This window comes from Lynx canadensis, chromosome F1 (genome assembly GCF_007474595.2).
Source record: "Lynx canadensis isolate LIC74 chromosome F1, mLynCan4.pri.v2, whole genome shotgun sequence".
Lineage (NCBI taxonomy): Eukaryota > Metazoa > Chordata > Mammalia > Carnivora > Felidae > Lynx > Lynx canadensis.
This window is the reverse complement of record NC_044319.2, coordinates 43,793,129-43,863,505: the sequence shown is the minus strand read 5'-3', so window position 1 is coordinate 43,863,505 and position 70,377 is coordinate 43,793,129. Positions and strand designations below refer to the sequence as shown.

Below are 70,377 nucleotides of genomic sequence, written 5' to 3'. Positions count from 1 at the left end.
TAATCACATGAGTGCTTAAAAGATAACTCTTCTTGGCTGTAGTCAGAGGGGGATGAGACTATGGAAGAAGGGCCAGAGACATGCAACTTTGCTGGCTTTGAAGATGGAGGAAGGGGCCACAACCCAAGGGATGTGGCGGCCTCTAGAAGCTGGAAAAGGCAAGGAAACAGATTTTCCTCTAGAGCATCCAGAGAGGAGTGTAGCCCTGCTGACACCTTTATTTGAACTCGGTGAGACCCAGGTCAATCCTCTAACCTCCAGAGCTATGAGATCATAAATTTGCATTGTTTTAAACCACTGCATTTGTGGTAATTTTCTATAGCAGCAATAGAAAACCAATAAAGGAATACAGTCCCATGAAAATTCATAAAGTAATATAGTCAATGACTCAAAATTCAGAAAGTACAAAATGGCGTACAACAAGCCTCCCCCCTTGCCCCACCCACCTGGTTCCCTTCCCGAAGCTACCAGTTTCTTGGTATATCCCACCAGAGATATTTTCTGCATGCGGAAGCAGATGGGACTATAAATATTCTCCCCCCCTTTATTTTATGCAAATGGTAGCATACCATATGTGATGTTACATGCTTTTTAACCCAGCTATCTATACTCGATGTTCTTCTTTGGAGCTCTTTTAGTATTTTGTCATGGTTCCACAGCATTCCATCTCTAGAGATACCGTAATTATTTAGCTAGTCTTCCTGACACCTATTTTCAAACTTTCTCATCACGAACCACGCTTGATGAATAAATAACATGGACCCAACACCATTTTGCACAAGACTGAGGTTGTCTAAATTCCAGGAGTCATTCTTGATCCCTCCTTTCTTTGTCCACATCTAATTCAGTACCATGGCATGCGGGTTCTGTCTCTGGAACAAATCTAAGCTCACCACTGCTTTCCTGGTGTTCCATCTCCACCACATCCCAACCACTGCCACCTCTTGTCACAACCACCCCAGTGAAGGCAGCCATGTGAGAGTTTGGTGTGGAAGGCCCTCCGTTTCCTGTACTCGCTTCCTGCCCGGGGATGGGGGGGGGTGGGTGGGTGGCGGGCAGGAGGGGAAACTCTCTTGAAGGCTTGGATTTCTTGTCTCTGAAAAAATTCATTGAGACTAAGTGTCCTGATTGTTATGAGTAAATGAACAGTGTTTGCCAAGACTTCGGAAACGGGGCTCCCTTTGGAGGCGCTCAGGTCAGGGAAGTGTGTTAAGCCAGAAAGGACCCTCAGACAAGTATCTCAGTCCTGGAATAGACACAATCTTAATTGCGTCTTTAGCATGTACTTTCCTCCTGTGGGTTTCCAAGGCATTTAATGGACCAGGAACAAGACAACACGTTTTGAGAATGGAGACAAACTTACTTTAAAAAGATTCCAAAGGGCATCTGGGTGGCTCAGTCAGTTAAGCATCTGATTTCGCTGCAGGTCATGACCTCACAGTTTGTGAGTTTCAGCCCCTGCATCGGGATCAGAGCTGACAGCTTGGAGCCTGGAGCCTGCTTTGGGTTATGTCTCCCTCTCTCTCTCGCACTCTGCCCCTCCCCTGCTTGTGCTCGCTCTCTCTCTCTCTCTCTCAAAAATAAATAAACATTAAAAAACATACGATTCCTGGGGCGCCTGGGTGGCGCAGTCGGTTAAGCGTCCGACTTCAGCCAGGTCACGATCTCGCGGTCCGTGAGTTCGAGCCCCGCGTCGGGCTCTGGGCTGATGATGGCCCAGAGCCTGGAGCCTGCTTCCGATTCTGTGTCTCCCTCTCTCTTTGCCCCTCCCCCGTTCATGCTCTGTCTCTCTCTGTCCCAAAAATAAATAAACGTTGAAAAAAAAAAAAAAAAACATACGATTCCGATATTAAAGCTGTGACTTTTCCCTATTCAGCCACAGCCTAGATCCTACTCTTAGGATGCTCACGGAAGTTCCAGGATGGATGTGGTTCCCAGTCCAGCATGCTGGACCCCGAAGGAAAAGATTAAAGAAAACAGCATTTCTCAGGTGAGAACGCGGTCACTAGAAGCCTGAAAACGAAAACCCACAGAGGCAATGAAGGAAAGGCATCAGATTTCTGTTACAATTGCTTAAGTATAATCTCTCTTCCACTTATAATGAAATTTTAATCAGGTATTCATTGCACACTCACTGTGCATCATGCATTTTCACATATGCTTTTATTAGTCGTCCCAACAAACTCCTTTTTACAGATAAAGAAACTAAGAGTCAGAGAGCATTTTCATTTCCTAGCCTTTAAATGGTTAAGTCCCTGATCACACAGAAAGAACTGAAGGCAGGCAGAAGCCTTGATAGCTTTCCTGAACCGTTAAAAGACACTAAAGGGTGGATGGGATCCACAATGTATTTCAGCCAGTGAATACATACGTATAGACTACAGATGGCAGCGACAGTTGTAAAAGATCACAGACTCATCGTGAGACTCTTTGGGTTCGAGCCCAGTTCCGTCATTACCAGCTGTTTGACCTTGGACAAATTCTTTTACCTCTCTGGTACTATTTACCTCCTAAGGTTGTTGAGAGAATTTCATGAGTGAGGATATTTCAAGCATGTAGAGGGGCATATGGCATAGAGTGGGCACTAGACCATGTCGGGCACCTGCCCCGGTCTATGTGGTTTAGCCAGGGCACCAGTGCTAAGTGCTAACTGGGTGTCAGGGGCTGGGATGGGCAGGACATAGAAAGCACTCCTCCCGAGGATGGTCTCATGGAGTCCTCACATCACCCTGTGAGGACACCACTGTTCCTTTTCAACGGCAGGGGAACCTGATGGTCCACAACAAACCCCGTATCGCACATCTACCTAAGTGGTGGGGTTGGACTCCAGACCCTGCTTTGTCTGCTTTCAAAGCCTGGGATGAGTAACAAGCATGGAAACTCGTGCTGTCAGTGTGCAGTCCTGCTCTCTGGCAAGCCCAAGGCATGAACCGCTCTTCAGGCTTACAGGTCGGGGGACAAGGGCACCTGCACACACAGGCAGTATTCAGGTCAGAAACCTTCCCGATGCCTGTGTCCTCTGCTGGCTGAACTGCAATACTTTCTGGTCTGAAGGGCACCTTCCCAGAATAGGGTTGACAATGGTTTTGGAAATGACTCACGCTCACCGGATTCCTGACGTGGCGAGATGCTGGACACGTTAGATCCTTCTTTTTTCCGGTTGCATGAAAACAAGAGGCATTACCAACCCAAAGCAGATCAGGCCCCTGGGAAAAGCAAACCTTTGTGCCAGGAGCTCTTGTTTCAGCAATTAGCAAATGGATCTGTCACTTTAAACTTGAAGTTTTCAGAATTCAGTGTCTGGGTCATGGGGAACTAGCAGAAGGGTGCATGGGGCGGGGGGGGGGGGGGGCGGATTTTTGCACCTGTAATGATCCTTGCTGAGAGGCTCCTTGAAGGCAAAGCAGAAAATATTTGCAAAAAATATGTACAAGATTTCTCATCGCACAGCAACTCACCACCACCCTCCACCCTGCACACACCCTGCTCTCTTCTTACAATTAAAAGGCCTCAAATTTTCCATCACGCCGGAAATTATTTTCTCTCCCCCCTCTTCCCCACTCCTCCTTCCCACCCTCTCTCTTGGTCTTTCTCTTCCAGGAAGAAATTCTCGAATGTCAGACCCTCGAGATCACCCAATACAGATCATCGACTTTACAGTCAGGCAAACCTGGGTTTGAATCCTGGTTACAGCACCTTGTGCAAGTGGCTTAACCTCTCTGTGCCTCAATGATCTCATCTGTAAAATGGGCTTTAAAATAATACCTGCCTGTTAGGATTGGTGTGAAGGTAGAATAGCTAATGTTTCTAAGGTCCTTCGCTCAGAGCCTGGCACATAGTCTATGCCCTCAAAATGTTCCTTGTTATTATTACCCAACCCACCCTTGTCATCGTACAGACAAGGAAACTAGATTCAGAGAAAAGCGATTTATCCAAGGTCATATGGCCAGTTAGTGGCAAAGCCAAGACTAGATCCAGGCGTCCCATCCCAGCCCTCTTTCTACCGTACCACGCAAAGCACAGTAGACCTTCCTTCATTCATCAGCTTCAAGCAGAAAGGAGGTTGGGACATTTTCCGGTTGGTCACATTCATGCGGCGCTGCTGAGGTGGCCGGAGCCAGGACCGAGAGCATCCCAGCTTGTTGGCTCCCCTGCGATCGGGAGCCAGTTGAGCATGAAGGAGAAGCAGCTGCTTGTGTCTTACACGGACACTGTGTCTGGAGCCCTCATGAAGCTGGTTCCATGGAGCACTGAGCAACCGTCCTCATTACTAATTTATCTTCTGAAGCTGAAGCTCCAGAAAGGAGAAGCTGATTGGATAGGCTCACGCCAAGAGCTCTCAAATGCTCTGGAAACGGACAAAACCCTGCATCGGCCCAGCCTCCAATCCACACCCCTGAGGGTCTCTCTCTTCCCAGAGACCCTCTCCCAGTGCGGAAGGATGGGATCATCGCTCATGCTATGTCCTGTTTTTTGCCCACATGATACCATTTCACCCCAAATGCTCTTCCCTCTCTTTCCTTAAAGGACACACATACACACGCGCGCACACACACACCGTCATGCACATGTCCGAGGGCTTTTGTTCCCAAATGGTCCACAGCGATGTTTGGTTCCAGCATGGGAGGATCCAGTAATCTGCAACCAGGGCAGGTGAGTTTCCTGTTGTTCCCAGAGAGAACAGACCCCATTCGTTCTGACAAACATCCCCATAGTCCTGCCTCTAGCCTGTCTCGAAATTTCCAAAACCCAGCCAGACCCCACAGCTCCTCGCAGACAATCCAGGATGTCTCTGATCCAGTCAGGGGCCAGGTGGCCCACAGCACAGACCAACCAGCTTGTTTTCCAGTCTGAGCCAGCCGAACCCTCCACTCACAATAAACAGAGGCCAGCGGGAGGTGGGGACTGGCCTGGAAGAGAGGCGACGGGGGAGGGGTACAGCTATGCTCATGCCAACAGTTCAGTAATAATGATGATAATTCTGGGGCAGAAAGATCCCTGGACTGGAAATTAGGAGGCCTGGGTCTTAACCTTAGCTCTGCCACTAAAGGGACCACGTGCTCTCGGGCTTGTCACTCTGCCCCTCCGCACCTCAGTGTCCTCATCTGCTATGAAAGTGAGCTTGCCCTGATGGCAAGAAAAGGTCTTCCAGTGCAAGGGTTTTCTAGTGAAGATCTTTAGTCTGATGACATTATGGTTTTTCAAGTACTTCTACATACCTTATTTTGTGTGTTGAGTCCTCCTTAAAACTCCACAATGTAGGGTATTTGGCGGATAACAAGACTAAGCTTCCCAGTGGTTGGACAGTTATGGGCAAACTATGACAGAGCACAACAAATTATCTCAACTTCTAGCCACTTCTGGCTCATGCTGCCCTTGTAGGGGAGAGACGTCCCTCCCCAATGATGGGTCAAAGAGAACTGTCACGGGAGTAAATGCTAAAGAGGCTTTGTTCCCTTGGGATCAGGGTTTCAAGGGTCCAGGCCATTCCCTAAGTCCTTCTGATGTCCTTTCACACTTTTGGAGCTCACGGCAGGACTCAGCTTAGCTCCACATTCCCAAGTTTGTCTGCTTCTTGGACTTCAGAGATGGAAAGCAGAACTCATAGCAGCAGTTAAGACACCTGCCAAATTGCTGGCTGTGGCTTAACTGGTGACCTGAACTCTGGTCCTCTGCCTTTACTCCAGAGGTAGGACGTATTGGTAAGTGTGACGGTGGTGTTGGCCTCTACTGCCTTGGTTCAGAGCGTCCCATAAACCTAGGTCAGGGTCATGGCCGGGGGAAGGTGTTTCTTCTCACCGCCCTCCATCCTCACTCAAGGAGATAAAGCCCGCCCTCCGTTTAGGAGGTGGGGTGGTCATAGACATGGTTCATAGCAATAGCTAGGCACGCTAGGGTAACTGAGCACTGAACCCCAGCACCCCCTACTCCACATGACAGACTGAGGGTCCTTCTGTCTTTGGACACTGTCATGGGCTGAATTGTATCCCCCCAAATTCTTAGGGTGAGTTCTTAACCTCCAGGACCTCAGAGTGCGACTGTATTTGGAGATAGGGCCTTTAAAGAGGGAACAATGTTAAAATGGGGTCTTTAGGATGGGTCCTAATCCAATATGACTTATAAGAAGAGGAAATCAGGACACAGACACACGCAGAGGAAAGATCTTGTGAAGAGGGAATATGCAGACATCTCTACAAGTCAAGGAAAGAGGCCTCCGGAAAAACCAACCCTGCCTATGCCTTAGTCTTGGACGTCTAACCTCCGGAATCACCAGAAAATAAATTTCTGTTAAGTCACCCAATCTGTGCTAAGTTGTTATAGCAGTCCCGGCAAAGTAATACAGACACCTGCTGCAGACTCATGACCCCCAGCCCCACCGCGTCTAGTACCTCCCAGGCCCCTTCCAGGGCCGCCCCTGTATTCTTCTCCAAACCTCTTTCCGCCCCGTAGCTCCAGATTCATCAAGTTCTTGGGGTCCAAAAAACTAGCCCCACAAGCCCAATCTCCCTTTCTAGGGGCTTTGAGGAGTGCAAGTTTCTGCCTCAGAGTGGACTGAGGGAGGGTCAGCTGCCCTCGAGGCTCCCGGAGGAGTGAGGAGAGACTAGGAAATACATAGAAAACAGCCCGATTGATATTTTGAGTTGCCCCAAATGTGATGACTGAGGTTCCACCCCCCGGGAGTCCTCAGCCAAGCCACTAGTGGTAACACGTGAGTAGACGGGTCCCACTGTCCAGGGGCACATTGCTCTCTCAAGTGATAAATACAGGGTTTCTAGGGAGCAGGGTAGGACCCCAAAAACTGGCAAAGAAGCTGAACCTACACAGTCCTCTTACTCTTTGAGGGGGCACAGACCCCCAAGTCCCATTCCAGACCCAGCCCGCCCCTGCAGGAGGGAAAGGAGCTGAGGGGAGGGAGAGAGACGCCTTGTTAAACTCACTGTGTTTGTTCCGGGGCCCGGATATTGACGCAAGAGGCCTTATCATTGGGTCCTCAGGCTGGGCTGGGCAAGGCAGGGCAGATCTGAGAGTTAAGGAGATTCGGTCCCCACCGGCCTGTGGGAGAGAAGAAAAGAGAAGGGGCAAGGAAGGCCACGACAGAGCAAGGCAGAAGCTGCTGGTTGGGCCCACGATGAAAACACTCGTTCTTTTGCTGCTGGTGCTCCTGGACTTGGGACTGACTCAAAAAACACTCCACAGGTGAGGCCACGTCCCCAGCACTGTGTCCAGCTGGGGCAGCTCCCTGCCCTCAAGCCTAGGGCTGCCCAGGGAGAGGAAAGATGACGGGGAATTGAAGAGGAGAAGAAACTAAGGGCCATCTTGTGTTGGCCTTGACCCCCAGCCCACGACAAGCCAGCCCTCTGCCTCCATCTCTGACAGAAACTGCTGCCCAAGTCCCAGGGAGCCTCTCTTGTTAGTAAAGAGCAGGAACCTGCAGCTTGGTGTGGCGCTCACGAGACCGAGTACTTGCTCGAAAGACTGACCATGGCTGCCCCCCAATAGTTTTTCTGCCCTTTTATATCATCCCCTGACAAGGTTCATGTAAAATTGCAGAACATTTTCCTAGAAAATCTCAAAGAGCTTGTCTGTGAGAGGGAGGGCCAATTCAAGTCTAAGATTCTAAGAATCTTCAGGAGGCAGAGATCAGACTGACAGGCCGGGGGCCGAGAGGGCACCAATTCTGGCCAAACTCTGGCATGATGCCTTGCAGAACTTCTCCTGTGTCATTTCCCAGTTTGCCTCTGGAAAAATGGGGTGGGGAGAGGGCAGGGTCCGAGAGACGCAGAAAGGCATCTCCTCCTCACACGGGACTTTGTCCTCAGGGTGCCCCTCAGGAGGCATCCGTCCCTCCGGAAGAAGCTGCGGGCACGGGGCCAGCTCTCTGAGTTCTGGAAATCCCAGAATTTGGACATGATCCAGTACACCGAGGCCTGCACGACGAGCCAGGGTGCCAACGAGCCCCTCATCAACTACATGGATGTGAGGAGTCCCGGGGCAGGGGCTGGGGATGGGGGAGGTGGGAGGATGGCTTGGCCTTTGGGAATGGCCAGTGTCGGCCAGCAACACCGAAGGTCAGTGTGGATTTCTCCTCTAGGATAACCCATAGGGACTGATCCCCTGGGTCCCTGTGGACTTGACCGAGCAAGCCCCAATGCGCCCAACCGTGTAGAGCTCTCTGCAAAAGAAAAGGGATGAGCAGGGCAAGCATGCCAGTCAGAAGGGCCCTGCTGCATGTCCTGGGACACATGACTTAACCTTCACCGGCTTCCCTTCCCTGATTGCAGAACACAGGCATCACCGTCTCTTCTGCCTTGCTCGTAGAGTGATTATGAAGAATAATGCGAACAAAAGCTAAAGATAAGCAGGGGCTGAGAGGCTGATTTGATCGTCTCCCTTATAGCCCTTTCTCTGCTCCTTCTCCCTTTTGTTGCCACTCCCGAGGCTCTGTAAGCTCCAGTCTGTGCTAGCCCAGGCTCTGGCCCGGAGAGCTCTCCCTAGGCCCCCTGGTGAGCACCTTCCCCTTTCCCACCACCTACACTCTCCTCCCTTCCCTCCCTCCCCCGTAGACAGAATACTTTGGCTCCATCTCCATTGGCTCTCCACCGCAGAACTTCACCGTCATCTTTGACACTGGCTCCTCCAACCTCTGGGTCCCTTCCGTGTACTGCACGAGCCCAGCCTGCAGTAAGTAGGGCCAGGGTCAATGGCAGCCAGGGCCTGGCCCTCTGGGGGAAGGGAGCTTGATTTCCAGAAACTGGCCATCCAGGCTGCACCAGCTTCCCCTCTCCACCTCTGAGTCCGCCCTGGGACCTTCACTTATGCTGAAAACAAGGCTGAGCCAGGGACAGAGCTAAAATCTGACTGCTATCCAGGCCAGCAACTTTCATACTGACCTGAATTAATAGGGGAAAACTCAGCCACTGAAAATACAAAGTCGATACAAATCTTTGAACACATGATGACTCGCTCCCTTTGGAACACCCGAAAGAATGTGGGAGAAAGTTCTGTTCAAATGGCTGTTTCTGGGCAGGTCGATGGGTTGGGTTCTAGTGCTGACTATTCACCTGCTTCAAGAGGGCTTGGTGGCCTACCTCCCAGGATATCAGAGGTGGGGCTGACGGGGCACAATGTAGGGGTGGGTTTATTTGGCCGGAGCTAACTCAGACGTCTTTGTTAGCGTCGGAAAGGGAAGAGCTAAGGAAAGATGCCTTAGTCTGTGCTGGATAAATTCTAGAGGCACAATGTCTCAGAAAACCCCAAAATTGGGTGTCTACAGGTTAGGCAAGGAATTGAGAGTAGTTGCCTGGCATGGTATTTATTTATCTCTGAGTTTCTTTTGAATACCAGGCTCTGACCCATACTAGTTGGTGGAGACTTCTGATGGCGCCTGATACATGACGCTTATCTTGGTGTGCCTCATGAGGTCACTGTGAGCAATCACGTTTCCCAGGGACAATTATTTGTTCTCCATTTAGGCCACCACATGTGGCTAGAGGAGAATGTAGTAACTAACTAAGGAGGGCCATGGCCAACCTTTCTAGACGCCCCCACTCAATCTGGGAGTTGAGGGAATAGACCCTGCATCTCTGTGGTATCAGGGCAGGGACGGAGGCAGTGAGCTGATGTCCCAGGCAAGAGCAGCATCCTTGCTTTTCCAGAGACACATGCCAGGTTCTACCCTTCCCAGTCCAACACATACAGCGCGCTGGGGAATCATTTCTCCATTCAATACGGGACTGGGAGCTTGTCTGGAATCATTGGAACCGACCAAGTCTATGTGAGTACAATTCCTTCCTCTTTTGTCTTTTGGCCAGAAACTTGGGGGACAGAACATTTTGCAGAGCTTTTAGGGGAACAGTTTCAGATCTGCCTCTGGAAGAGGTGGAAACAGGGAGTTGGCTTCCAGGGAAAGGGGGAAGCCTGGCCAGGAGGGAGTAGCACTTCCTGTTTGAGATAACGGCAGTGGGCCAGTCTGCTCAGTGTGCTGAGTTCTAGAGAGGCAGCAAAGAAGAATCCACAGAGAAACAGTGCACAGGGCAGAAAGCCTGGTGGCAGGCTTTCAAGAATGAGTTAAGGCAAAGAAAAAAAAAAAAAGAAGGAGTCCAAGATGCTTACTCTCAGCGCAGTAAGACAAGAAAAAAGAAACTAAGGGTATTAGGATTATAAAGGAAGAAATTACACTGTCATTATTCACATATGACAAAATTCTACATGTAAAAAAATCCAAAAATATCTACAGACAATTGGGGTTATTAATTAATTAACAAAGTTGCTGAATACTAGATTAATGAACAAAATGATTTGAATTTCTATATATCAGGAAAACATGGAAAATAGATTTTTTAAAACCTATTTATTTTTGAGAGATAGAGACAGAAAGTGAGTGGGAAAGGGGCAAAGAGACAGGGAGACACAGAATCCCAAGCAGTCTCTAGGCTCTGAGCTCTCAGCACAGAGCCAGACGCGGGGCTCAAACTCACAAACCACAAGGTCATGACCTGAGCCAAAGTCGGACACTTAACCGACTAAGCCACCCGGGTGCCCCTGGAAAATAGATCTTTAATGACATTATTTATAACACCATCAGAAACATCAAATACCTAGACATAAATTTAACAAAAATGTTAAATGTTTCAAGATCTCTATCCTAAATTTTTTTTTTTTAACGTTTATTTATTTTTGAGACAGAGAGAGACAGAGCATGAACGGGGGAGGGTCAGAGAGAGAGGGAGACACAGAATCGGAAGCAGGCTCCAGGCTCTGAGCCATCAGCCCAGAGCCCGACGCGGGGCTCGAACTCACGGACTGTGAGATCATGACCTGAGCTGAAGTCGGAGGCTTAACCGACTGAGCCACCCAGGCGCCCCTCAAGCTCTCTATTCTAAATACACTACAAAACATTATTGAGTGAGACTAAGGAAGATCTACATAAATTGAAATGACTCAGTATTTCATGACTCAGTATTATAGATAAGTCAAAGTTTTTTCAAATTGATCAATAGATCTGTTAATCAAAAAAATGGCAATTTTTATTAGAAATTGATGAGCTAATTCTAAAATTTATATGGATATGTAATACACTCAGACCATCAAGACGAAGAAACACACTATAAATATTAAGACCTATTATGAAGTTCTAGGAATTGAGATAATGTGGTATTGGCACAAGATAAGCAAATAGACAAACGGGACAAAAGAGAAAATTAAGAAACTACTCTGAATTATGTTGAACGTGAAACTGCAGTGCAGTGGAGGAAATGACAGTGTATTTATTAAATGGTTCTAGCTCATTTGGATTTCCATATAACCAACCAACAAACAAAAGAATCTTGGCTCCTATCTCACACATCATCAAACCTTCTGATACATTGTAGGTGTTAATATGAAAAGTGAAATAAGAAAGCTTTTAGAAGAAAACATAGGAAAATGTCTTCAGGACCTTAGGGTAGGCAAAAGTTTCTGCAACATGTTACAAAAACCACTAATTAAAGAGGGGAAAAAATGGTAAATTTGACTACACCATAATTCATATCTTCTGCTCACCGAAAAACACCAGCCAAGTCTGGAAGAAGATATTTGTAATACATCTATCCAAAAAAGGACTTGATTCCAGAATAAAAAATTCCTACCAATCAATAAGAAAAATGCAGATAACCCGCTTCACACAAGAGGTTATCCAAATATTCAGTTTCATTAGTATTAGGAAATACAAATTAAAACCCCAACATAACCCACTGCATATCCACGAAAAGACTAAAATGGAAAAAATAGGTAATATCCAGTGTCATTGAGAATCTGAAGCAACTGGGACTCTCAAACGTTGGTATGGGAAATGTCAATTGGTACAATCACTTTGGAAAACTCATTGTCAGCATTTACTCAGGCAAAACACTTACATATCCTGTTATCTAGAAGTTTTCTCCTAAGCATAAACCCAACATGTCCACTAGAAGACATGTACAAGCATTACTGTTAGCGATAGTCAATACCGAAAACAACCCAAATATCCATCCATGGTAGAATGGATGATGATGATGTAGTCATACCATGGAATACCAGTGACAATGAGCAAAGTTACAACAGACTGCACTAGTATGTTGAGTGACAGGAGCCATATAAACAAGAATTCATCCTATAAGATTCCATTGATACAAAAACTCAAGAAGAGGCAAAGGCAGTATAGGTGGGGAAACCAGGAGATGGGTTACTCTTGAGGAAAGGCGCCATGATTTGCAGGGTGTGTGATTTGCAGGGTGCATGAAGGGGCTTCCCGTTCGGGAGCTTGCTGACAAGGGCGAGTACAGTTTGTGAAAATTCTCTGCACTGTCCACTTACGATTTCTGTATTACACTTCAACTTTTAAAAGTTTACATTAAAAAAATAAGGTTGTGAGAATGTGGTGAAATCACTGTGCCCATTGAATCAAGAAAAGTTGGGTGGGGGAAAAATTCTGTTCAGGCCAGAGGGAGAATTCGGGAATCTGAGATTGTTTGCCAAAGATCTCCCATGCAGTTTTCTTTCGGGTTTTCTCCCATTAGGTGGAAGGACTGCTTGTGGTCGGCCAGCAATTTGGAGAGAGTGTCACGGAGCCTGGCCAGACCTTTGTGAACGCAGAGTTTGATGGAATTCTGGGCCTGGGATACCCCTCCTTGGCTGTGGGAGGGGTGACCCCGGTGTTCGACAACATGATGGCACAGAACCTGGTGGACATACCCATGTTTTCTGTGTACATGAGCAGGTAGGCCCGTCAAGCCCACCAAGGTTAAGGTCAGTTATGACTAGAGGGAGACAACATGGTCTAGTCAAAAGAGCACCAGACTTAGTAGTCAAGTACCCGGCTTGGATCTCTTTCTTGACCTATTACCAGCTGTGTGACCTTGGGTTTACCCTCTCTGGATGTTGAGGAAATGGGGTTTGCCTCGCCTTGTAAATTGTACCACACTGAGCTAATATGAGGAATCTCTGGGATTGACTACTCATTTATGCAATGAATAAATATTTATCAAGCTCCTATTCTGCGCTGACTGTGATACTGGGCACCAGGAGCACAATAAAACAAGGAAGACAGCCCCTGCCCTCAGGAAGCGTGATTCCAGTGGTAAGATGCAGGAAAAAATTCGAAAGTAAGCTGACAATAAAATAATGAAATGTTAAGGCACTAATAAAATACAATAGAATATCACTCAGCCTGAAAAAGGAAGGAAATTCTAACGCAAGCTACAAATGGATGAACCTTGAGGACATTATGCTAAGTGAAATAAGCCAGAAAACAAGCACTGTATGATTCCACTTGCATGAAGCTCCCTACAGGGTCAGATTCAGAGAGACAGAAACCAGGATGGAGGCTGCCAGGTGCGAGGGACGGAGGGGGGTGGGGAATAGAAAGTTATTGTTCAAGGAGTATGGAGTTTCCATGCACAGGATGAAAAGCTTCTGAAGACCGGCTCGCCACAATATGAGTATCTAGAACACCAGTGAACTGTACAGTTTTAAATGGTCAATTTATACAATTGTTTTAAATTGCTTGCTGTAGTTGGAAAAGGTCATAAGGCTCGCATGCCTGGGATCCGGAAAGGCTCACCTAACCTTCATCCCTACATAGGAAGGAGATTTCTTACCTTTCTGACTCCCTCCCAGTGAGATCTGGTCTGAGCTGACCCAGCTTTAGCGTAAGCCCATTTCCCTTTGTCTCCACTCCTACGTGGAGAGACTTGAATTTCCTCTATTATACTGCATGGCTGCAGTTGGGACCAGCCCGGGGAAGAGCTGGGAGCGGGACAGCAGGTGGCCCAGACATCTCTGCTGCTCCCTTACAGGTTCCTGAGCAGCTCCCTTCCAGCTGGGAGAGACAAAGTTTAGGATGGGAAATAGCAGAGGCTTTGCAATCTGACTGATCTGGATTTAAGCCCTGAGCCTCAGTTTCCTCAAATGGCCACAAGGATGATGTAAGAGATAAATAGGATTAAGCAGATAACATTCTTTGCCCAGTGCCCTGCACAAAGGCCATCAACAAACAGTTCTTCCCCCAACCCCCACTAAAACCACTTTTCTATGATGCTCACGGATTCCCAGTTCTCTTCCCCTTTACCACCCTGACTTGTAGCGCCCAGAGTTTTGTATTTTTCTGATCATTTTCCTCTTGAAAATGAATCAGTTTCATGTCCTATTTCCCCAGAATCCTGTTAGGTGCCAGAACATAATCTGAAAAATCAACATCGGTGAAGATTAATAAGTTTTCAAGCTCTAGTAAGTCACGTTGCATTCACATTAGCTTCTTCACCTTAACACGATGGAGAGAATAACCCGGAAGCTCCAGGCACCAGGCACCACCAAAACAATAGTGGGAAAGATACTTGGGGGGAAAGGCTTTGGGGGGTGCCTCAAGTCACATGGTGTGTGCACCTCTCAGATGACCTTGGCCTTGGTTCCGCATGAGTGTTGCATGACCAGAGCTGTCATCACCCTTTCCCACCTTCCTAGCCCTTTTACCCAAGAAGAAAACATTCACAAATCATTACGCAGACCTGTTTCTATCCTTTTGCCAGAAAAGATCCAGACTAATCACCTCGCAGTAGTGGGGAACTCTGGTCTCAAAGCCTAGGCTGATATTTCCCCTCTATAGGTACTTGGTGTGAGTGATCAGACCAAGAAATAGGGCACTGGCTGAGGCTTTTTCCTGGGGTTTTCCAGTGGCCCTTCCCTGACAGCCTGCCTTTCTTTCCATGTAGTGACCCAGAAAGTGGTGTGGGGAGTGAGCTGATTTTCGGAGGCTATGACCATTCCCATTTCTCTGGGAATCTGAACTGGGTCCCGGTCACCAAGCAAGGCTACTGGCAGATTGCACTGGATGTGTGAGTATTCTCGTTATGGTATGACAGAAGAACTCAGGATGGGCACCACTCAAATTGGGTTAATTGAATTGACCTGAATCAAAGTGCTGGTCCCTGGGAGAGGATGCTGGGGGCTCGTTGTGCAGGGCTAGAAGCATGGAGGGGCTGAGCGGGGGTGCAAGAGGGGCCTCGGTCTCCAGGGCAGCAGGCACATGGTACCAAGTTTCAGCTTCCCTCCTTGCACGCGTGGTGCTCCCTCAAGTCAATACGAACACTCAGCCAACTACTCGGGGCTCATTTAACGCTAATTAATACATAGGTCAAAGGGCGAGTGACACAGGGGTGCAGGTGTGAACTGGACTCAGATTTTGCCTCCATGGAGTGTGTACAGAAGATGAGACACACACACAAACCCCCACCAGGTGAAGTGGAGGGTGGACCGTGGTCCATGAGATGTGCCACCAAAGTGGCCTTGGCAGACAGGGCAAGACAGCTCCTACCTGAAGAACTCCTCAAGCAAGGGTTTCATGAAGGAGGTAACATTGACAGGGTCTTGACATACATACATGCATACGTACGTGTGTGTGTGTGTGTGTGTGTGTGTGTGTGTGTGTGTCTGGGCATGGAGCAACCAAGGAAATGGGACCAGTGGCCAGTCACACACCTAGCACTGGACTAGACCGTCCAGGAGTTCAAAGAAACGCAAGTCTCAATTCAGCCAAGAATAAGCTCCTGCAAGGGGAGGTGAGGCCATGTGCTTGGCATGAGGGATAAACAGCAAAAAGCTTCGGTGTTCACTGTCTACTGAGGGTTTTTCAAACTGTAAGGACTTACCCATTTATGAGTCATGACCTCGTTTTAGGGGATCATGACGTACATTTTTCATGAACTGGACTAAAATAGAAAATATCAGAGTGCAGTTCGCATGTTAAGGTTGAGCACTGTTTCATTTTTTATTTTTATTTCTTGTGTGTGTGTGGGTGCGTGTACTGGGTCCAAGAGTACATGTATTTCTGTTATGGGTATCAGCCACAGAAAAACTGAGAAACACTCATGTGTAAGACAGTCAAAATGGAAATCACGAGTGTATATTTGAGAGCCTGTAGAGGATGAGAGCAGCTGGGGAGACTTCAGGGCTGGGGAGGAGGAATCTGGGATGGGGGAGTGGGGAGGGCGGCTCACGACATTTTCCTTGCCCTCAGAATCCAGGTGGGAGGCACAGTGATGTTCTGCTCTGAGGGCTGCCAGGCCATTGTGGACACAGGGACTTCCCTCATCACGGGCCCCTCCGACAAGATCAAGCAGCTGCAGAAGGCCATTGGGGCAGAGCCCATGGATGGAGAAGTCAGTGCCTGCTGGGGTTGGGGGGAGGCGGGAGCAGGGGAACTAGGCCCTCTCTTGGGAGGTGGGAGGCCTCTAAATGGATCCTCTGTGCTGTGTTTTAGTATGCTGTGGAGTGTGCCAACCTCAATGTCATGCCGGATGTCACCTTCATCATCAACGGAGTCTCCTACACCCTCCAACCGACTGCCTACACCCTGCTGGTAAGAACTGTTTCCTTATTCTGCAAGTCACAGGGCCGTCCCTTCCCCACAAGGAGCCTGCTACTTCCTTTTTTCGGTAGCCTGCACTTACCCTGAGCCCCCCTCCCATCTTACCCTGTGCCGAAGCAGCAGTGCCCCCTCTAGAAAGGACAAAGCTGCCTGTGGAAAGGCCACCGGCTGGTTCTCTCTCATTTCCTGTCCTGCAGAGAAGCAGAAACAAGCCTCGTACAAGCCATGTAGTGAAGTTTCCGGGCGTTGTCACGTAGGACTTTTCAACCGACCACGTTTAATCCCCTCAAACATCCAGCCAGACTGGATATTACTATCCCATTCTATAGATGAGGATACTGAGACTCGGAAGGTTATGCGGCTCAAGATTTGAGCTGCATGGAGAGGGAGTACAGAATCAGGTTATATCTTCTAACATTCAGATTAACATTCTTCTCAAACAAGAAAGTGCCTTTTGCGCAGTGGATTCCTAAGTCGGTAGAGTGAGGTAGAAAGGGAATTCCTGGGGAAATCTGTGATCGTTTCACACCACCGTTGGCCCAGATTTCCAACATCACATGGAGTTCTTTGGAGACACTCAACACGCTAACTTTACCCAAGAGCCACCCACAGCACCTGGGTGATTGCACCAGAATGGAGGTGCTAAGGTGTAGAGGACTTTGGGGACTTACCTACCCCCACATCTTGTTCTCCATTAACTGCTTCCCCAAGCCACCAAATATAAACAGACAATGCAAGTGAAAACAAATGTGGGGTGGTGGGGGTTTTTTTGGCTTTTATTTAAATTCCAGTTCGTGGGGCACCTGGGTGGTTAAGCATCCAATCCTTGATTTCAGCTCAGGTCATGATCTCACAGTTTGTGAGTTCGAGCCCTGCGTCGGGCTCTGCGCTGACAGCACGGAGCCTCCTTGGGATTCTTTCTCTCCCTCTCTGTGCCTCTCCCCACCCCCTTCTCTCTCTCAAAATAAATTTTTTAAAAACTTAAAAAAAATAAATTCCAGTTAGTTAACGTACAGGGTAATATTAGTTTCAGCTATGGAGTACAATGATTCAACACTTCCATACAATACCCTGTGCCCTCCTCAATCCCCATCACCTAATTCTCTCATCTCCCCACCCACCTCCCCTCTTTCTGGTAACCATCAGTTTGTTTTCTATAGTTAAGCTAAACAAACCATCAGTTGGTTTTCTATAGTTTCTTGGTTTGCCTCTCTCTCTTTTTTTCCCCCTTTGCTCATTTGTTTTGTTTCTTAAATCCCACATGTGAATGAAATCATATGGTATTTGTCTTTCTCTGACTGACTTATTTCACTTAGCATAAAACTCTCTAGCTCCATCCATGTTATTGCAAATGGTAAGATTTCATTCTTTTTATGGCTGAGTAATATTCCATTATAAATATATATATATATATATATATATATATACACACACACACATATATATATGTATATACACACACTACATTTTCCACATTTTCTTTATCCATTCATCAGCCAATGGACACTTGGGCTGTTTTCATAATTTGGCTATTGTAGATAATGTTGCTATAAACATTGGGGTGCATACATCCCTTTAAATTAGTATTTTTGTATTCTTTGGATAAATACTTAGCAGTATAATTGCATAAAAATCCTAGAGGAGAACACAGGCAGTAACCTCTTTGACATCAGCCTTAGCAACTTATTTCTAGATGTGTCTCCTAAGGTCAGGGAAAGAAAAACAAAAATAAACTATTGGGAACTCGTCAAAATAAAAAAGCTCCTGCAGTGAAGGAAACAATCGAGAAAACTAAAAGGCAACCTACAGAAAGGGGGAAGATATTTGCAAATGGTCTATCTGATAAAGGATTAGTATCCAAAACATATAAAGAACTTCTAAAACTCAACACCCAGGAAACAAATAACCCAATTAAAAAATGGGCAGAAGACATGAATAGACATCTCTCCAAAGACATCCAGATGGCCAACTGACACATGAAAAGATGCTCAACATCACTGATCAACAGGGAAATACAAATCAAAACCACAATGAGATAGCACCTCCCACCTGTCAGAATGGCTAAAATCAACAACACTAGAAACAACGGTGTTGGCGAGGATGTGGAGAAAGGGGAGCCCTTCTGCATTGGTGGTAAGAATGCAAACTGGTACAGCCACTCTGGAAAATTGTATGGAGCTTCCTCAAAAAGTTAAAAATAGAACTACCTTACAATCCAGCAATTGCACTACTAAAAAAAGCAAACGTTTTGCTTTAGAAAACAGCTTCATGTCAAGTCCCTAAGCATCTCCAACAAAGGGATTCTGGAGCTGTCACTGGGAACCCCAAACTGAGGATAAGCTAGACATTTGAACCGTGCCAAATTCATCAGCCTATATACCCTTCAGGACTCCAGCACCCCACCTTCTCAAGAAGGTGCTTTAAGGCCTCTGTGAATTTCCTCTACCCTCATCAGCAACCTCAAATCTCAAATGGTTGTTGGAAAGACCACACCTGCTCGGTAGACCCCAAGTCTTTGCCAAACTAAAAAAATAAGACTGGAGAAAGTTATACCCTTCTCATGGAAAACTGAACGCCTACTTGCTTTATATCTAAAAAAGGATTCTTCCCAGAACACAAAATAGCAGTGTAACATCTCTCCCTTGAAAAATTGAGTTGAGGTTCACAAAGAAAGCAGAATTCCAGCCAACATCTTCTAAAGCCAAACCTTTTGCTCTTCCCGTCAGGCAACAAAGTTTCACTTTTTCTGATTATCAAACGGGGGTGGGGGGGGGTGGGGGAAGCGGGAGACGTGTATAACAGATGAACAGTTGACAAAATTGTAGAGCTTAGAAGCCCAGGCCCACATGTATGAAACTATGCAGGCACTTTGCGGAGTAAACAAGTAGAGGTGCCGGAAGCAGGAGGAAGAACCAACCAGCCAAAGTGGTGACCGTATGGAACGGTCCAGGGCCAGTCGCCCCCACTACCACACAGTACAGCCTCCAGGCAGCACTGCTTCCCTTTCTCCCTACATGTCACTTACATCTTTTTTTCCAACCCCAGGACTTTGTGGATGGAATGGAGTTTTGCAGCAGTGGCTTTCAAGGTCTTGACATCCAGCCCCCAGCTGGGCCCCTCTGGATCCTGGGTGATGTCTTCATTAGACAGTTTTATTCAGTCTTTGATCGTGGGAATAACCGTGTTGGGCTGGCCCCGGCAGTCCCCTAAGGAGTGGCCTTGCCCATGTGTCTGCCTGCCTGCTTGCCTGATGCCCTTTAGAAATTCAGCTGTGCCTGGGAGGTTGGGGCATTCTTCACAGCTGTCAGAAAGTCACTGCAATTGTTCCAAAGCCGCAACTTGAATTAGGACCAAATAGAGCATGAGAACATACACACCCACTCACACGCTTCACACATTTCACACACACCCACGTCCACACCTCCTCCACCACCATCATGATGGAAGAATTAAGTGGCATGCCCATACTTTGTATTGCTTTTTGCTAGCATTTTCTTTTGGAAATCTCCAAACATGTACCCAAACAGAGATGATAGCACAATAAATCCCTGTGGACCCCAGCCACTTTTCATAACCCACCAGCACGTAGCCAGGCCTGTTTTATCTGGAGCGCCTCTCCTCCTCTCTCCAGCCCACACACCTGCATTATTCTGAGGCAAATTCTTGGTATCATATCATAAATCATCATTGCAACGATTCACCCATAAATCCTTCTACTATTCTTAAATACGCAATCAGTGTTCAAATGTTGTCTGTTGTCTAGGAAATGTTGGGTCATTTTCATGGCTGACTTGTCTGTATCGGGATGCAAATAAAGTTCACCAACTGCATTTATTTCAACTCTATGTCTCTTTTCATGTGCAGGGTTGACCACACTCTGAACTGTGCGGGGTGAAATCGGGAAGTGTCACCCAACGTGGTTCTCTGAGCCCACCTTTCCTATAAAATGGCAGTTCGCTCTAGAGGCCTGGTTTTGTGGCGAGAGTGTTTCATGGATAGTGCTGGGTACATCCCGTTGTCGCCCAGCAGGAGGCAGATAATGCCCGGTGCCTCTGTGCTCACATGTTTGGACGGACGAGTTGGCTCTGGGGCTGTTAGCCTCATCTACCCACCACTGATTTCCTTCAGCATTTTACCTAAAGGCTTCGGCAACCACTGACGATCATTGCTTAGATCCACGCTATCTATCATCAGGGCTGCAAAACAGATTTTTTTTTTTAATTTTTTTTTTTAACGTTTATTTATTTTTGAGACAGAGAGAGACAGAGCATGAACGGAGGAGGAGCAGAGAGAGAGGGAGACACAGAATCGGAAGCAGGCTCCAGGCTCTGGGCCATCAGCCCAGAGCCCGACGCGGGGCTCCAACTCACGGACCGTGAGATCGTGACCTGAGCTGAAGTTGGACGCTTAACTGACTGAGCCACCCAGGCGCCCCCAGATTTTTTTTTTCTAATTCTATTTTTCCTCCTGTATTTGTTAGCTAGCATTCTTCTATTTAAAACACAAAACAAGGGGCGCCTGGGTGGCGCAGTCGGTTAAGCGTCCGACTTCAGCCAGGTCACGATCTCGCGGTCCGGGAGTTCGAGCCCCGCGTCAGGCTCTGGGCTGATGGCTCAGAGCCTGGAGCCTGTTTCCGATTCTGTGTCTCCCTCTCTCTCTGCCCCTCCCCCGTTCATGCTCTGTCTCTCTCTGTCCCAAAAATAAAATAAACGTTGAAAAAAAAAATTTTTTAAAAATAAAACACAAAACAAACCACACTTAAAAAAAAAAACAAACAAAACCATTTGCTTACCATCAGGTACAGCTCCTATAGGAAAGGCAAGCTGACTTGGCTTTTCCCCCTTGTTTACTGGCTTTCAGAATAGTGAATGTGTTTCAACTTACTGCATTTTTTTTTTCTTTTTATATATTCCAAGCATGTTACCCTTGGCCAGCAGGTACCCCTTCAAATTAGTTTCTGTGAATTTTCACTTGACCCCAGCACAAAGTGATGTTCCGGGCCTATTTTCCCAAGGATTCCTCGTTCCTGGTCATGTGCTCATACGTTTGTTGCAAAAGAAAATATTTCAGAGTACAAGGAGAGGATATGGGGGGCAGGGGGTGGGCTCTGAATGAACCCTTTTCATCTCCCCCCAGGGCCCATGCTGAGGGAGCTGACAGGGTGAATCCTGGCTGCATCCCCACTCCAGTGGGATCTATTGTCACCAAAAACAACATGTCTTTCTTTTCCTTCCTTTTGTTCTTTTTTTTTTTTCAAAATGCAAGTATCTTCAGGGTTTCCTTTATTGTAAATGATGTGAAAGTCCTCCGTGACCCTTCCCCTCAAAGATAAGTAATATTTTTTATCTGAAGCTGTCTGATGCAGACTTTTCCTTTGTATTTACAACAGAGATAGCCATAGGGAAGGAATTTTTTTTCCTACAAAAAAAGGAATCACTCTGAATACACTTGTGCCTAAACTGCTCCTTTAACAGATTCTACGTAGTCAGCTCTTTCCTTGTAACATCTGCGAAGTGTCCACTTAATGATCAAATCCTCCCTTAATGAACATTGGGTTCATTTGGGTTTAATTCAATCCAATCCCATAAATATTTATTTTGTGCCAGGTGCTAAGTGAGACACTCGAAGATCCTCAAGATAAGTGGGACAGATCCCGGCTGTCGCTTTTGGCACAGAGGTCATGGAAAACACACCAGGCCTACAGTCAGATACTCCGGATTCACATCTGTGCCCTGCCCTGGATCAATTTGGTGACCTTGGCTGGTCACTTTGTATCTCTGAGATGCCCACCTCATAGTGCTATGGGGAAGAGTCAATGAGTTTACCTGGATGGAAGCACCTAGCTCATAATGTTAGTTCTCCTTCCCCTGTAAGCATGAGGTCAAAGTAGATCACAGCTACACACGCACATGCACACACACACACACACACACACACACACTTTTTTGGTTTTGTTTTTCTTTTATCTTTTTCTTTCTTTCTTTCTTTCTTTCTTTCTCTCTTTCTTTCCTAAATTATTGCTTTCAGAATTAATTCAGAACAGCCTGATCCAAATAAACTATCAAAGCAGGATAAAAGAGCAGTGAACATCACAGGCTCGGAGTCACACAGGCCTGGACTTGATTCTTGACTCCAGTTGTGGGACCTCTGCACCTCAGTTTCTTCATCTGTAAAACGGACATGGTGACAGTAACTATCTCATGGGTTCGTTGTGAGGCTCCAATGGCATAATGCTTATGCAGAAACACTTAACTAGTTTGTGCGCCTGTGCTCGTCACACAGGGACCAGACCCACACTCGACAGAGGCAAATCTCAGGCAGGGCAGAAGGGCCTAGAGTAAAAAGGTTTTATGACTTCTCCTCTTAAAACAAAGCACCCAAGGGCCGTGTAAAGACCAACTGGCAGGCAGCATTCCTGCAGGCTGTCTCCTTAAGGGTGATGTCTGTGCAGCGGGCTACCCCAAAGTATTGCATGTGCCTGTGCCAGCCGGGTACCTGTGGGTCCAGGAGCCTGCGTGCCGGAGGCCTGAAGTATGAGTGTGGTGCATAATCTGTGCCTGCAGGAAGGGAGAGCAGTCTGGAGACTGCCCAAGCTAGTTCTGCTCTGAGCACGCAGAGCTGTCTCAGGGGGACAGTTCTGTCTCTCAAGACAGAAGTGACACTTTCAGTCTGTGTGGACTGAACTCTGCTGGCCATGCACCTACTTGCCCTGTCAGCTGCAGAGGATTTTCCAAAACGGACCTCTGCACCTTGTGATCGTCACATCAGCAGTGTCATCCCCTGAAACTCAGGTCCTCATCTCATGCCCCATATCCGATACTAGGTCACAAACCTCTCAGCGATGGGCCAAGGGCTCTGGCCAAGCTTCACCGTGCCCTGGGAATTGTTAAAGGGTCACTGGGGTTGCCATAAGCAAGCACCACAAACTGGGAGGCTTAAAACACAGACATTTATTGTCTCGCGGTTCTGGAAGCTAGAAATCCAAAATCGAGGCGTCAGCAAAGCCAGTCTCCCTCTGAAGCCTGTAGGGGAGAATCTGCCTCATCTCTTCCTGGCTTCAAGTGATGGCTGGCAATCCACGGGGTTCTTTGTCTCACAGCGGTGACACTTCAGTCTCTGCCCGTTGCCCCCCGGCATTCTTCCTGTGTGTTTCTGTCTCTGCGTCTCTTCTAAGGACCCCAGATGTATTGCCTAAGAGCCCACCTACTCCACTGTGAGCTCATCTCAACTGAACTGATTGCATTTTCCACAACCCCATTTCCAAACAAGGTCATTCCGAGGCACCGGGGGTTAAGACTTCAACATATATTTGGGGCGAACACAATTCAACCTGTAACCCATGTTTTCCTATTTGATTTGGGGCTTATTAAGGTCCTTCCAGGAGCTTTTGGTATTTCGTCCTTCTTCCCTTTCTTCTCTTTGTTTTCCACCCTTGCGAAAAATCTGTAAATGAGACAGAGAAGGTTTTATTACCCTGTTTCCTAAATGGGGAAATTGGAGTATAAAATAATGAAACAGTTTGCCAAACGTAGTAGTGAAAGTGGGATCCCTGTCTCCCGCCTCTCATCCCCTGCTTCTAAATTATGCCCCTCCCCCAAGCCCAGGTATTTGTCAGTTTAGGACGTTGCAAGGGTGAGGACAAAAGGTAGAATCCACTCAGTCCCCCCTCCACCCCGGTAACATTTACCTTTTAAAATTAAAACACATTGGAGAGCCTGGGTGGCTCCATTGGTTAAGCGTCCAACTTCAGCTCAGGTCATGATCTTGTGGTTCATGAGTTCGAGCCCCGCGTCGGGCTCTGTGCTGACAGCTCAGAGCCTGGATCCTGCTTCGGATTCGATGTCTCCCTCCCTCTCTCTCTCTGCCCCACTCCCTCTCACACTCTGTGTCTGTCTCTCAAAATAAATAAACGTTAAAAAACATTTTTTTTTTAATTGAAACACATTTGCTGCCTAAGAGTGAGTGGTGGCCGAGTCCAAGGTTGCAGCTTCCTCCTGTCTGCCCCGTCTATGAAAATGACGCCCTGCTAAGAGGATTCCAGAGAACCTGCTATTTTTGTACTGGGCACCACCTCCTCTGAGGAGTGTCCCTCTCCTGTTCTACAGGAGCCTGGCGGGCTGGCATATCTGAGTTCCTGTCATCACCACCCACATTCCAGGGGAGCACGCAGGCCTCATTCGCACCCATCAGACTGTCTTCCCTGGGAATCTGAGTGTGGAGTGGCCCACAGGGAAGACGGACGTTGGGAGCATGGCAGGCTCACAGAGAGCTAGCCCCCAAGTCCTCGGTCCTCAAGACCGCCACGGCTACCCTGCCTCTGTGCTGCCTGATGTCCAGGTGTGTGTCTCTCTCCCAACAGCTTCGGTTTTCTCAACTGAGGACACGTGCATGTGGCACAGGCGTCTCCCTGCAGGAGGGTGACCAGATAGGCATCTTCCTTGCCCTGGGGGTCAGAGGTCTCGGGGGCCTGGAAGGCTGATCCCTTCTCTAAGTGAAGTTCAAGAGCGCGGTTCTGCAGCCTTGGCTGGGCGCTCATCCAGAAGAATGTGTGCTCAGGAGGACAGTAAGGGTAAGGAGACACGTGAGAGCTCACTCCGGGACCGCCAGCCTTGGGTGTGTAAAAGACACACAGGCCCAGGCCTCAGGACCATAACACGCCTCCACTCCTCAACATCGCCTCTTGCTTTTTCACCACTTGGCCAGCTTATGACGTAACACCACCCATTGTAACAGATCAACCCCTGAATCGCAGTGTCTTCCGTCAACGTTTAATTCTCACATGAAGAGCCCAGGGGAAGAGAAGCACGATTCAAGAACACGGGGTTCCCACAGCCCATAGGACCTCGGGGCCATTCTTTCTGTCCCCAGACAGGCAGATCCTGCGAGACGACTCAACACGCCGGATCTGAAAGCGGCTAAGGCACCAGCAGGACATTTCCTCTTCATCTGTTTAACTTGAGTTCCACAAGGGCAGGAACTCGGTTCACCGTTCTATCCATTGGCTAAACCGTACTCCATGATGACACCTATCTACAGGGGCTGGAAGCGCCTTGTAGCGGTGGCCTGGAGGTGTTAGGGGGCTTCCGTGAACATAAGTCATCTCTGCCTCTCCAGGCCTCCGCCTGGGATCTTCTTCTCCCTCCTGCGTCTTAAATGTGGGCCTGTTTCCAGCCTTCTTCTCTCTCCTCTCTCTCCTTCACCTAGGACGTGAGGAGCATCTGCATGGTATGGAGACAACCCCCACGTCGACCTTTTCAGGTAGACAGTTTGCAAATCTCCAACCTCTTCCAATGAACACTTCTTTCTATCTTTGTTTCTCATCCTGCCCTGTCCACCCAGAGCTGTGGCCCTACAACGCATCCATGCACCCGGCAAATATTTCTGGAGCCCTATCTTGGCCTAGGTTCCCTTCCCTAAGGGGGAATTTTTTAAAAATTCCTGAGTCTGAAGCTTGTTTTTAACATGTTATTGGGAAGTTCAGTTCAAAGGAAGCAAGAGAGGGAAAAGGGAAGTGAGGAAGAGAGAGAAGGGAAATATATGCAAGGAGGTGACTTTCCAAATTGATACAGATTTGCGGCCAGCGCAGCGGTTGCTGGGCTCCCCAGGGCACCTCCTTGAGCAAGGCCATGTGCACCGGGGACAGCTCAGAATGGTCCCGTGACAAGGTGGTGGGCGGCAGGTGAGTGTGAAATGTCTGCCGATTTCTTCTTTCTCCTGCTCTGTCGGTCAGAGTCTTGCCCGTGGGCGCTGAGCCCCTGCACTTCCCATGTGTGTTCCTGGCCTCTCCAGGAGGCTGCTGGGGAGCCAGAACCTCTGCGAATCCACCAGCCCCGGTGCCAGCTTCTTCTCCGCTGGTGCCCTGCTTGCAGGTGCCCGGACCGCTGGTGGTAGCGCTCTTGGACGTGAGACCAGGAAAACAGCATGAGCCTTCGCCAGAATTGCTGAAGCCCGAAGTAAGATGAGGGGCTGGGGCTGGGTGGAGTGATGGGGGTCAGGGCCAAGCACCGAGCATGTGCCAGGCACGACAGCTGTGGTCTGGGACAGAAGCATGAACATGACAGGTAGAGTTTGTAGTGAAGAGATAGTGGACACAGTGCCATGGAAAACCAGATTGAAATCTCAGTCCTGTGGGTGGTCAGGCCTGGCTCCGAGCCTCTTTTGTGCACGTCAGCACCTCTTCCCCCATCTAGGGTGAGCCCCGCCCTCAGGCCACTTCTTATATGGAACTTGACCCGCTCCTGCTCCTCCGCTTATCACAATCTGCACGTTTGTCTCTTGTGCATCCTTCAAGCTCCAGTTCAAATCCCTTCTTTCCAATCCCTCCTTTGCCACCTCCAAATCTTCTAAATCCTCACAACCCTGTAGCTGCATTTCTCACATCGTTATTGGCACCGTCTCATTTCACTGATTAATGCAAGTGTCCACCTCGTGTCCCCCAAAGGGTGGGACACACTCAGATTATTGGATGAATGCGTGCAAGAGGGGAAGAAGGAAGGAAGTTCCGCGAATGCCGCGTCAGGGCCTCCCCCACGAGGGAGAGGCTGGCTGCCGTTTTCCACAAAGCATGTGTCAGAGGAAGAGAAGGGAAGTCACTAACTCTTGACCCATTCAGACAGAGGAGATGGGGACTGAAGCCCGGGGTGGGGGGTGGGGGGGCTCTCAAAGGTGTTAAGGGTACTTCTGCAAACATCCCTTAAAACTAGAAGTCTCAGGCCTGTGTTCAGAGGCTATAAGGACTAGGTGAGGGTAGTTCCCTTCCCTTCCCCAAGAGCGCCCACAGCACCAGACCCCTGGCTGGTGACTTCTCCCTGTTCTCTGCAAGGGGCTCAAGTTAGCCTCTACAGCTCTATAGGGGTTTGTCCCCATTCATTCTCTCCCTCTCTCTCCCTCTCCCTCATTCCGCCTTCTCTCTCTCTCTCTCTCACACACACACACACACACACACACACACACATTCATCTAAAACCTGGTCTCGGGGGGCCTGGGTGACTCAGCCAGTTAAGCATCCAACTCTTGATTTCAGCTCAGGTCACGATCTCATGATCTCACTGACAGCACAGAGCTTGCTTGGGATTCTCTCTCTGTCTCTCTCTCTCAAAATGAATAAATCAACATTAAAAAAATAAATAAAATAAAACCTGGTCTCAGAAAAGTAGAATATGGGAGGGGATCTGATTCTAAGGGCGACAATTTAAAAACAAATCGGCCGTCCTAAACCAGTGGTTATCTGACGGTGGGCTGGTGCACCCTCTCCCAAGTAAGCAAAGAATAATATTCTAGGAAAACATGCCCTGGAGTTCTTCCAGCTCGGCGCGGCCTGGTCAGCGGGCGCCTCACAGACATCATCGTGCCCCGCTCCGGGCACCTGCGAATCGGAGCAGGGGAGTGAGCGTCACCTGGAGCTTTTGTTTCACTGACACCTCCTTACCAAGGTCTGTCCCTGGCACCGCGTGTGGCCGAGCGTGGGGTTCAAGGTTACTCGCTCTGCCCTTGAGGGATGTCTGGTCCCACTGACCAGCCAGACCTAGACGATAGCCGTGAGGCAGCACCAGAGACTCAAACATGAGGAAATGCTTGCTGACAGCGAGGGTGGTTCAGGGAGTGGACCACCAAGGGGGAAAGGCCCCTCTCAGAAGGAACATGGGGATGGAGGGCTGAATGCAGTGCTTTACAAGCCTTAAGGGGAGCCCTTGGGATCTGTTAACCCATTTCATTCGGGCTCATCTGCACTCACTTTATTTCCAAAAAAGAAAAAAAAAACCCTCACTTTATTCCCCTTTTATCTGCCAACCATTGTTACTCGGGCCATGGTTCCAGGCACCTCAAAGGGATATGAAACTCAGCCTTATGCTCACACTGCTGAAAATCACTGTAGTCTCTTAACAACTTCAGGCCGAGCCACACGTTTTCATCCGAGAGGACGGGGAGATGCCAGGACTTGTCTCCCATCTCACAAGACTGGTTGTGTGTGTGTGTGTGTGTGTGTGTGTGTGTGTGTTGGTGGCAGTGTGCTATGATGCGGTGTGTATACAGTATTAGGGTCGGAACAAGGCATGAGGACCGTCTCCCCACCAGGCTGGTGGTGGCACCGAATCTAATGCACATGTGGGTCTAACGCCTCAACAAACAAAAGGTTCCCTTCACTGGGTGGCCTCCAGCGGCCCAGGCAGAAGTCCCGAAAACCAGCTGGAGGCTTTGCGTGGTGCCCCCAAACCTGCGTGTCGCCTTGCAGGCTGTGACCCACACACTTCCACGCCTCGAACCTTCCACTCCTCGTTCCCCTGGGGCCAGCTTCCCAGGAAACCCAATTCTCACAGAGGTGCCTAATCGAGTGAGCTCTGAAGCCAAGCTTCCCATTCCACCCCACCCCCTCCACCCACACAGCTGAGCTCACCCGGCCCAGCCTCTTTTGCAACTTTCCCAAGTCTGTGCACGAGAGGGAGAGGAGGAAAACAGAAGGAAGTAGCTTGGCCTCAATAAGCTCTTCTGCTCCAGAGCCTTTTTCCTCTGAACCGGCTGAGACCTTTGCTCTAAGAGGAGACCCCCAGACTCCGAGAGAGAGAACGGCCCGCCTGCCCTCAGGGGAGGCCAGATGCTAAGCAGCCACAGCTGTAAGTGCCTCGAAAGTTTTTCTCAGTTCTTCGGTCTGTCCCAGCAAGCCCTAGAGGTATTTGGGTTTGGGGAGGGAGGTGGGGAATGGAGGCAGGGATGAGGCTTAGAATCTGGCAGCTGCGGGGCTTAGATCCAACCCGAAACCCCCCCACCCCACTGCCCACCAGGGAAACTCCCAGGGCATGGCAGCGAGCCAGGTGGAAGGGACTTCCCCGCCCAGCCCAGCCCAGCCTGGGTTGCTGGGGCCCAGGCTCCCGGCTCTGCACGGGCCAACAGTCTTAGCGGGAGGACACTGCCACTGGCTCAGCAGAGGAAGGCCAGCCAGCACCCGAGGTCGCCTTGCCACATCGACAGGGCACCTCCTTGGGTGGAACCCGTTGGCCAAAGCGTCTCATTGGGGAAGGAGAAACTCCTAGAGTAGAAAAGTGTCCTTTTGTTCTAAATCATAAATATGTCTCCTGGCACAGCTCTGCTGTGCTAGGCAAGCCAGTCAACAGAGTTGGACAGATCTGGGTTCTAGTCTCAGCTTGCCACTAACTAGCTGTTCTTGACTCAGGAATCCACTGGACTGTGATGGCATTTTATAACCTGCAGGGTGCCCTAGAATTGCCAGGCAGCGTGCATTTATAAAAATAACTTCTCTGAGCTCGTCAGTCAATGCCCCACCACACAAGTCCCATGGAAATAGTAACTTGTCTGTACCCTCAGACCTACATAGTGTGGACTCATAGTAGGCATATAGTACCCATGCTGGATGGATGGACGGACGGATGGATACATGGATGGATAGACAGGTGGATGAATGGATAGGTGGACGGATAGATGGGGATGAATGAATGACTGTTTATTGAAGATTCAATATTCCCAGCATGGGTCAGGCTTTACGGAGGGATAGAGAGGTGGGAGGCACTTTCTTGTCCTCTGGGCACTGAGAGTCTACTTGGGGAGACAGGACAAATACTTCCAAAGAAATTAAAGGACACGAGCGCTGAGCCTCCTGAAACCAGAGCTATGGACACACGGCCTGGAGGGGAGCAGGTCCAGACCTGCTAGGATTTAGGAGGGCAAGGCAGAGTCGTGAGCCTTCCCACAGGGCAATAAAGCTTCGTGCTCCATAGATCATTTATTTTCAAAGACAAACTTTATTCCCACGACTGTAAATCCCATTATTTTTAGGGTGGATGCATTTGTCGTTTTCCAAGACGTAGTAGCAGGGAGGAGAGGCACTGAAAGTGGGGTAGATAGGAGCAAAGCGGGGAGACTGCCTGCTTCAGGATTCTCATCTGCCCCTGCTCACTGGTCTCCCTCATCCTTCTTCCTTGTCAGCAGAAATGACACCTCGCCTTACCAGCGAGGCAGAAGATTGTACCTGGGTCCCGGTTGGGGCCAGTGGGGGAGGGAGAGAAGGGAAGTAGGATGGTGAGAGCAGACCAAGACCAAGGGCTCGTGTAAGACTGGCCCCCAAACCCTAGGGTGGTGTCTGTGTATGCGCACACGTGTGTGTGTGCCTGTGTGTGTGCGTGCATGCACGTGTGTGTGCCCAGGGGCATCAACCCAGGCTTTCTTGCTCCTAGGGACTGAGCTACACCGTAACTTTGGCAGGTGGGCAGGACCAGGGCTCCAGTCTTAGAAGGACTACCAGGCAACAAGGGGAGAGGAGTTAGTCACATGCAGTGGGGGCTGAGTCGCCTGCAGATTCTGGTCTGAGGTGGATCGGGGCTGGCTGAAGGCAGGGCCCTGCGTTCCAAGCCTGCTTGTCACTGTTATTTAACAGTAGAGGGTGGTGACTCAGCATGGCCTCTAAGAGGATGCCCTGGTTTGAAGCATCTGAGGTACCTGGGTGGGCGGGAGGAGGCTTAAAAAGACAGCTATGGCTGAACTCCGGCCAAGGGCAGGGCCCAGAGACGTGGGAAGGGACTTCAGCCACCGTCTGAAACCTACACATGCCTCCTCGGTGAGCCCAACCGGTGTCTGCCACCAAGCTGCCTTCCCTCGCCGGTGACACAGTTCTGGACACCCCCTTGTTGCTGCTAGGGGGCAAGGGACCCCTAGGGGGTCCTGGGACCCAAGGGCCAGGCTATTTTAAGTAGCAGCCTCAGCAAATCCTTCCCCTTCTGAGAGTCTGCAGTAGGGGTAGGGGATCTGCAGCAGCAGCATGCTGGAAGGGCACATCCAGGGGAAGGGGACTAGGGTGGTAGTGGGGTAAAGGGAGCTCAGAGTCAAGGCCAAGGTGAGTCACAAGGATCCGAAGAAGAAAGAGTCAAGAAACACCAAGGAGAAGACATTAAACCTCAGAAGGGCTGGCATGTGGCAGAGGAAGATTGCATGTTCTCTGTGGCCCCAGGAGAAATCCACCCCTAGTGGAGGGAAGAAGCTCTATGGGAGCAGAGCCAGCTCCGTCTTTCCATGAACGAGGTCGAGATGGCTCAAGCCCCGGGTGGGGGATCGGAGAAGATGATCTTTGGGGTTCCTCCTACGGCGTGCTGGAGCAGGCTCCACACTGGTAGCTTGAAATCCGCCACCGTGGGAGTCGCTACCCCACAGAGAGTGGCAGGTGCTACCAATCAGATCTCTGCCCCGCCCCCATGCAACTAGTAACCATTCATCTGGGTCTTCCCCATTGGAGGAGCCTTTTGTGCTATCAGAAATGACACGTGCCCCCCTGCAGAATAAGCCACAGCCACAAGTGATGCCCACTTCACCCATGAGGGAGCCGACTCACCAAGGTCAAGCAACTCACCCAAGGTCACAAATGTATGGAGGTAGAATAAGAACGCTGACTCCAAAACTCACGATCACGCCCTGGTACGAGATGACCTCCCTCTCCTGCCCCAGACACCAAAGTGATTTGTCTTGTCAGGACATCACACTCAGATGACTTGGGGTTGTCGTCCACCCATGTGCTCTTTTTAAAGGAACTTTAGGGGTGCCCAGGTGGCTCAGTCGATTCAGCGTCCAACTTTGGCTCGGATCATGATCTCGTGGTTCACGAGTTCAAGCCCCGGCGTCGGGCTCTGTGCTGACAGCTCAGAGCCTGGAGCCTGCTCCCGCGCCCACTCTCGGTCTCCCTCTCTCTCAAAAATAAATAAACATTAAAAAAAAAAAAAGAAATGTTAAGTTTCTTTAAGTACATTTGATACTGTTTCATTACGTAACGACTAAGCCTTGTGTGACAAATGTTAACACAAGACGTATATAAAATAAAACAATAGCCCCTAGCTTCTCATCTACCTTTCCCTACCTCCTATTAATCATTTAATGTGTATCTATCCACAACTTTCTGTGTATGCAGGACAAGCACAAATAGGATATTAACTATGCAGTCACACAAGCAAGGTTGTTTTTTGCTTTTACGCAATCGAGATCATGCTGTACAAAACGTTCAGGGATGTTCTCTTTTACTTAAATTATTATCACTTTTTTTCTACTTCATTACTCCACTCTTTGTTTTTCTTGATCGTTTACATGTTTATTTATTTATTTTGAGAGAGAAGAAGAGCGAGTGGGGGAGGGGCTGAGAGAGTGCGGGAGGGAGAAAGAACCCCCAGCAGTCTCCGTGCTGTCAGCGCAGAGCCCCGTGCAGTCTCCATCTCACAAACCGTGAGATCATGACCTGAGCTGACGTCAAGAGTTGGATGCTTAACCGACTGAGCCACCCAGGCACCCCACTTCACTCTTTTTAAAGCCAGCTGGTACCCCAGAATCTGAATGGATCATAATTTATGTAGAGAATCTCCTATTGCTGGAAATTCGGGTTACGACAATGTTCTCCAGCAATCGTCTTTGTACAAAGGTATGTTTGAGCATAGGTGCGTTCTGAGGGTAGATGCCTAAAATTAGACTGTGGCCCGTGCGTATCGAACTTTGCTACTGTCAACTTTCCCTCCAAAAAAGGCTGTGCTATTCATAGCCTATCAACAATACATATTAGTGCTTCCCCTATACACTTGCCAACACTTAATTTCACCATCAGTCCTTTTAATTTGTGCCACTCTCTGGAGGTAAAAAAAAAAAAATGGTATTTTTAAACTTTGTATGTCTCTAAAAATTAGTAAGGTTGAGTATCTTTTCAAAGCTGATGGCTTTTCATTCATAAGACTTCTGGGTTGCTTATTCATATTCCTTGCCCACTGTTATGTTGTATATTATCTTTGATTATCTGCAGAGAGCTTCCCAGGTAGTGGATATTGATCCTCTGTCATATGCACACTCTCTACCCGCCCCGCCCTCACCCCACTTCCCCTTCATAAGCACGTTGGCCGCGCTGTCCCATGTCAAGCCCACGCCACCCAGCCCCGGAGCCTCTCTGACAGGGGCACCCGGTGGCAGGTGTGTGATCTTCATCCTAGTTTTACGGAAGAGACAGTAGAATGAGCAGGTGAGGGTGTGGTCTGCGGAGTTAGGCCTGGATTCCAAACCTAGCTCCTAATCCGGGTCCTACCACTTCTAGGCTGTGTTTTTAGAGAGAAACAATTAAACTCCCCTAGACACCTGGTTCTTGAGTGGTAAAATAGAGACCTATGGTGTCAGTCCGGCAAGCTCGTTTTGTGTGCTAACAATCGTCATAAAACAGCTGACATTTCTTTCTTTTTTTTTTTAAATTTTATTCATTTTTGAGAGAGAGCAAGTGGGGGAGAGGCAGAGAGAGGGAGACAGAGGATTTGAAGCCGGCTCTGTGCTGACAGCAGCGAGCTCGAGGTGGGACTGGAACTCACGAACTGCAAGACCATGATCTGAGCCGAAGTCGGACACCCAACCGACTGAGCCACGCAAGTGCCCCCGAAAGAGCTAACATCTCTTGAGCCTTTAATTGCGGCCGGTAAATATATTATAATAGTGTATTGTAGGCGTTAAACATATTATAATAATGTATTCATTCATTTAACCTCACAATGATATGCATATTTTTGTTTGCACATTCACAAAGTCCTCTATGCAATGCTGGGTGGAAAACATGTTAGAGGATAGCGTGAGCATAGATATGACTCCAGCATGGCAGCTTGTGTGTGAACACATTCCCCTCCAACTAAGCTGGCCAAATCTTGACCTTGGTGGTCAATCCTCACACAACAGCTCTTGTTCCACAGACCCGTTCCCTCGGCTCCCGTTCGTACCTCTTGTCACTTTGGCCACCTTTCTCTCCATCTCCTCCAACTCTGCTAGGGTTTTGTCGGGGCTCACCAAACGGGAGCCCAGCACCCCAGATCCTATGCACACAGATTCCATGGGCTCAAACTCAAGAGGTCAGGAGGCAACGTGGCACAGAGGAGCCTCCTCTGGCCTTCCATGCAAACGCTGGCTCATCCCTGTACTACCTGTATGGCCTTGGATGAGATATGAACGACTTGGCTTCTCTGAGTCTCAAGACTCATTCATAAGGCTACTGGGAGGGTTCTCGAAGCAATCAGAGGACGCAGAGCAGCCCCTGCAGGTACTCCGTCAGTGCTGATTCCTTCCCCACTGGTCCCTGCCTCCCTTTGGTCCTGACTCCCTTTCTAAGGGCACTGCATTGGTTTTAAAACTAGGTTGGAATCTTGTACCAAAGCCATTAGGAAAGAGCTCACCATGGCTCCCACTCCCCTTCTGAGCAGTAACTGATGCTTGAAGACATGTACCTTTCACAAGCTTCTGAGCCACTTCTCCCTTGGCTGGTTTCCCTGTGGGCAGTGACACCCAAGACAAAATGCCAGCCCTGGATAATACCTTGAATTATCTTCCTCTGCCTGTCTGGAGCAAAGAGAATGGTTGCTGAATGAATGAGAGGACCGAGTCCTTGGTCGGACCTCCAGGACCCACCTTAAATCTTACCTCTTCTCCCTGCTTTCCTATCTCCATACCCTTTGCTTCACCCTTCCAAACCATCCACCCTCTCCATTCACCTGTTCTCAGGGTTTTGATTACTTCATCCCCTCCCTCTGAAATATCACCCCCCGCACAACCACATGTCTCCTTCCTTCAAGGCTTCTCTCCCACCCCTGAATTCCCCCAGCACTTTCTCTGTGCCTCTGTTGGGACGCTTTATGCTTTGTCTTTGGTGTAATCACTCAGCCTGTGCCTTCTCCCATGATGACTCCTTAGGGTGGTTTCCTATTTGGTCCATTTTTGTGCTCGTGCTTGTGTCTAGTGCAGGGCTTTGGAGTGCAGAAACCGTGTCGGGATTTTTTGAAGGACTGTCTCGGATTACCACGAAGAGGTCTTGCCCATCATGCCAAGCCAGCCCTCCTGGGTTACCGCAGAAGGTCCAGTGACACCAGCTCTGGCTCTTCGGACAAACAGCTCTGAGCCGAGCCTCAAATCACCCTGGGGCCACGACATGGCTCGTGGAGGGGCACTAACAGCCCTACGTCCCTGGGGCCTAGGCACCCCCGGGCAAGGCCCTTGTGGCCAGTGAGTTAGAGCTCCAGTTGATAAAGTATTTTTCAACCAGAAGGGACCTTGAGTCTTTGGTGCCCAACTTGCTCATTCTCTAGTTGGAAAGCCAAGACTCAGAGAGGAGAAGTAAATGATCCAACGTCACACGGTGGCAATGTGAGAGAATTAGAACCAAGGCCTCAGAACGTCCGTTTTTTAGCTTTTTCCAGGACCCCAAGGAAACTCAAACTGGCCTTTTTGACACCTCAGCCAGGCTGAGTCAGATCAAGGTTTGCTCAGCATGCCTACCTGCTCCAAGTCTGGAGCACTCAGGAATTGGGAACTGTATACACATACATACGCGTGTAAGGGTAAAGCCAAAGAGCCAGTTAAGCACAATCCCCTGCAACAGTTTTGCCTTCACTTGTTGAAAAATAATAATAATATGGGGTGCTCAGTTGGTTGAGCGTCTGACTTCGGCTCAGGTCATGATCTCACAGTTCGTGGGTTTGAGCCCTGCATCAGGCTCTATGCTGACAGCTCAGGGCCTGGAGCCTGCTTCGGATTCTGTGTCTCCCTCTTTCTCTACCCCTCCCACACTCATTCTCTCTCTCTCTCTCTCTCTCTCTCTCTCTCTCTCTCAAAAGTGAATAAACATCAAAAAAACCTTTTTAAATAATCAATATGTACATGTATATGTAAAATGCATACATGCATATATACATGTTTCTTTCTTATAGGAAAGAAACATACTATTTCTTACAGGAACAATACCTGTTTGACATGTGTGTTATTTAAAAATGGAACATACTGGGGCGCCTGGGTGGCGCAGTCGGTTAAGCGTCCGACTTCAGCCAGGTCACGATCTCGCGGTCCGTGAGTTCGAGCCCCGCGTCAGGCTCTGGGCTGATGGCTCGGAGCCTGGAGCCTGTTTCCAATTCTGTGTCTCCCTCTCTCTCTGCCCCTCCCCCGTTCATGCTCTGTCTCTCTCTGTCCCAAAAAAATAAAAAAAAAACGTTGAAAAAAAAATTTTTTTAAATAAAAAAAATAAAAATGGAACATACTAAAAAGCACAGAGAACAAATGTTAAATTGTATAATTTCCCTACCACGCAGAATCAACCACTTAAGTTTGTTGTATATTTATTCCTAGGCTTTTTCCTATGCAAGTAGGAACGCATTTTCATATTTATGATGGTATCGTATATACAGTGCAGGGTCTTGTCTTCTTTTAGACCCTGTGGCATAAGCATTTTCCCACATTAGTATGATAGTCTCCAAAAGTCCATGTTAATAGTCTATTGTGTGCCATGATTTATTTAACCACTTCTTTGTTGTTGGATGTTTATAAATAATACTGTCAAGAACATTCTTGAACCTGAATCTTTGCCTGCATCTCAGATTATTTCCCCAGGACAAATTCCTAGAAGTGGACGGCAGGAACATTTTTAAGGCTCTCAATACTTGCTGCCAAGTAGCTTTCCAGAAACATGTACCAATTATACCCCCACCAGCTGCATTAAAGAAGAGCCTTTTGATTCTGTGATTGCAGCAACACCTCGGGCTGGGGGAGGGGCGCTCTCCCATCCAGAGCCTCTCGGGCAGTCCTGACAATGGATCCCTTGTCCTGCCCCCATCTCCTCTTCCCGCACTGCCCTCCACCCCTGGCTGCTGGTTTGACTGTCCTCGAGGCCTCTGTTCAACCCCGTGCGGTCTTCTTGGCGCTCCAGGCTGCCTCCAAGAACAGGGTTGGTGATGCTGAAGAGTGAGAGATGTGCCTGTCCTGTGGGGCCACCACACTTCCAGCCTTGGGGAGGCCCCGAGGGGAAGCTGAGGGAGGGTGGCAGCATTGCTGGTCCCCTATCTCCTTTGGAGAACGGCCCCACCTGAGTCCCGGGCCCAGAGCAGTGATCTGCACATCAAGGAAGGGAAAGTAGAGGCCAGCCTCAGTGACAATGGCCACACGGGACTCTGGCCAGCATGCAGACGACTTCTGTTTCCCTACAGGCTCCGAAGCCCCTCCATGAATCCCCGGAAGAAGGTGGACCTGAAACTCATCATCATCGGAGCCCTGGGGTGAGTAAGCCAAGATCAGCTCAGGGTGTGGGGATTGGGAAGCAGCCCCCTACCCAAGGGCAGTGAGGCCTCCTGCATATTTCCCACCGGCCATGGGTCTCTCTCTGATTCAGAGTGGCACCAAGGAGGAGAGATGGGCAAAAGAGGCTGGGAGTCGGGGTGTCTGGTTACTGGTCCCAGGTCTGCCCTAACTCTGCAGTGACTAGCTATGTGGATTAGACAAGCCACTTGGCATCCGTCTGTCCTCCCACCTCTGTCAAATATAGGAAAGACCTGACCTGTGGGACGCTCCACTCTCCGCAAACTTCTCTCCTCATTCGGACTGGTCCCTACTTCTAATGTTTATTCATTTTTGAGAGACAGAGACAGAGACAGAGCACGAGCGGGGGAAGGGAAGAGAGGGAGACACAGAATCGGAAGCAGGCTCCAGGCTCCGAGCTGTCAGCACGGAGCCCAACATGGGGCTCGAACCCACGAACCGTGAGATCATGACCTGAGCCGAAGTCCGACACTTAACCAACAGAGCCGCCCAGGCGTCCCGGACTGGTCCTTACTTCTAGAGTCCATTCCCTGATCCCTTACTGCTCACTGTGGTCCTTGGACTGCAAATGTTAGAAATTCAGAATCACAGAGAGGTGGCAGCGAGAGGCGCATGGCAAGATTCTGAGAACAGTCCGGGTGTGCATATGTGTGTGTGTGTGTGTGTGTGTGTGTGTGTGTGTTGTTCACATGTGTTTGGGTTTTTTTCTTCAGTGTGGGAAAGACCTCCCTCCTCCACCAGTATGTGCACAAGACGTTTTACGAGGACTACCAGACCACACTGGGGGCCAGCATCCTCTCCAAGATTATCATACTGGATGACACAACTTTGAAGCTACAGGTAAGCTGCTCTGCCTCTCCCTCTTCAGCCCGCGTACCTGAAATCGTCCCACATTCCCTGGATGGCCACTCGCACAGCCGTGTGCACCAGGAACTACAACGGTCTAGAGCAGAGATAAGCAAACTTCAATTCCTGGGCCAGATGTGCTCCACCACCTGTTTTTACAAATAAAGTTTTATTAGAACACAGCCATGCCCATTTGTTTACTTATGGTCTATGACTGTTTTTGCACTACAAAGGCGGAGCTGAGTAGTTGCAACAGACAGTTAGGTCTACAAAGCCTAAAATATTTACTATGTGACCCTTTAAGGAAAAAGAAATGCTGATCCCTGATCTGGGGCGGGGGGCGGGGGTGGGGAGGAAGGGCTAATCCAGATGTTGGGAGGCCTTATTCCTAGTCGCAGGTTCACTGGAAAAGTTGGTAAGTGACCTTGGGCAAGTCATTCCCAGGGTCCAAATCTATCAGGTGAGAATAACAGTGAGAATAACTGTGCCTGTCTTGATGGCCCAGGGGGAACGTGAGAGCTCAGATGTTAAGTGCTCTTGGGTTGCTAAATGACAGTGCGAAGATACTGTCACGAACACGGGCGACAGGGTTGAGTCGCCCGTGCTTGAAAGGACCACAAGCACCTGTGCCAGGGCTGCCTGCTTCCTGCCCACAAAAGGACACTTTGACATCACGGCACCCAGCTGGGCCTACCTCCAGGCACTCATCACAGCCCAATGGGGCGGCTGCTCTTCCCCTCCAGATCTGGGACACGGGTGGACAGGAGCGGTTTCGCTCCATGGTGTCCACATTCTACAAAGGCTCTGATGGCTGCATCCTGGCTTTCGATGTCACCGACCTGGAGTCTTTTGAAGCACTGGATACCTGGCGGGGTGACGTCCTGGCCAAAACGATTCCGATGGAACCGTCCTACCCCATGGTGGTGCTGGGAAACAAGATTGATCTCGCAGACCGGCAGGTACCAGTCGTGCTTTCGTTCATCCACCCAACATTACGTGAGCACCTACTCTGTGCCAGGCACTGTGGTCGGTCCCACACATAGGGAGCTGAATCAGGCACAGTCCTTACTTTAAGAATGTTGCAGCCTAATAGCGCATACAGACACTTGAAAAATGCTTATGATACATTATGGTAAATAAAATGACGGAGATATACCTTGGATATTTGGCGACCACAGGGAAAGGGCATTTACTCAAACCCAGAACATAGAAAGGGCTTCCTAGGGGAGGTGGGTTCCAGGCTGAAGAAACAGCATGAGCAAAGGCAAGAAATAGCATGCTGTGACTTGAGAAGTGAAAACGATTTTGTCTAGAGACGAGGAGTGGAGGAATTAAGGCATCAGCGGTAGGCAGGTGGAATTTGAATTTACCTGTAAAACAGTATTTCTACCCGGGGTCAGGTAGGGGATCACAGTTATCAATTCTTGAATCTGTAAGTTTTCTGGGAAAGTAGTAATATGTCTTTTTATTGCCATGGGCATATATTGGAGTATCTGGCTATGCAATGACAAGTGGTCTGCTCCATGGCTGCAGGAACCCCACTCGTGTAGGTATTTACCACTGCAGTAACATTGATTAGAGCTCTTCCCTTATTGCCTACCAATGAGAAAACAATAGAGGCAGACTTAATTTGTAAAAGATGCTCTTGTGCCAAACAAAGCTAAAATGACACCAAAAAGAACCATTTGAACAAGATTGTCTTAGTGTTTCGAGTAGAGAAAAGGAATGAGGAACCGAGCCATCGTATTTGAACTATGTTTTCACAATGGTTCAAATAGAGAAAAGTAATAGAACTGAGGCATCATTTGGAATGATGGATGGATGGATGGGTGGATGGATGGATGGATGGATGGATGGACGGACGGATGGACGGATGCATGCATGAGGTTCTGACTTTTTCTCAGTGAAATCAGAGGCACCATCTTCTGTTGCGCAGGAAGTGAAAGAGGCCCAAGTAGAAGTCTCAAGACTCATAGTGAAGCTCTGCCATTTACTCTGGAGAGCAATCAAGGACAAAGACAAGAACAGATGGGTGACCCTAGGGGCTCAGCTGAAGGAGGAGACCAGGAGTTGGAGCTGGTGTCTGGATTGTTTTTCCCCAGCAGCCATGTATGGGGTGAGAGCCAGGAACAAGGGACCTGGGACTAAGGTTCTTCCAGACGAGAGTAGCTGAAGAGTAGAGGTGTGGGGGCACTGACAAGCCACCCAGGAAAGAAGAGAGCCAGGGGAAGGTTTGGAGGAACAGCAGCTAGCTGCAGTGTCCAAGGCAGAAGGGCAGGACAGAAGGAGTGAGGACAGGAGGAGGTGGAAGGGAAGGAGACTGGGTCACAGAATGGGAGACCAGATTTGATATTTGACAGAGGTCCTGGGTCAGGCCCTGGGAAGAAGAAACTGAAGTGGAGAAAAGATGCATTCTGTTGGAGGGGCAGGGGAGGCTACCTTGAGAGGTGGAGACAACAGGATGAGCACGGAAACGAGCAGGATGGAAAGAGCCGGTGATAACTCGAGGGGTGGAGGGGACCATCCACGCCTCAGGGGAGGAGCTTTGCTCTGCAGAAAGAGAGGAAGAATAGAGATTTGAAGGCAGCAGTGAGGCCCCAGCCAAGCTCATCACCATCTCTGGGGTCTGCGGTGAGCAGGGTGTAGACACAGCCCCCACCAGAGAGGGCGACAGGGGGAACAGAGACTCCAGGAAAAGCCAGGGCTCAGCCAGGACAGGGAGGTGACAGAGGACCCTGGAGGAGGGAAGCAAGGGGAGTTCGTCTTTCCACAGGGCAGCCCCGGGATGGGCACTGGTAGAGTAGGCATCAGCAGAGGCGGGGAAAACGCTAAGCAATAATGAAATGAGGGCAGGGAAGTAGACAGGAGGAACCGTGAGTGAGGAGAGGTGACGCCGGGACACCACTGCCCTCCAATGTCCTTGTTTTGCCCCAGCTTAGCAGAGGGCTTGGGGAACAGAGAAGGCCAGCCGGGAGGCATGCTCTGGGCTCTCACTTGAACAGAGATGAGCGCATACGAGCCTAGCCGAGAGCTACCTGAAGGAGCTCCTTCTCTGGGCTCGAGTCCGTGCTTGCCCTGGGCCAGCTCCAGGGTCCTCGTCTGTGAGGTGCAGACCAGACACAGATTCCATGAGGTGGCTGGGGACTTAAAGGAAATGATGGCTATGAAGCATTTGGCAAACTTAGCCCACAGAAACCATCGTTACCTTCCCTCTTACGTTCTCCAAGGGATGAGCTGGGAAAACACAGGAGTTTCTCTCACTTAATAAAAAGGAGATAAATGTTTAAAAGTCTACTGCTAGATTTAGGATGAGTAAAAAGTTCTGGAGTTGGATGGGGATGACGGCGACACAACAACGGAAATACGCTTTAATGCCACCAAACTGTGCACTTAAGCATAGTTAAAATGGCAAATCCTGTGTTTATGTAGGTTTTAGAACAATAATATATATATATATATATATATATATATATCTCACCAGAATGATTTTAAAGAAATTGCTGACTTTGATTTTTTAAAATCCCTATTCCTTCTACAGAAGGCAATAGTGAAAAAATACTAGTTTGCTAGAAAGAACAGTTCTGCAAATACCTATGCTATGAGGGATTTATTCACTAGGATGTGAATCCTTTGCTCTATGTTCAGGAAGGCAGTTTCTGACTGATCACTGATTCATAACATGGGGATTATATTTTCTGAAATAAGTCTCAGTTATTTTTGGTAGTGGTTTCAGATGTATTTGACACACTAATGTTAACATTCATACAATTGATTGCTTAAAATGCATATGAGATGCAAAGACATCATAAATAAAACTATGCGAATTGAGCTAGTTTTGTCAAACATTTGGCCTCTGATGAACAAGCAGATAACAGGAGAAGCAAAATGTTAATAGTATATATCGTCAGCCTAAAGCAAAATTAACAGAAGGAAAGCTTTCAAAAATTTCCTATTTCCCAAGTCCCCAAGTACCGCACCCTGAGTTTATTTCCACAGTCAGAGCCTAAATTATAAAGAGCTATTATTTTATAAATAAATAAAGAACAAGATGACTGAGACAATGATGAAATTGTAACAAGAATTGGAAGCAAATAGTGAAAAGTGCTGTCTGGGTGGCTTTCTTCCCAGGCCCGCTTGCTGGGGTTCAGTTTGGGAGAGGAGAAGGGGCATACAAAAAGAATGTTAATTTGCAACATAATCTCAACTGACATTTTGGAGCGCGACTTAATCATTCCATGTAAACCCAACAGAGAAAGATCGGGGACAAATGAGATAAAACATCTGTCACAACCAGGCACCAGACAGGCACAGTCACTGTCCAGTGGGAGAGAAGGGAGACGAGATCAGCGGGTTGCAGGTGCAGCCTTGTCCCCCCAGCTCTGTTGCCGGGTGACCTTGGGCACTAATCCGGGCATCTGCTTCTCATGCCATGAAGTATAAAAGATCTCCCTACATCCTGGAGAAGCAGAGTCCTTTGGCTTCTTTTCACTTGACTATGGTTTTTACTGCAACCCCAGAACATCAGTGATGTGCTCAGCAAAATGCTCATCACCTGGTGGGGGTGGAGGGTGGGCAGGGGGAAGGCACAGTGAAAAGCCTGAGTCCAGTCCTCACACTTAAGGACTTTAAAAGATAGGAAGCCCTTTGCATTTCTAAGGCCCCGTCAAGGTACAGCGTGTTAATTTCTAATACTTATTTATTTGTGGGTTACCCTTGGCGCTTCCTCCAAAGAGTTCAGAATGTTCCTGAGCTGTGAACCTTCTTGCCTGCTCACCAGGCCTTGGGCATCTGTGCTCCATGGAAGGGAGCAGTCCTGGCCAATTCTGGACCCCTCCCCGTAAAGGCAGGAAGGTCTTGGAGATCAGAGGCCGAGACTAAAAGGCCTGGGGTTTCCCCCCAGAACCCAGGCACGGGGTATGGAGGTGTCAGCTAGTTCCCCAAAGGGCAGGCTGCTTAGTCGACCTAAGGGGCTGCACCCTCCAGTCTCCCAAGGCGAGCCTCCCAGTGCCAGGCAATACTGGTGTCAACAGAGGCTCTGTGGGAGGCCACCATGAGCCTCCGGTGCTGCCGCCACTCCTGAGACCAGGGAGCCGAGACAGTCATGCGTCCTTTAATCGCAATGAGATAGCCATCCTTAGGACCTGCAGGAGGGAGGCATTCTCTGATTGCCCCTGGCTGTGCTGTCTTCTGGGAGAGGGGCAGAATGTCCTTTCTTCAGGATAAAAAAACCCTGGCTCCCTTAAGCAAAATGAAATCATGACTACAAAGTACCAAGCACAGCCAATGTTCCATATTCAGGGAGGAGACCATTTCCTCCTCCCTGAAATAATTCATTAGGCATTAAAGTCAATGGTTCCAATTGTCTTTGGAAGTAACTCCCAGGGCTCTCAGGAGTTTTCCAAAACAGCACGATCAAACTCTGATCAGCCATTTGCATTCAGGTAGAGGTGTACCCATTCTGCCTATACTGAGTGGCCCACACTGCCAGGCCAAGAGCTGAGGAGACCGTGAGCCTGAGCTCAAGGAATCAATGGTCCAGTGGGAGAGGGAGAAAGGGTACCGTTCTCCTGCAGTGCCCTGCAGAGGGCAGTGCCCATGCCACAGGAGCTCTGAGCTGGACTGCATTGCAGCTCTGCCTTTCTCAGCTGTGTGATCTGAGGCAAATCGCTGAACCTCTCTGAGCCTCAGTGTTCCGATCTCTAAATTGAGCCGATAAGACCCATCTCACAGGGTCATTGGGAGGATTGAATGAGTGAAGATGACAAGATATCTAACACAGTATCTGGCTTATCAACTGTTCCTCGGACTCTACCCTGGGGAAGGAGGGTTAGCAAGGACCTGAGTCTCTGCTCAGCAACAGACCTCCTGGGCATGGGCCCTGGTGAGCCAGCCCAGGGGAAGGAAGCCCTCCACCCCGGCTAGTGTCTATCATGTTTATCTTACAAAGAGACTGAAGAAGGAGCCTTAGGAAAGCAGCATATAGTACATTGGGCTCTCGTTCTGCCGAGCCTGTGTTCAAATCCTGCTCAACCCCACACACTCTGAGCACGTTTATATTCTCCAGTCCTCACTTTCCTCATCCGGAAAACAGAGCTCACAAAGGCCCACCTCATAGACTTATGTTAAGAAATACGCATGTGAGGGGCTCCCGGGTCGGTTAAGCGTCCGACTTCAGCTCAGGTCACGATCTCGCGGTTCATGGGTTCGAGCCCCGCATCGGGCTCTGTGCCGACAGCTCGGAGCCCGGAACCTGCTTCGGATTCTATGTCCCATTCTCTCTCTGCCCCTCCCCAACTTGTGCTCTGTTTCTCTCTGTCTCTCAAAAATAAATAAAGGTAAAAAAAAAAAAAAAAAAAGAAATAACACATGTGGAATTTCAGACACATGGAAGTTTCTCAATAAATGGGAGTAGTAGTGGGGATGGCGAGACACGAGGGTGGTAATGAGAGAGGGCGATACGATGACGGTGGCCACGGTGATACATACAGTGATCATTTCTTCCCCTCACTCAGGTGCCCCAGGAGGTGGCCCAGGGCTGGTGTAAAGAGAAAGATATCCCCTACTTTGAAGTCAGTGCCAAGAATGACATCAACGTGGTACAGGCCTTCGAGATGCTGGCCAGCCGGGCTCTGTCCAGGGTAAGTGGCTATGGTGGTATCATCTTCCAGGGCTGCCCCGAGGATGGGAAACTGGGGAGCTTCAGAGAACAACACACCGGACCCAGGTAGGGATGCGGGTAGGACTGGACGGCTCATCGTCTCGATTAGTTGCTGAATGGGCTCGGCAGTGCTCTGGTTCTGGAACCCCAGAGTGCCAGAAGTCTAAACCTACCTTGGGTTATATAGTTAGTGGTCCCTCAGTCCGGCTGATGATCCCTTGTGGAGTTTCTAAAATACACGCTTCTGTGCCTCCCCCGGAGACATTCTAATGTAGGGAGGGTTTGGGAGCTGATGGTCTAGTTCGGTCCTGACTGGCGAGAGAGGCCCCACAGCGCCAAGCATTTGTCCAGATGGACGATCAGGTCTGCAGGAGTGGATGACATCCTCCAGGAAAACAGATGGACAGCTGTGGGCCCCCCCGTGTGGAGTGTGTCCTCTGTGGCCGGCAGCGTGTAGGGCTCGGGGACCCTGGCTCTCTGCAGGGGAGCCCGATAGGCCCATGTGTGGTTACCGTACAGGTGCATGGCATGAAAGGATTTGGTGAGGTGGCCCCAGCGGCAGGGGGAGGGGAGGCACGCAGCCCAGCTGTGAGGGATGGGAAGGGGGACGAGGGGAAGATCAGGGAAGGCTGCCTGGAAGCAGTAACAGGGTTTTCTTCCCCTTCCAATATGGAGTCTGGAAACTCAGAAAAGGGTTCGAGTCATTGGCGCAGGGAAGGGCTCAGCTTGTCTCATTCTTCTGCCACATTTAATCACGGTGGGCTTCTCAGGAGAGGGGGAAAGCTCATCACAGCAATGACTTTGAATTGAAGAAAGGAGGATGGGAGATGGGGGGTGTCCCCGATGTGGAAGTGCCTGCCATCATTGCGGTCGACCGGCGGCCTGGCCCCGTGCTGCCAGCTGCCCCGGACGGAAGTGCCCCGTGGCCCCGTCTGCGGTCGTCCACCAAGGAGAGAGGCAGCAACCACCCCCAAGAGGCTGCCCAGGGAGAAGCCTTAATCGCAGGGTTTGGCCAGACACAAGCTATATTCGTATGCTTCCCCTCCCGGCCCCCAGCCCTCACTGTCTCATGTTAAAAGGAAGCAGGGGATGTCCGTCTCGAGCACATGACCGAGGGCTGTGGCTTTTATGATACAGCCTGTAATGCTGGCTCTCAAGCCACAGATGTGCCTGCTCATGCCACTCCCCTGGAAACTGAAGAAGGTTGTTTGACCTTGTATGGTGAGAGGTGATAAATGATCCTGCACCAACACAGAACAGTGATTGCCAAATGCTGAGTCACGGAGAAGTTCCATCGGCCCACAGCCAGTGTCTGTGTGTGGTCAGCATCTGTCCTTTCTGAAGAAGGAGTGCCCTTTGTTCTCTTCTTTTTACTGTTTTTTAAATTTACATCCAAGTTAGTTAGCATACAGTGCAATAATGATTTCAGTAGAATCCACTGATTCATCCCCTACGTATAACACCCGGTGCTCATCCCAACAAGTGTCCTCCTTAATGCCCATCACCCGTTTAGCCCATCCCTCCACTCACAAGCCCTCCAGCAACACTCAGTTCTCTGTATTTAAGAGTCTCTTGTGTTTTGTCTCCCTCTCTGTTTTCATCTTATGTTTGCTTCCCTTCCCTTATGTTCATCTGTTTTGTCTCTTAAATTCCACATATGAGTGAAATCATATGATGTTTGTCTTTCTCTAATTTTGCTTAGCATAATACCCTCTAGTTCCATCCATGTTGTTGCAAATGGCAAGATTTCATTCTATTTGATTGCCAAGTAATACTCCATTGTGTGTGTGTGTATATATATATCACGTCTTTATCCAGTCAGCTGTCGATTGGAGTGTCCTTTATTCTTAAAGTTACATCTTCTTGCTGTGTCCACTTTATGAAGCTTGTCTGCTTGGTTGTTGTTGTTTTATTCTTTGTAATGTTTGTTCATTTATTTTGAGAGAGAGATTGAGAGCCCAGGGAAAGGGCAGAGAGAGGGAGAGAGAGCAGGCACTGTGCTGGCCACCAGCACAGAGCCCAACGCGGGGCTTGAACTCATGAACCACGAGATCATGACCTGAGCCGAAACCAAGAGTCAGACGCTCAACAGACTGAGCCACTCAGGCACCCCTGTTGTTGTTGTTTTTAATATCCATCCTACTTGGCAAAAGAGTGACTGAGCAACCCTAGGTCAGTCCCTCACGTTGATGGGGGAAACTTACTGATGAGAAGTCTAGAAGTCACAAGTATGGTATCCACAGCGAAACTGACCTACATTTGAATCCTGCCCTGGTGTTTTTGAGTGGACCCCTGGGCATATGACTCCTCTGAGCCTCAGTTTCCTCATCTATAAGATGGAAATAATGCAATCCTATAAACATTTCTTGAGTTGTCAGGCTAGGGCTGGAGATACGGACCTCAGGGGCTCTAAGGTCAGGTAGAGGAGTAGGATATTCACAAACAGGTTGTCACAGAGGTAAGTGCCACAGAGGGGGCAAAGTCAAGGCATGGAGATGACTCAGTGGTGGCTGGTGGCGAGGGTGGGCAAGGATGGTCCCCAGAGAAATGGCGTGTGACTTGGGTGTTGAAAGACAAAGCGCAGTTTGCAGGTGGCCACGGGAGGATGGGGGAGGGGCAGGCACAGGAGAAGGAGAGAGAGAAGGGCATGGCCAGAGGCCCAGGCACCAATCCACAGGGCTCATGTGAGGAAGCAACTGTGGGTCCATCTGTAAGAGGAGGAAATGTGGCATGCAGGAAAGTGGGGGTGTGGGGCGAGCGATGAGGCCCACAAGGTCAACAGCACGGATCACGAAGGCTCAGAGAGCCCCCACCAAGCGCCTGGACTTCACGCAGCGGGCGCATGGTGTCCAGACCGCGCTGCTGGACCCGAGGCACACAGGGGCTCACCTGGCACCTTGAAGCCCCGCAGGGTGTGCCTTTTCCTTAGAAACGTGGAGGAGAAATATTTTCCCATTAAAACAGAACAGCCATTATTACTAGAGCATAGACTGTAAAACGCACGTGCACTTTTAAAGGGAAACTGGAGTTTGCACACCTGTGTCGTGAGGTCAGATGAGTTCTCAAAGACATTTCCGGCAAGGGCCTCTCCCCTCCTCCCCAGGGAGGTGTCGTGCTCACGGTGCTGGAGGGTTTGAGGGGAGATGTGAGAGGCGGCAAGGGGAGGAAGCCCCACGCTGGGGTGGGAGGACCTGGGGCTCTGAAGCCGGGGAGATCTGACTGCAAATCCTGACTCCCCCTCTGACTCACAAGTCACACGGCCTCCCTAAGCCACCACTTCCCTCTCTTTAAAGTACAAATAATATCTTCCTAATGGAGTTGTTGCGAGGACCAAGTCAAACAATTCCTAGTACAGAGAAAGCACTAAGTAAAAAGTTGCTGGGGGCACCTCAGTGGCTCAGACGGTTAAGCATAGGACTCTTGGTTTCGGCTCAGGTCGTGGTCTCAGGGTTCCTGGGTTAGAGCCCCACTCTGGGCTCCATGCTGACAGCCCGGAGCCTGCTTCCAGTGTTTTCTCTCCCGTTCTCTCTGCCCCTCCCCCACTCACACCCTCTCTCAGATAGATAGATAGATAGATAGATAGACAGAAGGTAGCTGTTTTAAAATGGAAGCTGTGTATAAGGGTTTTCAGCAAGGGAGTTTTCTGCTTCATGGAAGATGGGCTCAGTGGGTGGTTGGGAAGGTACTGCAATAGCCCAAGCCCGAGAGAATGGAGATGGCAGGGCAAGGTGGACTAAAGAGACGTTGGAGGTAGAGCCTCAGGGGCTCATGATGGTTGAATGTAGGAGAGAAGGAATCGGGAGCTATTCAGCTTGGCAGTCAGATGCACGATCGCTCGGATGGAATGCTCGGGACCAAGCTAGAGAAGAGAGGGGAAAGCAGGAGCATCACGGGAGGAAGGGGGTGATGCACTCAGTCCACGGGCCACATGACATCCACACTTCCTTGAAATGCCTGAGCTCTGCAGTGAATTCTGCTTGGAGTGATTTGTGAACATGGCACCAGAATAGGTACTCGGGGAACATTTTGAAAGGAAAGATGGTAGGTGGTTACTTTACGGTCCCAATCTGGCCACTTTCTTTTTCTTTTTTTAATGTGTATTTATTTTTGAAAGAGAGAGAGAGAGATGTGAGCAGGGGAGGGGCACAGAGAGAGGGAGACACAGGATCCGAAGCGGGCTCCAGGCTCTGAGCTATCAGCACAGAGCCCGACGGCGGGGCTTGAACCCACGAACCGCGAGATCGTGACCTGAGCCCAAGTCGGACACTCAACCGACCGAGCCCCCCAGACGCCCCCCAGTCTGGCCGCTTTCAAGGACTAGGATACTTAGTTATTCCAAAATATGATACGAAGGGACACCACCTACTTAAGGGGATTGGCACGGATGAGATTCTGCTCTTACCAAGTTGGTAATATCATCCCTGCTGGGGCTGTCAGGCCCTCCCCTGTGGCATGAGCTGCAGCATGGAGGCCCGGCTCCTGAGGGGTAATTGGGGAAGGACGCAATCGCCATGCCCAGGAGGGAAGCGGGCTGGCTAGCGGGTAAGCTTGGTGGAATCACAGGACCTTTCTGAGGTCCTCCAGTTGCAGGGTCTAAAGGCAGGTCCACAGAGGCGACCAGGCTTGAAGGGACAGGCCGGCACAGTCACATCCCTTAGGTGCAGCAGGTGCACGCGTGAGGACACTTCCGGTTTGCTCTGCACTGGGATGCACATCTTGCCAAGAGGACAGAGGCCTGGAGAAAAGAGCTACACAGGAAACCCAATTACGGCCCGCTGGTTGCTTAGAAGTTTTGTGGGAAATCCGAGGAGCGAGATGACGCCGTTATTACCTGCAATGGTGTCACAGATGGGAAGCACTCGGGTGATCTGGACCTGGGGACGTGTGAATGTTATCGGGTTCAGAAGGCCGGCGTGAAGGCCTCAGGCTTCTCCAGTGTAATGAGTGAGGAAGTTTCTCACCCCTTCCAGAGGCAGAACCCCATGCGAATCTAGAAAGATCTAGAAAGAGTGCAGAGGAGCTCAGGAAACTCTGTGGCTGCTCGGGAGGCCCCACACCCCCTTCCCTGCAGGCTGGTGCTGCGGACAACGGCACGGTTTCTGTTCATGAGGGGCTCTGGGGCCCCCCGCTGGGCCTCGGGTGGACATGGGGTGGGGGGGGGGCACACTCAGGGGTGATGAAGCAACAGTCCTGCCCCCAGGGTCCAAAGACCCAGTTAGGGAAGTTCCTGATCCTGGTCATGGTCTCTGGCTTGAATGATGACAGAGGGACCCACAAAGGACAAAACAGAGAATGCTTCCCAAACCTGCCTTTCAGGGAGAGTTGGGTCACCAGGGTAAAAGGGGCTTAGACAGTGATGCTCTGCCCTCCCTTGTCCCTCACTGGGAGATTTGGAAGTGTCGGGATTTTAACCACATCAGCTCCGTGGAGTGAGAGGGCCCCGCACGCAGCGGCAGGGTCCAGGTGGAGGATGGGACACATCCAGGGCTGCAGAGGCTGGAGCCCACACACCAGGCCTGGGAGGTGCTGGGGACAAGGAGCCACCTGGCCCCATTTTGTCTTCTCAGGCTCCTTGGGTGGGACTCTGCTCTCCCAGGGTGAGAGCCAGGGAAGCCCTGGGGTGCCCTGGGTCAGGTCTGTAATCAGTGGGCTAAGATCCTCCCCAGCAGAGGGGGAGATCAATCTGGGGTGTGGGGACATCTCCAGAGAGATAGACCTTCATTTGCAGGGCATACACTGCCCCCCAACCCCCAGCACTCATCCTTCCTGTTAAAATAAATATATATAAATTCTAATAACTCTAAATAATTTGCTGAGGGGGAGTGCTCAGTCAGTGAAGCAGCTGATTTCGGCTCAGGTCATGATCTCACGGTTTGTGAGTTCGAGCCCCGCGTCGGGCTCTGTGCTGACAGCTCAGAGCCTGGAGCCTGCTTCGGATTCTGTGTCTCCCTCTCTCTCTGCCCCTCCCCGACTCATGCTCTGGCTCTCTCGCTCTCAAAAATAAACAAACATTAAAAAATAATATAATAATTTGCTGAGCGATACTCAAGGCCCATCACCGAGGCTGACTAAGGAGGCCCTGAGACCCAACCTGGGAGGACCGAGAAACAGGGACTTTCAGGAAACAAACTATATGAAAAAGGGCTGGATCCCAGGCCCCGCACCATGACCTCTGCATGTGAGGCTAAATGACCCCTCAGTCATGGGGCATCAGGGGACCGTCTCCTGTGTCTCAGGAGCTACCATCATCAGGGTGTAGCAAGTGAGGCCTGATGCCATCTCCTGGGACAGGGTGGTGACATTCACCAGTGGTGATGGGTGCTGCTCGGTGAGGGCCACTGACCCACATGATACCAGCTGTGGGGGAGCACGGATGCCAAGCCCAGTGACTGGTGAGAGCCGGGCAGAATAAAGACACGGGGTCCCTTTAAGAAGAGACCCTTTAGCCCTAGTATTCATCTCCTGGAGAAAGGGCCCCCTGCCCCACCCCAGCCTCACCCTGAGCCAAGAGGTCCTGGGAGAGAAGTGGCCAGCTGTGTTGGGACACAGGGGTTTGGGAAGGTAGCAGAGAGCCAAATAGGCCCAGTGGAAAGGCTGAGTCTATCTGGGGGAGGACAGAGAATTGACTGGGCTTCTCAGGTGCCAGGGGTGGCCGTGGGGGAGGCTGGGAGGCAGACATGGTGAACGAAGGGTGGGTGTGGGGGTGTTTGCGGGGAGAGGTCTCCAGCAGAAATCAGGAGAGGGTTGTCATCATCTCTGCCGGAGGTCAGATGTCACCTCAGGTGACACTTTCAAGGATTAGGTGACACTGGCCACTTCCATGCTCCTTCTGGAGAATGGAAAGTTATGGGACCTTGTTGTAGGTCAGGAGATTGGTGCCACCCAACTGCTCTGGGCTCCTGGGAAGAAGCTGGAGGAGGAGGTGAGGACAGAGGAGGGTGGGGAAGACCAGTGCCCCACCCGCACCCCCACCCCCACCCCCCGCTGTTAGTTTCCTAACAACGCAATGGGGAGGGGACAAAAAAGCCCAACCACCGTTGGCCAGTGAGAAAGAGAAGGCAGGTGGGAATCTTTACCTCTCAGGATGTGAACTCTGACTTCTCTTTTCCTTCCCCAGTATCGAAGCATCTTAGAGAATTACCTCACAGACTCCATCAAGCTCTCACCGGAAGACCAGTCCAGGAGTAGATGTTGCTGATCTTTCAGTCTCCCGCTCTGATGCCCAGACAAAGCCTGCCCATGGTCTGGGCATCCCAGCCCCCACCAGCCCTTCCCTACCCCCCACCCCCACCCCATCTGCCCAAGCCCAGCCCAGGCACTACCCTCATATCTGTGCTGGGCCCAGATCAGAGCACAGCCCCTGCCTCGGGCTGAGTGTAGTGAGGACAGGGCTGGGCCCTCAGGGGTCCCGATGGAACCCAGAATGTCACAGCCAAATCTCGGGCCAGGAGGAGTCACCGTTCCCTGGCTGGCTCCAGCCTTCCTGCTACCTGCCCTCCCCAAACGCACTCTCGCTCCAGAACGCACATCTCTGCAGACAGGCCACTGTGTCTGGAGTCCCGTTACGTTCTCCTGGGGACTGGCCTTCCTCGCCCATACCGCCATGCACCTGCAAAGCCACGGCACAGCTTTGGACAAGGGTGCAGCTCAGGCCACCCCGGCTACCAGCGCCAGAAAGCGAGGGCCTGCCTCAACCCCTGGTGGCCACTGTCCAGGCCTGGAACGGTACTCCGCCGCCTCCAGGGCATAGGACGGAGGGAGCCCAGGAGAGCCACCCAGGACGGGCTCATTCCTCTCTGCTGGATGCGCAGACAACTCCTCTAAATCTCTCCGAGCCTCAGCTGGCTCATCTGTCAAATGGGGGTGGTTTGTGTCCTGCCGACCTCAGAGTATATGGTTTCGAGGACCAGAAGCTCTGCTTAAATCTCAGTTGCTCTTGTTGATATGCATTTATTTATTTCTCCAACAAGTATTGTTGAACATCCGCTATGTACAATGCGCCGAGGTCCAGTGACAAATGAAACAAACGAGGACCCTGCTCTCCTGGACCCGGCTTTCCGATTAGGGAGAGAAGCGATAGGCACAGAATTTAAACAGCTATTTTCAAATAGCAGATGAGTGCTTGGACAAAGCAACCGAGGTAATGGAATAGAAAGGGACAGAGACTGGGGTTGGTGCTGTTTCAGACAAAGTGGTCCAGGAGGGCTTCCCTGAGGAGGTGTCATTTGGCCCCAGGACTAGAGAATGAACAGATGACTTTCATTAGAGATCTGGACAAAGAGCATTCCATGGAGAGGGAGCAGAAAGAGCCATGGCCCTGAGGTGAGGACAAATTTGCTGTGTTCCAGGAACAGTGAAAGAACTTTCATTTACCTGAGGACTCAAAGCTGATATCCCAGAGACAAGCAAAAGGGATCCTGCCCCGAGTGGCTCCTTGATGCTCTGCTGACTGGCCACCAGAGGGCAGCAGTGCTCCTTCCCTCCCGTGCTGAGTGGCCAGTGGCTTCTCCATGACCCTTGAAGAAGGGCTTTTCTCTCTACGCTGATCCTCAAAGCTTGTTCTCAGACTGGGGGCATGTTTGGTCCTGCGAGATTTATGGGGCAGGAGAATCCCAATTTCTTACAGCTAGTAAGAACTGAGCCAAAACTGTAACATCAATGATTCAGGCAAGAAATCCACATAAGTGACAAATGCTAGAAATGAGGGACCTGGAAAACTCACGGACTCCCTCTCCCTGCAGATTCTTCCGGCAACAGATAGCATAGACAGGACCCAGCCTGAAGAGGGTGGGCAAAATGACCACTCCGAGGCTCCCAAGCCACATCCATGCCCTCCGTGGAAGTCTCCTGTCTACACAGACGTATCTGGCCCTGAGCTCCGAGCAAAGCTGGGACGTGAGCCCAGGACTTCTGATGGCATCTGACTCTGAAGATACTCCCAGAGGCAGGGGATCCTGCAGGGGCGAAGGGGTCAGCAGGAGAGTCTGGGGAGCCTCGTCTGCCCACCCAGCTGTGGAGTAAGGGCTGGCTCATCCCGGGCAGCCGCACGGATCTGGCAGAGAGCAGGTGGCTGGGAGCAGGCCGCAATCTCTGTGTCCTTCCTGGGAGTGGCATTCTACACCTCACACAGGCTCTCCTGGGAGTGCATCGGACCGTGGATGGGATGTGTGGCGTTTGGGCTTCTGTATCCTGTGTATGCAGCACCAATGGACGTGTGAACTGTTTCAAAACGTGTGCAACAAATAATAAATGTGTCCTCCTTTCTTTTTATCCTCTTTGGTATTTTGTTATTAAGTTAAAAAAAATAGCAACATGTTTCCATAGTGCAAAATTCAGGGTGGACAACAAAAAGTGAAACAGGACAGCTTACATAACAGGAGGGGCCCAGGGCAAAATGAAAATATCCTGCCCTTGTTCAAAACTGATGAAGGCTTTCAAGACAGTAACAGCGGGTCGTTAATTCTAGCCCAGGGTCCTTAGGAGAGCAGGGTACACATACCTGTGAAACCTGTCCCTGAGGAAGTAGCTATGTTTTCAGGGCCCTCTGGAATGCTGGAGCCCCTGGCCAGGCCCGCCTGGGCTGCAGACACCCTGCAGCTTGCAGATAAAAGGTTCTATCTTTGCAAGAGCAGCGTGGAGATTCCACCCCAGGCCTAAACCGAGCATTTTGAGTTTTCTCCAGAGTCAGGAGGAGGACAGAACCTTCCACGTGGGAGGGCAGAGTGCCCCCACTCGTGATTCTGAGATTGGCCCTCGGTACCAACCCAGTAGGGGCAGGTGCCGGCAGGGGAGGCAGCACGCGGGGGGCTGTGACTCCGGGCTAAGCGAAGAAGCCACCGGAGCCCAGAGTGAGGGGGGTGGCCAGCACCTGCGGGGGCCCCTTCATCTCCATCCATTCAGAGAAAAGAGGACCCCAGTTCCCCAGACTGCTCTGGTCCAGGCGACTCTGATCCCTGGCCCAAGGGGCAGCTCCGGGCTGCTAATGAATAACAGAGAGGACCCAGGCCAGGGCTCCCGGTGGCACACACCCCGGGGGCTTGGGAAAAACCAAAAGGAACCCAAATCTTATCACCAAATAAACCTGGGCGGGGCCTGGCCGGGTGCCACACTGCCCAAGAGGATCTGGTGAAACAGCTGACTTTCTCTGTTGTCTGCTCCCACTCAGCAGAGGCTCCCTCACTGTCCCATCACCTGCCACAGGCAACTCCCGGCAGAGGCAGGTGGGTGGCCAGCACCCACACTGCAGTCCTGTTCCCAGAAGCACACAGTCCAGTGGCGGCCGCAGAACAGCCCTGCCAGCAGCGACACCCAAAACTGATCGCTGTGCGTGGCTGGCCCGGCGGTGACAGTGGGCTGAGGACATGAGGACTTGCCTTCTGTGAGCACACCTCGAGTCTCCCTCTAGGATGTGCGCTGGGGGGGGGGGGGGGGGGAGTGTGTGTCTATGGTGTGTGCGTGTGTGTCTGTGTGTGTGTGTAGTGGGGGGGAAGGTGTTTATGTAGGAGGTGGGGAGGGGAGTAGAGACTTAGAAAGTCAGACAGTGCATTTCCCTTGTTGAAATATAGAAAAATTATAAAAAGTCCATAAGATTGGAGGAAAGCAGTGATTAGGGGAAGGGGCTCGGGGCTCAGGGTGGAACAGTAACTATGGGAAGCCTGCCTTGTGGCAGTGAGGCCCCAGAGCAGCCTCCAGAGGAGGGGTGAGCCTCATTCTCGAAGGACGTGGCTGCGGTTCCCTCCCTGTCTCCCTCACAGCCCACCAGGTCCTCGCCCTCTCGGAAGCCACTCCCTTCCCCCCACCCCTCCGCTTCACCTGGTCCAGGCAGCCGGCCGGCATGACTTGGCCCAGACCACCCTCCCCGTGGGGCTCCCACTGGCCCTCTTATTCCTTTCCCAGCCACTCCGCCTATCAGCCCTCCTTGTGGCGTCCACACAGACAAAATCCGTCTGTGGCCCACGAGGCCCCTCACCGCCGGCCACTGCCTGCTCAGGCCTCGGCCCGGGCCACAGCTGCCCTCAGCTCCGCACACGGGAACTTCTCTCAGTTCCCCGGAGGTGCCGCTCTCTGGCCCTTCACCCGACTATTCCTCCTTAGCTGTTCGTCATCAACTAAAACATCGCTTCCTCTAGTAAGCTTTCCCAGACCCCCAGACCAGGTTAGGGGCCCTCCGTGGGCCCCCACCGCTCCCCATTCTCAATGCCAGAACATCAGCTCCGATGGAAGGGCCATGGCGGGGAGTGTCCTCAGTTTTATTCCCCACGTTCTGCCCTGCACCCGAGCCATGCCTGACGAGTGCTTAGCGTTCAATAAATATTTTTGGGAAATCAGCTCCTGTAATACTTCACCATAATTGCTTGTCTGCATGCCCTCAGACTGTGGGCTCCCTAAAGGCAGGGTCTGTTTGGATTCATCGTGTCAACCCCAGCCTCAGCACAGAGATTGGTGCATAGCAGATGATAAATAAATATCGTGGAATGCGAGAGTATACCACACAGCTATTAAAAAGAACGGTGGAGGGGCGCCTGGGTGGCTCAGTCGGTTAAGTGTCTGACTTCGGCTCAGGTCACGATCCTGCAGTTTGTGAGTTTGAGCCCCGCGTCAGGCTCTGTGCTGACAGCTCAGAGCCTGGAGCCTGCTTCCGATTCTGTGTCTCCTTTTCTCTCTGTCCCTCCCCCACTCATGCTCTGTAGCTCTCTCTCTCTCTAAAATAAATAAACATTAAAAAATTAAAAAAAAAAAAAGAATGATGGAATGTTCTGTGTGATGGAATGGAATAGAACATCCAAGAATCATTGTCACGTGAAAAAGCAATGTCAGAATCATGTGTATAAGAGGCAATCTTTTTGGTAAGAAGGGGCTTAAATAAACCTTTATATTCGTTTTTGCTTGTACATAAAGAAAACTCTAGAAAGATGCACAAGAAATTAATAAAAGTGATTACCTTTCAGAGAGAGGACTGGGCAAGTGGGAGTCAGATGTAGGAGTAAGACTTGGCTTATATAATCTTCTACTTTGTATTTTGAACTCGAATGTATTACATAATCAAAAAGTTTTTTAAAGGAAAATGAATATTGGTGGAAGGCAGAAGGGGGAGAAGAACAAACAGGGAGAGGGTTGGAACTCCAACCAGGGCCTAGCTGCCTTTGGTCAGTTACAACATACAGCCTCGAATCCAGAGCTGACAAGTTTGGATTCTGCCGTAGAAGAAGGATGGGCATCTAAGAAATTCCCCAAGCCCACATGCTGTGGCCAAGACACCGAGTCTCCCAGCTGGGGCAAGGTCAGCTGGGGTTTTTTGGTTCTCCTGTATCCTACAGGAGGATCCTGTGACCTGGGATGCTGGTCAACAACTGAACAGGTGTTTCTAACCCCAGAGGCTCAGAACTGGAGATAAACTATTAAGTCTGTGCCTGGCTCTGTGAATTACTATGTGAATGACTACACTTAAGGGTAGGTATTCCCCAGGGTTAACATCAAGACTTACCAGTTTCTCGACACTCTGGAGACCGCTCTCCTAAGCCCAACACTGACCCCAGAAAAGATCCCCCTCCAAGGATGGGCTCCAAAATGAACTGGTACAACTACTTTGGGGCTGTATTGAATAAAAGGCACCACAAACAGGCTCTATGATGACTCTGCAGTTCGAGTCTTACACACAGACAACCCTTACAGGTGGGCATCAGGGGATACGATCAAGGATTTTCTTTGTAGCATTGTTCGTAATAGAGAAAAAAATAAACAGAAAGAAAGAAAACAAAACAAATCTGGAAATGACCCAGATGTCCTTCTATAGAAAATTGGGTAAATAAAATGGGATATTCAAACAATGGAATTTCACAGCAGTGGGAATGAATAAACTAAAACCACAGACACCAACTGGGTGAATCTCAAAAGCACATGGAAGATAACAAGCCACAGACGGAGACGTATGGTTGCCATTTCTGTAAAGTTCAAAAGCCAGCAAAACTAGCTGGTTTATCCTCACACATATTTGTCACCGATGAGTCTAGTAACAGCATGGAACAACAAAAAAACATACAAACAAGGGAATGATGAGCCCAAAACTTAGATAGCAGTTACCTTGGATGGGGGTCAAGGCTGGGGAGACGCGGGGAAATGCAGTAGGGACCAGACACACAAGGCAACTAGACAGAGTTGGGAGAGTCCAATCCTCCAGCTGAGTCGTGGGGCCACCGGCCGTAATTGTATCATTACACTTTGCATCTCAGATGTATGTCACACGTATTCTTTTCACGACTCAAATATCCAAATTTTAGAATCACAACCACAGCCTGAGCTTTGGAGTCAAGCACACTCGAGTTGGAACCTTGACTATCTTCTCCACAGCTGTGTGACCTTCAGAGTTTCCATTGTCTCACCTGGACAGCGGGGATAATAACGCTTATCTCGAAGGATACTAGTTATGGACAGCCATCCCCCATCCCCCTTTATCCACGAGGGATATATTCCAAGACCCCTAGTGGATGCCTGAACCCACAGATAGCACTGAACCCTGTATATTACACTATGTTTTTTCCTAGACATATCTACCTATGATAAAGTTTAATATACATATTGATAAATTAGGCACAGTAAGATTAACAGAAATAACTAATAATAAAATAGAACAATTATAACAATATACTGTAATAAGGCTTGTGTGAATGTGGTCTCTTTCTCTCCCCAAATCTCTTATTGTACTGTACCTACCCTTCTCGTGATGATGTGAGATGATAAAATGTCTACTTGATGAGACAAAGTGCCAGGAAGAGGCAGGCACTTTGACTTAGCATTAGTCTGCTATTGACCTTCTGACTTTTGTCAGGAAGATCTGCTTCTGCTCTGCCCTTTGACAGTGGGTAACTGAAATTGTGGATAAGTTGTGTCTACCTCGTGGTAAATATTCAATAAACGGTGGTTTGCAGGGGTGTTTGAAATCTGTTTGTGAATAAAGGCATCCCTACTATAGGCTAAGGGCAAAATAAATGAGGACAAAAATGAATGAATGAATGAGCAAACAAATGAACTCATTTATTCTATCCCTATCTCTACATCTTCTCCCCTGAGTAAACTCTGGGACCCAAATGGCCTGGTTAACATCGTGGTCACTTCAAACAAAATTTATAATACAATTCTCACACCTACCCGGAGTCTCTAGAAGCAGGCAGCTGGCAAGCTAGCTCCACAAGGACTTGGCCTCCACTCTCCAAACTGAAGGAAAGATTCCTGCAGGAGGGACTCACTGTGTCCTCCCTGCCCCCACGGCACCTGGCACGGTTCTGGGCCCACACAGCTGCTCACCGAGACAGCTGCTTTGAGGGAAAAGAGGCCTTTGGTCTGCAGGGCGCTCCCCAGACCTTCGCAGCCTTGGGCCATCACTCTCGAATCCATAGGAGTTTCCCCGACCTTACAGTCTCAGCTACATTTGTCATACACACAAGGACAGCCCATGATTGGAGGAAATTTAAGTGGATTTCCAAACCCTGAAAAGAGGAGAGACTGATATCCTTAGGCCTTCTGAGAATCCCTGCCAGTCTCTGATTTGATGTTTCCTCCCCATTGCAGGCTATACATCTGGGGCAGGGAATTACCTGTGGAATCAGGGGCAGAGATGCATACTTGAAGTCAGGTCATCTTAAGCCTCTGTGCGATCTTGAACCAGTACCATTTCTAGTATCGTCTTAGTTTTCTCCTCGATGAAATGGGGGTAGTGATTATTTCTTGCCTACTTCACAAGGGTGAAAAGAAGACAAAAGAAAATCATGACTATATTGGTGATTCAGAAACTATACAGCTCTATACAATATGGTGTACAGAAAGAATACTGCCTTTGGGGTTAAGATACCTTGACTGGTTGGCTGGTTGGTTGGTTGGTTGGTTGGTTTTTAAGCTTCCAATTATGTACTGAGGCTTATTATATGCTATGCCCTGTTCTGAGCACTTTATGAATATTAACTCTTGCAGTTCTCACAACAGTCTTATGAATCAGGAGTTGTATTACCATCCCCATCAGACAGCTGGGGTAACTGGGGCACAGAGACATTACGTAACTCGCCAGAGTTGCACACTAGTGTATTGCGAAGCTGAGATCCAAACCCAAGCCATCGGGTTCCAGAAGCGGGGCCAATAACCAGCTCTTCTACCTGCTACTTGAGAGTTTGGAAGCCTACCCCTGCCATGTACTAATTCTCCTATCCCCCATTCATTCATTCCCCATGTATTTAGTAAGTGCTTACTACGTGCCAGGTGCTGCCCTAGGAAATTAAGCAGACTGACATGGTGCTTACATTCCAGCGTGGGAGACGGGCCATACGCAAGGAATCCCGTAAGGTGTCTAGACAGGTAAATTCAGTGGAAGAACAACAAAGCAGGTGTCTTAGCTTATACCGCAGACTGGGTATAAATAATAAGAAACAGCAGAAACTTAGCTGTCACAGCTTTGGAGGCTGCAAGTCCCAGATCAGGGTGCCAGCGTGATCAGGTCCTGGTAAGAACGCTCTTCTGGGCTATATAGACTGCCGGCTTCTGACTGTGTCTTCACACGGTGGAAGAAGTGAGCTGGCTCTCCAGGATCTCTTTTATAAGAGCACTGGTGCCATTCATGAGGGCACCACCCTCATGCCTTAGTACCTTCCAAAGGCCCCACCTCCCAATATCATCACGTTGGGGATTAGAATCCAACACATGACTGCGGGGTAGATGCAAACAGCAGGGCAAGGGGATACCGGGTGCCCAGGGGCCAATGTTGTCATCTCTTTGGGCCTCTGTTCTCTTCCTGTAAAATGAAGATACCGAGGCCTGCTTTGCCTCAGGACGTCTACCTGATGCACATACTGTAAAATGCCAATCCAGTGCAGGTATTGTATCATGTGTTGTTCTTCGCCTCTTTGCTCCCGTAGCACTGGGTTCCTACCTGTAGTTGGTATGTTCGCCGTTGTTTCGTAGTTGGCCATTCAGGTTTCCGTGTCTGTCAGTAAGCTGAATTTTTGAGGGCAGGAACAGATCCTGGGTGCAGAGTAGGTATGAAATGGAAGCAGAATTATTCACATTAGTAATCACTATTTAATGAGCCCATGCTAGTGGCAAACACTCATAGTAATGCTGAATTTAATCTTCAGTATAGAAGTGACTATCATCCCTCGTCCCAGAGAAGGAACAGAGGCTCAGAGAGGTAACTTGCCCATGGCCACCTACCCGTGAGTGAAAAAACCACGATAGGAACTTGCATCTCTCTGACTCTAAAATCCACAATCAGTCACCAGCCCCATGCTGTCGTGGGGTGTTGTATCCACATGTACTCATTCACGCAACAAACGTTTCCCGAGCTCTAATACGTTCCAGGTGCTTTACATGGAAATGGATGAGGCAGATGGGGTCTCTGTCCACACGGAAGACAGAATGGATAACTTAACAAATACAAAAGATGGGCGCTGCTTTGATATGCTGGGTGTCCTGTCCAGGTGGTGGGGCACAGGAGGGTCTGTTTGAGACGGGGACTGCAGGGCTGAGCCCTGAGCAATGAAAAAGAAGCTGGCCTTCAGCAGACTGTGGAGGAAGAACCAACAAAGACAACGAAGCTGACATAGGTACAAGGTGGGAATGTTCTCCAAGCCATAGGGCAGCCAGGGAGCCTACAGAGGTGTGACAAAGACAGACGGTAGGAAGCCGTGAGGTAAGAAAAGAAGCTGGACCCATACCATGCAGGCCCTCAGAGACGGCAAAAAAAAGAGCACTGGGGAAGCATGCAAGGTTTCCAGGCAGAAGAGTGTTGTGATCTGATTTGTGTTTTAGAAGAGATATTATTATTGTTTCAACAGCATCGGAGGGGCACCTGGCTGACTCAGTCAGAAGAGCAGACGGCTCTTGATCCCTGGGTTGTTAAGTTCGAGCCCTACGCTGACTGTAGAGATTACTTAAAGAAATAAAATTTTAAAAAATAAAAATAATAAATAAGTAGCATTGGAAATGGCCAATAGTAATTATAACAATACATTTTTAATGCGTTCAGAGGAGAGAGTGAACAAAAGAGGGCAGGAAAGGTGGAAGTAGGTTGGGAGTGGAGAAGGTCGTTCAGCCAGCAAATGACTTTGGCAAGTGTTTGCCTTCGCCTTAGCTTCGGCTGAATTAAGCCTCATTCATCTTGTATATAATAATAATGGGCTGCAGATGGAAATAACTAAATCAATGTCCAGGGTTTCACTACGAGAGAGATCAGGTTTCTTCTGCCTCCTCTTTCCACTCCGAGGAAAGAGATGACTCAGAACCCTGGGGGAGAGGGGACCCACCTCCCACCGTCTGGAGGAGGTATCTACTGAGCAGTTTGGAGAATGCTTCTTTAAGATCAGACCCTTCTCCACAGGAGCAAGGCTCTTGATTTCCAGATCAGTTCAGTCTGTGCCAGAAGGTGGCCTGGGAGCCAGGCCTTCTCTGGGTTCTTATTGTGTAGCCTTGGTTGCCGTGTGGGAAGTGGACAGACAAACCCAGCCGCAGCTCAGCTCCACCATCCACAAATTCATGAGTGAAAACAAGATCCCACAGAGCAATGGCAGAGCAAGGCCTTTGAGAGGGCATCCCACACCCCGCAGGTTCCCTGGGCGTCCTGGGTCCTGGCAGAGCCCTAGGATGTCTACACTGTCTCTCTTCTCCAATTTGGGTATCTAACTGCCTGGTTTCTCCTTCCCATCCCCTTCACAGCTCCTAGCCAGTCCTCTTCTCCCTCCTAGAGGGAAACAGATCCACGTCTTAGGAAGCTAACAAGAAGCAAAGGAAAGAAAAGTCCAAGAAAGAGAAACATTTGAGAAGCAAAAAGATTGTATTTCAAAATTTCTAGAAAATTGAATAATCCCACTCATGCAAGTTACGAAGCATTATGTAAATTGTAATGCCAATCAGTGCACGGTCCCATTTCTTCCTCATCGTTTCCAACCCCAGCTTTTTGTACCCCTGAAGCTGTTTAGGGGTGAGGGGATTCTGGCAGGACCCCCTGGGCTAATAATGCAAAGCTTGCAGAGTTGAATTTTCCAACTTCTCACTCCCAGGAGGGCACAGTTCTTACTTGGGCTATCTTCCCTCCTCGCCAGCCACAGGCCCCTTTCCCAAACCCTGCCACCCCCAGGACCCTCACCACCCCACCCCCGCCCCCGCCACCCCCCAAGATTTCCCTTTGTCCCAGTGACTGGACAGGACATTTAAGTACTTAGAGATGTTGGGGCAGGTTTGGAGAAGGGAGGAGCTGAAAATATACTCATGCTAATAGAGTTTCTTTATGCTAATGATATGCAAATACAGCTGATTTTTCTTTCTTTGGCCCCCTGGAGCCAAGAAATGACTTGTCTGTGTGCAGTGGACCGAAAAGAGGCCCAGAGAGAGAACTAGAGAGAAGGAAAGGGAAGAAAGAGAGGCTGAGAGCCCTGGAGGACACCCCACCCCCAGACTCAACTGACCCGTGGGCGAAGGACAGCTGACAAGGCAGTCCAAGCCGCCTGGAGGGAGCTGCAGATTCCGGGCACGGAGCCTGAGTCAGGATGGGTAGGGGTGGGGGGGGGGAGGAGTGTCTGCTGTGTCCTGAGCTTTCAGGACAGGTGCTGTCTCCCTTCCCCCACCCTCCGTGGGGAGTGCCTCTCACCACCTCCCTCCACCTGTGTAGAGCTTGTCCCCCCCACCCACCCACCCCCCCCCCGCCACGCTATTATCTCCTACAATTGCTCATAAATGACAACACCCCCCAGCGGCCCGCCCAGCACTTGAACCCCTTCTGGCCAAGGTGGCTTGCCTGAGGATTAGCTCCTCTTTGGAGAGCCCACAATAGCCCTCCACGTCCTTTGTGCCTCTGTTTGCTGCAAATATTAAAGCTCTCTCCAGAAACCCATTACAGGCCGTGGGGACAAAGGCTTTCCACGGGTCTCCAGGACAGAGCCAGCACCAGGATGTTCCCGGCTACCGTACCTGCTGCCTCACCTGCCGCTTCTTCTCCAGTTACCCCCCGAGGGAAATAATCCACATTCACACCAGACATCTCTATGCCGAGGCAGTGGGCAGGCGGATGCAATGGTGCCCACACCCCACTTGCCCATCAGAGAGGAAGTGGGGGCTGGGCACCGGGGTGGAGGGTGGGGAGTCACAGGCGGTTGGAAGATGGAAGGATCTGGGGTGAGGGAGCCTCAGGGGGAGCCGAAGACACAGCAGCAGATGCACCGTGGCTCCTTTGCCCTCAGGCCGTCCCAGATGCTGTTACCTCTGCCTGGAACCTTCCTCCTTTCCGTTCACCAGCCCTAATTTTCTGAGGCTAGTTTTATTCATCCCTCTGGTCTCAACTTAAACTTTGCCTCATCACCTCCTCCAAGAAGCCATCTTTGCTTCCCAGATTTAGGTCTCTCTCCTCAGTACTTGAGCCTGGTCATAAAAGTGCCTGCTGAGAGTCTGCTTCCCTGTCCCTCTGGTATCCCAGCCTCTGAGTTCCCCAGGGCAGTTCACTGCAGGGCCCACACGGGGCACAATGCCTAGAGCGTGGCAGAGAAATGAATGGTTGAATGAATTCAGCAGGTATGGGCCATGCCTGGGCCTTGAGTCCTCAGAATTATGACCGAAGTGATGCTGAGTCACGAAGATGCCTGGGGTGAGGAAGCACCAAGAATCTCTCACAGCCTTCTCTGGAGACCCCTGTCTAGTGACAAGTGCTAGGCTGAGAGTCTACCAACCACAGGACTTTGGGCAAGTCTCTGATCCATCCCCCACTGAGCCTCAGTCCCCTCTTCTGGCAAATGGGAAGATGGAGAGAATGCTCAGGAAACAGCCAAGCAGTCAATGCATGAACTGTTCCATGGGGAGATGTAAAGGACCCTGGCCTGGGGCAGGGGAACCACCTCACGAGAGGAAATGGAGTTCTTTGGGCGGGGTGCCGAGGCTCCAGCAGGCACCCAGCTGCCACCCCATCACAGGAGCCGGGTGGAGATGTGGGGGTCCTGCTTCTAAGTCTGAGGGCAGAGTATGCGTCTGTGTGACCCCGAACCCCAGGAGGCAACCCTCCGGCCTGAGAGCAGCTGGCCCTGCTCCCCCACCCGCCCTTTCAGTCTCCTGGTTTCTGTAAGCAATAAACCTGGGCAGACCGGGCACTGGATCTGGCCCCTTAGTGCACAAGGTACTCGTTCCTCTTTGCCTCATCTTCTTCTCCTATAAAACAGAAATAATAACAGTGCCGCCTCTGAGGGCTGCTAAGCAGCTTAAATGGGACGATTAAAAGATTTAGCCCTGTGGCCAGCGCCTAAGAAGTGCTCGACAAACACAGTCCATTGTTCCAGTCTGTCCCTGGACTCAGCCTCGCCTTGGTTTGGGGAAGCACAGAGGTCGCCCTCCCATTTTACAGAAGGAGAACGGAGAGAGCTTCCGGAACTTACTACGGGTGATCGGTGACTCAGGAACAGGAGTCGGACAGACCTAGGGTGCCCCAGTTTCTACTCCCATTTCCTTGTAGTTTTGGACTTGAATCATTCTCTCATTACCTCATGTGTACAAGTCCAGGCCACCCTAGGAGACAGCGACAGAGGTTTCTCCCGTGTCCCTCTTAACTCCTTGATAGTGCTGGGCTGTCGAAACCCTCAAAACCTAAATAGGGGGAAGGCAGACAGACAGCAAGGCAGAAGCAGTTCCCTGATTGCTCCGGGCTCCCCAGAGAAACCCGAAGTGAGCTGAGGACACCAGCACCAAACAGGCGTGTCTGGGCGGTCCAGGCATCCAGCAGCGGGGAGCAGCGCCCAGGTGACTCTGGCAGCCACAGGAGCTCAGGGAAGATACCTAGCAGGCCTGGCGAGTCGGGCTGGGGACACTGATTCTGAGGCAGGAGCTTCCCCAAAGGGACAGCCACCAGAGGCTGGGCTGCTCAGCTTGCCCACAGGCCTTGTGGTCTTACGGAAGGAGGTCCTTGGGGAAATGTGGCACCATGTTGAAAGCTGGCAGCCAGTCCAACTCACTAGATGTTTCCCTGCAGAAACATGGAGGCAGGGGCGGGGAATGGGCACCCACAGGGAACGGGTTATCTCCACAGGGAGGAGAGTGACTCCATAGAAGGGCATTTCATTCAGCCTTCTGAGCACCACTTCCTGTGCCCACCCAGGATCCCTGCACACCCTCCCCTTCCCTCCCCTCCCCTCCCCTCCCCCTTCGGGGATCTGAGCCATGCGAGTGTCTTTGGGCAAAACCCATACATCTGCAAAGCCACCAGGGTGGATGTCGGCCCCCGGTGGACACAAGGACAAAGGCTTTCCAGGCAGAAGGGACTCTCCACCTGACCTTCAGCTCAGGAAGGCAAGAGTCATGCCCTTGTTCATTGTTCTCTTCCTCACACAGAGGCACAGAGTAGACACTAAACTGTATCTGAGGAACAGCTGAATGAACTGTCCTCAGAAAACACCAGGGTAGAAGCTTCCACGGCCTTCTTCCTGGACCCATGTCAGTACCTCACAGGTCCCTTCCTGCCGTCTCACCTCGGTCCTTTCTTGTTTAATCTCTGATTGTTAGGTCAAGAGTCTAATAAATAAGCCTCTCCAAGTTCTTGAATGGTGATAAGGCGTCCCCTCAGCCTTTGCTGGAATAAGCAATCCTAAAAATATCTTTCATCACTTCCTCGGCTCTCCTCTTGGCCCGTCTCCAAGCCCTTCCTCACATTTCCTCCTTGGACCTGAACCTGAGCATTCCTGGCTGGCTCTGCCGGGGAAGAGAGCTCTCCTGTGGAGAAGCTTGAGGTGGGGGTGGTGTGGGGGTGGGGACTGAGACGTGAGAGCAATTTTCCACTTCAAGGGCCTCCAGCCAGGAGACTGCCTTCCTGCCTGGGTTTCTGAAACTCTGCTCATTCAACCGGTCTTATCTTACCGCCACCAACCCAGACTCCTTCCTGGCATCCTGGGAGATTAGTCCCTCCCCGGCAGAGTACAGTGTGATGATCTCATGCCATAGCTTTTGGCTCCTGACCTTCATCGTTTCTCAGAACTGCTTTAGGGAGGCTGTTAGAATGCAGATTCCCAGGCCCCATCCTCAAAAATTCCGGCTGGGGTAAAGCTCAACCAGCTTGTTCTTAACAAGAACACCAGGTGCTGATGGTCCAGAACCCTGTCCACGGACCACCTCTCCAGGAGACCAGAGGGTGGAACGAGAGGTGGACGGCTCCTGCAAGGAAGCAGAGGCCTGATGTTGTTGCCCACGGCAGGCAGGAGGCAGATGGAGAGATGGGGCAGGATACCAGGACCTTGGATCTAGCCACCATGGGAAAATGAAACCCTCTCCCACCATTCCCCCAACTCAGGGCCCAGAGAAGCAAGAAGTCGGAGAGGGAGAGGCGGATAAGCCCGAGAGAAGAGAGAGATGACACGGCCTGGCCGGGCAGCTTCTGTAGTGACAAAGGTTTCACTGGGTGCCAGGGCACCAAACAGGCAGAGACTGGATGCCTGGTTGACAGGGACATCTGATGGCTGGGTAAGGGGGCAAGGGCAGGCAATGGTCCGCTTCCACACTGGGTGAGTGGCCCCTCAGTGACCTGTAATGTTGTCCAGCTGCCCCCCTAGTCTCTGCCTCTGTCTTTTAGGACTCATTCCAACAGCCCAGCTCAAGGCTTTTGAGCTTCCCCAGCCTAAACGCGAGCAGAGAACACTCCCCCGTTGCCCCTTCACCCCATCTCTTCGCGGGACCCTTCCACAGTCCTGCACTCCAACCCCTAGATTCAACCAGGCTCCGGGCGAACTTGCTGTGCCCTCCCCAGCCACACATCAGGGAGCTCTAGGGGGTCCCAGGCAGCATGGGGTTCAGGAAGCCTGGCCCGGGAATTCTGGCTGTGCCACTAACAAGCAGTGTGAGCTGGGGCAGGCTCCTGGCATTTCTGATCTCTGGTTTCTTCGTCTGTAAAGGGAGCCCAGAGTGTAAGGATCAAACCATGAGATACACTGTGAGGAGGAGCCTAGTGTGAAACACTCACTCCGAATGTTCTCCATGCTCCTGCCATGGTCATGTCTGGGGGAGAAAAATGAAAGGAGACGCCTACTCAGTTTCTCTGGTGCTCAAGGAGGTGAATTCCAAATAAAGATGTCCTCGCCATTGCTCCTTCTGTGTGGTGGCTGGCACTCTCTGGAAAGGGAGAGCTTGACCAATCAAATAAATGCATGCTCTGTTGACTAGACAGCTGGCCTGGCCTCGTCACTGGCCTTCAGACAGCCTCCCTCCATAAACCCCAATCCTAAGCAACTCTGAAGTCTGCAGACTCCAGCCCAGGCCAAGTTCTGCCATCAGTGCCCAAACCAGGTCACCTGTCAGCCCTCTCTCTCCGCATAGCCCCCCCCCCCAAGAGCAGACTCTAGGCCTTCCTGTTTAAGCCTAACCTCAAATGATCAAGTTCCAAAGAATTGAAATGCCGTGAAAGATACACCACGCAAACCATCCTGAAGCTCGTCCCGCTCTGGGGCCTTAGAGGCTCCTGACGGTGGTACAACATCAAGTGAGATCACGGTGGCCCAGCACGGAAACTCAGGGTCAGGGGGTGTTCTGGTTGGTGGCCTGCCAGTGACAGTGTTCATTGCTCATATTCAGCAGCTTTGGTGAAGAAGAGACCCTCCCCGGCAGTGCTGGCCACTGGGAAAGACCTTTCTGCTCACAGTCCAGTGATAGTACAAGGAACTGGGGTGTTTTGCAATACTTTCTACTTTCCAGAGCACGCTGAATGTTAGAGCTGGAAGGAGCCTCGGGGACCGTTTCGTCCCACATCCCCTTCACATCTCCACTTTACAGATGAGGAAACAGGAAGTGACCTACCCAAAAGCACCTTGGAAGGGAGGGGCAGAGCTAGAATCCAGACTTACTGGCACCTTGCTCTTACCCTGAACCCCACTGGGAGGGGGACAGGACAAGGGGCTAGGAAATGTACACAGTGCTCAGCAATCATCTTTCGTTTCATCTTCTCTAACCTGTGAGGTAGGTGTTCTTAGTAGCATTTTAGGTGTAATCTTGTGGGAGGGGGCTCAGAGGGGTTAGGGCGCTGGCCTAAAGTTTCACAGCTGGTGTATCTGGAGCTCTGTCCCTGGGAAGCCAATTAGGACAAACTCTATTAGAGACCTGAGTTCTTCCAGTTTATCTGGGCTTAAGGGAAAAGGGCCCCTTGCCTCCCAGGCAGGAATACAATAGCGGGCATCGTGGCGGGAGGTGGGAGGGAAACTCGCTTCCTAACTTCTTACCTTCACAACCTCCTGAGGGGACTGTTCCCAAGGTTATACAACTACTGGAAGTTAGTGGCAGCTCTTGAGATCAGGCCAACATGAAGATCTTCTGTTCTTACGCAGTTGGCTTTCTCTGTAGCCCTCCACCTTCATATAAAAGTCCCATGATGGGGACAGCTGCCGCGACCCAGAACTTAGTCATTTACTCACGCATTCATTCAACAAACTCCTACCGAGTGCCAGTCATGTGCCAGGCAGTGTGTTAGACGCTGAGAATGCCAAAGTGAATAGGACAGCCCAGCAGAGCCAGACGGGCTGGGTCCACCCTGGCCCTTAAAAGATGGGCCACCAGCCTATATTCGAATTGACCACTAGCCTATATTCGAATTGGAGAGACAAACAGGTCAACAAGGAATTTGTTGTTCATCGTGCGAGGTGCCATGATAAGGCTGTGCAGAGGCTCAAGGAGCCCAGAGAGGGGCACCTAGTTGTGCTGGTGGATGACAGAAGGAAAAAGTAGGCTGAGTTCAGAAGAATGTATAAATATAAGCCCAGCAAAGAGAAGAAAGGGCATTCCAAGAAGCAAGAGTAGATAGCATGAGCAAAGGTGTGGTGACACAAGTAGCCGGGCATGAATAAACTGTACCTGCTTAGAGAAAGATCTGGAAGGGTGTGTGCTTAGCTGCTAAGGCTGGTTATCTCAGGAAAATTAGATTGTGGAGGCTTTTGCTTTCTTATTTGCACATTACTATTTTGTTTGAAATTTTCGCGATGAGCAAGAATTACTTTCATAAGCAGAAAAAAATAATACACAAGGAGATAATGTTGCGTGTGTGATGGAACTTTAAGAAGCATGGTGTTTGAGGAGCATGAAATCGGAGGGGGAAACATAGGGAGCTGTCGAAAGTCCCCAGGGCCTGGAGAAGCGGTGGGTCTCACTGTAGGCCCCAGGCAGTGGCTGGAGTGCTCTTTAACTTGGTGAGTCCTTTCCTGGGATGCCGTAGGGCAGCCCAGGGGGAATGTCCATCAACTTGAGCTGATGTATTTGCACCGATCCTGGGGTGCTGCTGCCCATCCCCCCCACCCCCAGCTAAAACTCCCACTTTCCGTTAGGCTGGGACCAGGCTGAGGTGAGCCAAGGGGTGGTTTCACTGGTAAGCATCAACGGGTCCCAGGCTCCTAACTGGGGTTTCTCTCTGCCCCTGTCTCTGTTTTACCGCCTC

At 50.2% G+C, this 70,377-nt stretch overlaps 2 protein-coding genes across 4 annotated transcripts; both read left to right on the top strand.

Moving 5' to 3' along the window:
* Positions 1 to 7,012: 7,012 nt before the first annotated feature.
* On the top strand, positions 7,013 to 20,221 carry CTSE (cathepsin E). 2 transcript variants are annotated; one of them, XM_030302605.1, is made up of 9 exons: positions 7,015 to 7,197; positions 7,821 to 7,977; positions 8,565 to 8,682; positions 9,657 to 9,775; positions 12,537 to 12,736; positions 14,727 to 14,849; positions 16,031 to 16,172; positions 16,274 to 16,372; positions 19,427 to 19,690. In XM_030302605.1, the coding sequence occupies exons 1-9, from the start codon at positions 7,130 to 7,132 to the stop codon at positions 19,589 to 19,591; spliced, it is 1,191 nt and encodes a 396-aa protein (XP_030158465.1). In that variant the 5' UTR covers positions 7,015 to 7,129; the 3' UTR covers positions 19,592 to 19,690. The 2 variants fall into 2 exon arrangements, with proteins under 2 accessions (XP_030158466.1, XP_030158465.1); XM_030302606.1 differs by lacking the exon at positions 16,031 to 16,172 and having other exon boundaries at positions 7,013 to 7,197; positions 19,427 to 20,221.
* An 8,588-nt stretch (positions 20,222 to 28,809) lies between these two features.
* RAB7B (RAB7B, member RAS oncogene family) lies at positions 28,810 to 54,233 on the top strand. Of its 2 annotated transcripts, XM_032591806.1 has the most exons (7): positions 28,810 to 28,992; positions 33,612 to 33,812; positions 37,351 to 37,419; positions 38,173 to 38,299; positions 39,049 to 39,264; positions 44,818 to 44,943; positions 52,081 to 54,233. In XM_032591806.1, the coding sequence occupies exons 3-7, from the start codon at positions 37,367 to 37,369 to the stop codon at positions 52,159 to 52,161; spliced, it is 603 nt and encodes a 200-aa protein (XP_032447697.1). In that variant the 5' UTR covers positions 28,810 to 28,992; positions 33,612 to 33,812; positions 37,351 to 37,366; the 3' UTR covers positions 52,162 to 54,233. The 2 variants fall into 2 exon arrangements, with proteins under 2 accessions (XP_032447697.1, XP_030158841.1); XM_030302981.2 differs by lacking the exon at positions 33,612 to 33,812.
* Positions 54,234 to 70,377: the final 16,144 nt, after the last annotated feature.

Coding starts and splice junctions, on each gene's coding strand:
- CTSE (XM_030302605.1), top strand. CDS start 7,130: ATGAAAACACTCGTTCTTTTGCTGCTGGTGCTCCTGGACTTGGGACTG. Junction 12,737..14,726: donor TTTTCTGTGTACATGAGCAG/GTAGGCCCGTCA, acceptor CTTTCCATGTAG/TGACCCAGAAAGTGGTGTGG. Junction 14,850..16,030: donor TGGCAGATTGCACTGGATGT/GTGAGTATTCTC, acceptor CCTTGCCCTCAG/AATCCAGGTGGGAGGCACAG.
- RAB7B (XM_030302981.2), top strand. CDS start 37,367: ATGAATCCCCGGAAGAAGGTGGACCTGAAACTCATCATCATCGGAGCC. Junction 38,300..39,048: donor ACACAACTTTGAAGCTACAG/GTAAGCTGCTCT, acceptor CTTCCCCTCCAG/ATCTGGGACACGGGTGGACA. Junction 39,265..44,817: donor TTGATCTCGCAGACCGGCAG/GTACCAGTCGTG, acceptor CCCCTCACTCAG/GTGCCCCAGGAGGTGGCCCA.